Source organism: Oncorhynchus mykiss, chromosome 21 (genome assembly GCF_057628025.1).
Source record: "Oncorhynchus mykiss isolate SJ-2025 chromosome 21, ASM5762802v1, whole genome shotgun sequence".
Classification (NCBI taxonomy): Eukaryota; Metazoa; Chordata; class Actinopteri; order Salmoniformes; family Salmonidae; genus Oncorhynchus; species Oncorhynchus mykiss.
The window spans coordinates 54,169,330-54,231,159 of record NC_143042.1 but is presented as its reverse complement, the minus strand read 5'-3'; the positions used below and the strand labels follow the sequence as shown (position 1 = coordinate 54,231,159).

Below are 61,830 nucleotides of genomic sequence, written 5' to 3'. Positions count from 1 at the left end.
AACTTCAGAGTGTTTTCTATCCAATACTAATAATAATATGCATATATTAGCAACTGGGACTGAGGAGCAGGCCGTTTAGTTAGGGGACCCTTCCTCCAAGCTACTCAATACTGCCCCTGCAGCCATAAGAAGTTAATGACCTTTCCACAGGTGCATGTTCAATAATGAATTGTTTATGGTTCATTGAACAAGCATGGGAAACTGTTTTTAACCTCTTTAGGGTATGTGGGACGCTAGCATCCCACCTGGCCAACATCCAGTGAGATTGCAGAGCGCCAAATTCAAATACAGAAATACTCATTATAAAAATTCAGAAAAGATACAGCAGCTCACGCAAGACCGCTGACTCAATCAGCTCTTATTCCCTCATCCTTCACAGTAGAAGCATCAAACAAGGTTCTAAAGACTGTTGATATCTAGTGGAAGCCTTAGAAAGTGCAATATGAACTCATAGACACTGTATGTTCGATAGGCAACGACTTGAAAAACTACAAACTTCAGATTTCCCACTTCCTTGTTGGATTTTTTTCTCAGGTTTTTGCCTGCCATATGAGTTGTGTTATACTCACAGACATCATTCAAACAGTATAGAAACTTTAGCTTTTAGGACTGAGTAGGAGGCAGTTTACTCTGGGACCTTTTTATCCAAGCTACTCAAAACTTCCCCCCTGTCCCAAAGAAGTTTTAACCTATATGGTTCTGTGTCATTTACTTTGAACTGGACTGTGTTTACAGCATGAGCGGTCGTGAGTAGATGCGCTTGTTTTGAGATCAAAACGAGAGCTGCATGTAGCCATGTGCACATTTTGTTCACATCCTTTGCTAGTTAGTGAGTTATTAGCCCAGTTTTAGATCATTTGTAGTCAGCAGTAGGGGAGTGATTGCTTCCTACAAGAGCACAAAACATGTACATTTCTTGGACATCTTTGAAAAGCGAGTCAGTTAAAGATATGTTTTGTCTTGAAGGGGAAGTGTTGTATATTGAGACTTGCTTGAATAAGCTAAGTAGCCAATAGGCAGAGGGTAGCATAATATGTCTGATGTTCCGTAATAGTGGTATGGGAATAATAATGCATTTTATTTTGTTAAAGTGGTTTCTTGCATCTAACAGCACAACAAGATTTTCAGTCACGTCCTTGTCTGAAGGACAAGTGGATCAACAGGTTAAAGGTCAAGCCTGGATGTTTTTTTCAAGTCTAATGGAATGTAGGCCTACATCGATCACCACACATTGGATGCTACTGTTGGCTGAATGTAATAACAGCTATTTACATGTTAAAATATTATGGGATGCTTTTTCTCCATATTTCTTTATGGTTGGCCACTCTGATAGGCCCATATTTGTCACACCCTGATCTGTTTCACTTGTCTTTGTGCTTGTCTCCACCCCCCTCCAGGTGTCACACCTCTTCCCCATTATCCTCAGTGTAATTATGCCTGTGTTCTCTGTTTGTCTGTTGCCAGTTCATCTTGTCAGATCTTACCAGCGTATTTTCCCATCTCCCTGCTTTTTTCAAGTTCTGTTTCCTAGTTTTCCCGGTTCTGACCATTCTGCCTGCCCTGACCCTGAGCCTGCCTGCCTTTCTGTACCTGCCTGACTCTGACCCGTTTACAAACCTTTGCCTTTCCTGACCCCAAGACTGCCTGCTGTTCTGTACCTTATTAACTCTGCCCTGGATTACGGACCTCTGCCTGCCTTTGACCTGTTTTTCAATAAACATCTGTGACTCTAGCTGTCTGCATCTGCGTCTTATCCTGAGTTCTGATAACATTATGATCAAATAGCCACAGAAGCCTACTTGGCCACTGTTAAAACTGTAACTTAAAGTGGGTACATCCTTAGTGTTCACAGTAAACTCAAACTCGAAGTTACACAGAATTTTCACATCATTCAAGTTTGCGCTCAGCAGACTTGAAATTTGTTCAGTGCCTAATTTGTTTTGAGGTAACATTGGTTACAATGACATTTCAGTATAAACCGTGGAGGGCTGTGGAGTTTGAGTTATGTATAAACCATGGAGGGCTGAGGAGGACTGTGTAATTTATGTTATCAAACTACATTTCTGCATGGCTGCAGCATCTGCTGGTTTCATTCTTATCATTTAACTTAATGAGTGTCTGATTTAGGGAAACCAGAGGCCAATAGTGTGATGCTAGCTAGATCTATTCTGAATTTTTTAAAGCCACCTTTTCTATAGCTAGCTTCAGTTAGCTTCACATTCCAATTCAGGCTCCAACCACGCTACAAAGGAAGGATATTGATCCAACACCTGTAACTAACTCAAGCCAGGCCTGTATTGTTGTGTGCATACCTTGCGTGTACAGCCCAGTGAGTCGAATGCCAATATCTTCATTGAGACAATGTTAAAAAACGCATTCCATGGACAACTAAGTTTTTGCCTAAATCAAAAGGAAAAAAATAAGTTATCCTGCAAATTCTATTGCTGCAAATAGGCTATTAGAGGTGCAGCCTTTCTTTTACTAGACTGTCAATATGGCCGTCTTTTGTTTACCTGAATGGTGAGCCACCTTCGTGTCAACGGTTATCCTGAGTTGAGTTCAGAATTGACCAAAGTTAGCTCATGAACATCTTTATCCCATTATTAGTATACTCCTCGGGTTTGTAGACTCCTCAGTCAATGTCTTTTGCGTAAGGGAGGAATGCAAACATGCATATATGGCAGCCCATGGGAACTGGAGTTTGACCCTGTGGAAGGATGTTATGGTATCCTATAGTCACCCTGGATTATAACTGGGGGGGGGGGGGGGGGGGTCGTACCTACAGGACAGCATAAACTGTTCCATCAAAACAGGTTCTCTGTCCTTGAAATTGATTTGACAGTATGTGGGTAAGATAATACACAGCAAAACTCCTGCTCAATGACACAACGACTTTGTTAAATACTTGTTTTATTCTAATTGATGTATTTTTTTTTTTACAATTCGGCTCACAGGATACAATAATTGTTTTTGTTTTTGAAAATATATGATGATGCGTGATTAAGCAATAAGGCATGGAGGGGTGAGGTATTTCAAATCAAATCTAATGTTATTTGTCACATACACGTGTTTAGCAGACATTATTGCGATTTTGTACCAAAATGCTTGTTTCTAGCTCCAACAGTGCAGTAATATCTAAGAAGTTGTATCTAACAATACACACAATCTAAAGTGAAGGAATGGAATTAAGAATATGTAAGTATTTGCATGAGATGTCAGAGCGGCATAAACTAAGATAGTATAGAATAGAATAGAATAGAATTCAGTATGTATGTAACGGATGTGAAATGGCTAGTTAGTTAGCGGTGGTGCGCACTAATAGCGTTTCAATCGGTGAGACCTTGAAGTAGTGGTTCCCCCCTGCGGAAATACATGGGTAGCCATGTGTAACCCCCCCTATAATAGCCTTTGCCGTGTAGAATAGAGAATTGAGTACAGATCTATATATTTTCCATCAGGAAAACTGTAACTAAATGCGGTGCCTCAGATGAAAGAATCAACGGAAAAAGCTCACAACTGCGGAGGACAGCAGAGAGAGGGATGGTGGGATTTGTGTGATGCATAAACACAATCAGAGGTTCAAGCACTCGCTGTAATCAGCAGGTTAGAAAGAGTACACAACCATTCTAGGAGGCACTCTATCACAAATGTGCTCATTTGATCTTTCCCTGCTCCAAACAGCGCGGTGGTGAGTCAATCGGCACGTATAATCTAGGCAAGCAGTGAGGAGCGCACATAACAATACAGGCTCCAGACATCACAAGCCAGCAAAAAGAAACCCATGAAACAAGTTACACACACTCATAAACACACAACCTCGGGTGAAGGATAGCTGTCGGCTATATTAGACACGATTTACCGTTCTTTGTGCAGCTTCAAACGTCGAACAAAGTTGGAAATTGTTGCGCCTCCGTCTGTAATTTTCTTCCCGCATGTTGCAATCCGTTTTTTGTTGATACAGCGTCATCTTTATATGCGAAAATAATAATTTCAGGTATCATCGTTCCAAGGGCTCCATCTGAATTCACCCGCCGACGTTTTTGATTAGCTGCTGTCCGATTTCAAACTGTAATCCGTTAAATGAAGAGTAGATGCCTGCACACTTTTTTTTTAACAGCATAATGTTTTAATGTTTGGGCTTGGGGAGGGTATCAAGTCAGGTCAAGTCATAAGGCTCAAGTCCAAGTCAAGTCACGAGTCATTGGTGTTAAAGTCAAAGTCGACTTGTGACTTGAGTCTGACTCGAGTCCAAGTAATGTGATTCACGTCCACAACTTTGATCAGGACCATTGAAGAAATAATTACATGTTTATGGTATAACAGAATGAAAACTACATTGACAACAGTTTAAATTGTAGAACATTTTGCTCCAAAGGGCCTTATTTAAATCAGTTATCCAGGTTTCACTGGTTAAGTCGAAATATAAAATAAAATATTTCTCTCATTAGTTCATAACAGCAACAGAGTGAATACATGTTTTAGTTCATATCAGCGACAGAGTGATTAAATGTATTAGTTCATATCAGCAACAGAGTAAATCAATGTTTTTAGTTCATATCAGCAACAGGAGCGAATCAAATATAGCCTTAGGTGCATATTAAATCAAACATTATTTTTCATTGCATGGAAATAACATCGACTTATGACGGAAACCCATACACTTACACATTTTGATTGAATAGGCAGTAATTATATTACATCATTGTGTTCAACTGCCACAAATAGTGTATCTTGTGTCAGCTTTACAAGACTTGATTTCATTTTTGGACACTATTCAAATCATGGGTGGAATTGGGCTAGGGGTTGGAATGTGTGGGAAGTTCTCAAAGTGAAAATATGACTACACACACTATTTCGTTCTGCTGCTTGCCAGTGAGTGAAATAGTGTTTTTAGTGGGCGTTGCCACTGAGACTAATGCTGGCTTGACAGTAGCAGCGACAGAACCACCAGAAAGAATGCTGTGCAGAGACTGGTCTTGCTGCTTATTCCACTTGAGGTCACGGCTGGGATGGAAAGAGAAAAAGGGAAACATGTTCAAATGAAAATAGGAAGAGTGTTTGTTGCCCCGTAATGTGATGAGTGAGACAGCTGGTTTGCTAAATACAACTGGAACGCAACTCGTAAATTATTGATTTGTGTAGAGATAATGGCATATGATACAATGGCGAAGAAAAGACAATAATTATATGTCAGACAATACAGTGGGGCAAAAAAGTATTTAGTCAGCCACCAATACTTATTTTCCTCCATATTTTGCTAATAAATTCATTAAAAATCCAACAATGTGTTTTTCTGGATTTTTCTTTCTCATTTTGTCTGTCATAGTTGAAGTGTACCTATGATGAAAATTGCAGGCCTCTCTCATCTTTTTAAGTGGGAGAACTTGCACAATTGGTGGCTGACTAAATACTTTTTTTTGCCCCACTGTATATTTATTTAACTTATAATAGAATACAAATAAATAAATAAATAAATTAGTTAACCTGTGTCGTTGACTCTCACTGAGGTGGGGTCAATGTTGAAACCTGTGATTTTTTGGGCGGCATTTATTAAAACAGTGCCAATCTCCATGGAATTTGGGACAGAGGAGGATCTGAATGCTAAATTCATAGTATTGATGATGGATCCAGAGCTGGGAACAAATGAGAGATAACATGTTAGATAGAAAGTGAGATCAATTTATATCAACATACAAAATGTAATGCAAAAAAAAATAATCACCTGAATTCTGTCACAGTCAAACTGTTGAAAGAGGTGAAAGCTGATCGATAGAAAGGATCAAGCTGGAAGACAAAACAAGAAACAGATGAAGTTTAAACAAACAACTTCCTGTTGATTAAAAGCTGACTATGTAACTGTATTCTACCCCTTTCAATAGGACATTCACATCTTCATTGTTTTGGGAGGCTCACCTGAGTTCTAATCAGTAATGCTCGGGTTTGAAAGGCCTGAGAAGATGTGTTTGATAGGTCAGAGGTAAATGTCTCTCCACTGGACCGGAACACCACAGTCACCTTAGTGAGTGGCACAACGGTAGTTTCAGTGGTTGTAGTTGTGATGATAGCAGTAGTGATGACAGGAGTAGCCGTTGTAGTTGTGTTGTTATTTGTGGTGGGCACTTTGAAGTCAAAAGAGCAGAAAAGTTACTGTACAAGCTAATGCTTTGTCTATGCACGTCTATGCTGTACAAGCTAATGCTTTGTCTATGCACGTCTATGCTGTACAAGCTAATGCTTTGTCTATGCACGTCTATGCTGTACAAGCTAATGCTTTGTCTATGCACGTCTATGCTGTACAAGCTAATGCTTTGTCTATGCACGTCTATGCTGTACAAGCTAATGCTTTGTCTATGCACGTCTATGCTGTACAAGCTAATGCTTTGTCTATGCACGTCTATGCTGTTGTAACAGTTCAAATTTAAACCGTCCCCTCGCCCATACCCGGGCGCGAACTAGGGACCTTCTGCACACATCAACAGTCACCCTCGAAGCATCGTTACCCATCGCTCCACAAAAGCCACGGCCCTTGCAGAGCAAGGGGAACTACTACTTCAAGGTCTCAGAGCAAGTGACGTCACTGATTGAAACGCTATTTAGCGCCCACGCTAACTAAGCTAGCCGTTTCACATCCGTTACACTGTACAAGCTGATGCTTTACACTGTCTGTTCTGTGTTTGATTTTTTGATTCTTCACTTAATTTTTTCTTTAAAAATATTTATATTTTTTGGGGCGTGGTTGCTCCAACTAGGTATTGCTTGTACTGCTTATTTGTTGTCTTGTATAGAAAATAAATAAAATAATTGTTCACACAAATAGCTAGCTGCAGCAGTTCCATTCTCTCAGGTACCTGGGCTCTAACACTAACCTGGAGTAGGGTTCTGGCTGCACTTTGAATGACTGAGGGTTACTTTTTATTTTTGTACCTTGTTTATTTTTGGACGTTTGGACACCTCCCTGCCCCTCCCCCCAATTTGTCATGAAAAAAGTAGTGTAGTTCCAGTAGTTAGCTACACGGCAAGAAATGTAATTAACTACTGAAAACACTAATTAGATATGAATTCGGTGCAACTACCACCAAGCTACTGCTAAATGTAGTTAAATTATTAGTTGAGCTACATGTAAGAATTAAATGTAACACTCAGATTTTATTCAACACTGGAGAAATTGCTGTGTATAATCGTTTTTGTTCACCCAACTTGGTTTACTCACCTTGAACAATGATGGTGGTAACATCCACAGAGAGGTTGCCAAAGGTAATGTTTGGATTGGCAACTGCTTCTTTCAGTGTATCGCTAATGTCAGTAACCTCAGGGACAGATTGAGTGGAGGTCTCGTTGAACACCAGTTGGACCTCCGCCTGTGTTTCTGCATCCATACGGGAATGGAAAATAGGTCTGCAAAAGGTCATAAAAGGTCATGAACAGTGGCATGCCAAAGGTTAAAAGAATAGAATAGAACAGAATGGAATATTACGTGAATCCAAGAACAATCGTCCGGATGAAAAGGATCCCATATTTTGCTTTGTAGATCACATCGAACTGTAAGGAACGGTACAAACAGGAGAACGTTTTAATGATTTAACACACACAAAAACATTTCTATATATTCCAATCCACATAGCTAAGCCCTAGTTATTAAAGATAGATATTGGGGAATATAAATCAACATGTAGTGATGGAGACTAATTGTCACCTGATTAGAACATATTAAAGACGTACTTTAACATATAGATTTTCCAACAATCGCCATACATTATTGATGGTCATACACCCAATATGAACAAACTCTGAATTTCTAGGACTTACCACTGCAGTAATAGTTACTGCAAGTTCTTGGAATTGTGTACTTTTAGGGTCATTTAAAGCTTCTACAAACACTTGTTGTATGACGAAAGACACCAGTGGAGCAGGTTGAAGATGTGCAGTTGTAGTTGTTGTTGTTGCAGTTGTTGTTGTTGTTGTAGTAGTAGTATGTGTTGTTGTGGTAGTTGGTGCATTGGTTGTTGTGGTAGTTGGAGCTGTGCTGGTAGTTGTTGACAGTGGTGATGCTGTCCTTGACACTGTAGTTGTGGGGGCCACATATGTGGTGGTTGTAGTTGTGGGTCTCGTTGTAGGAACGGTAGCAGGAACAGGGACAGGTTCTCCAGTTGTTGCGGTGGTAGTACCAGCCACAGTGGTAGTAACAGAAGTTGTAGGAGGAACAATACTTGTAGCAGGAGCAGCTAAGTTAAAACATAAAATGGGCATTTCCACATCTCTTTAAGGCTATGTGGCAGTATAACACAGTCATCGTAACAGATGGGAGTATAACATGATGATCTTATATTGACATCTAAATCAGTAAATGTTGGGCTGTTATGTAATGCACATCTTGCAGCCTGTAAACAGGTTGCAACATTTCACATGGACCACTTCAGCTGAAAACCATTTCTAATGTTTACAGTGCATTCAGACCCCTTGAATTCCTGCCTGCACTGAGCCTGCCTTCCATCCTGTAACTTTGCCCCACCTATCTCGATTACTGACCTCTGCCTGACCTGTCCCTGAGCCTACCTTCCGTCCTGTACCTTTGCTCTACCTATCTGTATATTGACCCCTGCCTGCCCTTGACCTGTCTCTTGCCTGCCTCTGTTGGATTAATACACTGTTGTTACTTCAACGTTGTCTGCGTCTGGGCCTTACCTGAAATGTGTTAGTACAAACTGGCCACAACTGACCCAGCAAACCCGGGCCAGCTTCTCAACGCCATCTTCTCCCAAGGAGCCACCTTAGAGAGGTACGAGGAATTGCTTCGTGACCTTATGGAGGGGGTCCAAATGTTGGCTGAATGCCATGGCCGGGCTTTGGACATTTTGCTGGAGCATTGTCGCCAGCGAAATGGCAATACAGGATCAACACGAAGAGTTGTCTGTGTTGCAGGACTCTTGGTCATTTTGTATCCTCTTGTCCTTTAAAAGACCAGGCCCACCGGTAGGAGCGAGTACTCTGGTGGGCCATATGGAGAACTTTTCTGCTTCCCTTACACGCACCCCTTTTCATGCCATTCTACTGTGGGGAAACCAGTCCAAATCTCTTTGCGTCCTCATTGACTCTCGAGCCGACGAGAGCTTTTTGGACGCTACCCTGGCTTCCGATTTGAACATCCCCACTCAGCCCCCCTCCATTCCCATGGATGTTAGAGCACTGGACGGGCGCTCTATAGGCCGGGTCACTCATATTACCACTCCCATCAATCTATGGGTGTCAGGGAATCACAGCGAGACTATTCAATTTCTGCTCATCAAGTCTCCTCAGATTTGGGATTCTCCTTGCTCCAGCGACGCAATCCCCTCATCAACTGGTCTACTGGCGTTATCATGGGCTGGAGTCCGTTCTGCCACGCCCATTGTCTGAAGTCAGCGCAACCTGCCCCGGGACGCCTTCCTGTGGGCTGGGAAGTTGTCCCGGACCTCTCGCCATTCACGCGGAGTACCAGGACCTTCAGGTGTTGAGCAAAGCCCGGGCCACTTTGCTTCCGACACTCTGACTACAGGACTGACCTTCTCCCTAGCACCACGCCGCCCCGGGGATGTCTGTACTCTCTGTCAGGCCCGGAGCCCAAGGCTATGGAGACCTACATTGGGGACTCCCTATTCACAGGATTTATCCATCCCTCTTCCTCTCCTGCCGGCGCCGGGTTCTACTTCTTGGATGAAAAGGACAAGACCCTGCGCCTGTGCATTGACTTCCGGGGACTCAATGACGTTACTGTGAAGAACCGTTACCTGCTACCACTCATTTCCTTGGCCTTCGAGCTGCTCCAGGGGGCCACTGTTTTTTCCAAGCTGGATCTACGGAACGCCTACCACCTGGTGCTGATACGAGAGGGGGACAAATGGAAGACCGCCTTCAACATGGTCAGCAGCCACTACAAGTATCTGTTCATGCATTTTGGCCTAACCAATGCATTTTGGCCTCACAAATACCCCTGTTGTGTTCCAGGCTCTGGTAAATGATGTTCTCTGCGTCATGTTGAACCAGTTCGTCTTCATCTATATTGATGACATCCTCTTCTTCTCCTGCTCCCCCCAAAGACCCCGTGCTCCACGTACGACAGGTTCTTCACCACCTTCTGGAGAATCAGCTGTTTGTGAAGGTGGAGAACTGCGAGTTCCATCTCTCCACCATCCACATTCTGGGTTTCTTCATGTCTGCTGGGAGTGTCCAGGGAAGGTGGGAGCAGTGGTGGATTGGCTCCAGTCTACGTCCAGGGTGCAGCTGCAACGTTTCCTGGGGTTTGCTTACTTTTATTGCCGCTTTATCTGGGGTTACAGCACCCTGGTTTCCCCCCTGTCTGCACTCACCTCTACCAAGATTCGTTCACGTGGTCCTCTGCCCCTGACCGGATGTTCCGGGACCTCAAACACCACTTCACCATTGGTCCTATCTTGTTTCATCCTAACCCTTCCCATCAGTTCATGGTGGAGGCCGATGCTTCGGATGTCAGAGTGGGGGCTGTTCTGTCCCAACATTCTGCCCTGGACCTTAAGCTGCATCCTTGTGCCTTCTTCTCCCACCGTCTCAACTCCACGGAGAGGAACTACGATGTGGGGAATCGGGAGCGTGAAGATGGAATTAGAGGAATGGAGGCACTGGCTGGAATTGGCGGAACATCCGTTCATTGTGTGGACCTACCACAAAAGCCTGGAGTATCTCCGCACCGCCCAGCACCTCAATCCACATCAATCGCTGTTATAGTTCCACTGTTACTACCCCAGAGCCCGAGACCATCCTTCCTACCTTGTGCCTGGAGACGGCACTCAGCTGGGGTATTGGGAAACAGGTTCCGGAAGGCGCCGCGGTCCCAGCCGTACCCTGGAGGGGGCCCAGATAACCGGATGTTTTTGCCTGACTCTGTCCGCTCCGCGGTCCTGGAGTGGGCCCATTCCTCCAGGTTTGCCTGCCCCTCGGGCTCCCATCGAACCCTGGTCTTCGTGCGACAACGCTTTTGGTGCCCTAAAACGGTTCCGGATTTCGGTCTGTGCACAGAATAAGACTCCCCGGCAACCTCCGGCTGGTCTTTTTCAACCACTGCTTGTCCCTCACCGTCCCTGGTCCCATATATCCCTGGATTTCGTCTCGGGTCTCCACCCGTCTGAGGGAAACACTGCCATCCTGACTGTGGTCAACCGGTTTGCCAATACATTCCTCTACCCAAACTACCCTCGGCCAAGGAGACGGCCCAGCTTATGGTGCAGCACGTGTTCCGGATCCGTGGACTCCCGGTGGACATGGTCTCCGACCAGGGTCCTCAGTTCTCATCCCAGTCCTGGAAGGCTTTCTGCATGCTCATTGGGTCATCGGCCTGACTGTCCTCCGGGATCCACCCCCAGTCCAATGGCCAGTCGGAGCGAGCCAACCAAGACTTGGAGATGACCCTTTGCTGCCTAGTCTCTGCCAACCCCACCACCTGGAGTCAGCAACTGGTGTGGGTCGAGTACACCCGCAACAACCTTCCTTACTCTGCCACTGGTCTCTCGCCCTTTGAGCATTCTCTGGGCTATCCCAGCCCCCAATCTTCTCCAAGCAAGAGGAAGAGGTCTGCAAACCTTCGGTCCAGATGTTTGTCCATCGTTGTAGACGTACCTGGAAGAGAGCCGGGTCGGCCTTTCTCAAGACCACCTCTAAGTATCGATGACAAGCAGACCGTCACCGGTTTCACCTGTCTTTGTGATTGTCTCCTTGTCCCTGTTTTCTAGTTTCCCAGTTTTTATCATTCCTGCCTGCCTGCCCCGACCCTGAGCCTGCCTACCATCCTGTATCTTTGCCCTACCTACCTATTTTTCTACAACTTTATTGGAGTCCATCTGTAATATATTCAATGATTTGGAAGGTCACACACCTGTCTATATAAGGTCCCACAGTTGACAGTGCACATCAGAGGAAAAATCAAGCCATGAGGTCGAAGGAATTGTCCGTAGAGCTGCGAGACAGAATTGTGTTGAGGCACAGATCTGGGCTAGGGTACCAAAAAATGTCTGCAGCATTTAAGGTCCCCAAGAACACAATGGCTTCCATCGTTCATAAATGGAAGGAGTTTGGAACAGAAGGATATCCATCTCAGCAGCACTCCACCAATCAGGCTTTTATGGTAGAGTGGCCAAACAGAAGCAACTCCTCAGTAAAAGGCACATGACAGCCCACTTGGAGTTTGACATGAGAAACAAAGGTTCTCTGGTCTGATGAAACCAAGATTTTACTCTTTGGATTGAATGCCAAGTGTCACGTCTGGAGGAAACCCGGTATCATCCCTACAGTGAAGCATGGTGGTGGCAGCATCATTCTGTGGGTGGATGTTTTTCAGCGACATGGACTGGGAGACTAATCAGGATCGAGGGAAAGATGAAAGGAGTAAAGTACAGAGAGATCCTTGATGAAAACCTGCTCCAGAGCGCTCAGGACCTCAGACTGGGGTGAATGAATAATTTTGCACGCCCAATTTTTCAGTTTTTGATTTGTTAAAAAAGTTTGAAATATCCAATAAATGTCGTTCCACTTCATGATTGTGTCCCACTTGTTGTTGATTCTTCACAAAAAAATACAGTTTTATATCTTTATGTTTGAAGCCTGAAATGTGGCAAAAGGTCGCAAAGTTCAAGGGGGCCGAATACTTTCGCAAGGCACTGTACATGTAAATGTATTATGTAAGTGTAATATATCAGTTTTTTATTTTCTATAAATTAGCAAACATGTCTAAAAACCTGTATTTGCAGTGTCCTTATTGGGTGTTGTGTGGAGATTGATGACGAAGAAAATAACATTTAATCCATTTTAGAATGAGGCTGTAACGTAACAAAATGTGAAAAAATTCAAGGGGTCTGAATACTTTCCGAATGCACTGTGGATGCTACAAACACACAGTTCGAAGCATTAGAATTAGAAGAACTGTGGCATTCTGATACAGAACACTCACATTATTAGCAACATGTGCATTACAGAGCAAGAGCAGGCAAATCCCAACTGAAATGTACGTCCTTTTATTTGTATTTTTTTATATATACTATTTTAAGAAAAAGTTCAGTCAATTGATGGAGACTAATTTGTAAGTTATTTTAAACTAAAATAAAATTGAAATAAATCACTTCACCAATTACTGTTCCAAATAGATTTGTGACGCTCCAATTTTTTTTTTAAATAATAACTTACCACATAATAAAATGGAATTGAATTAATAAATGTGTTTACCTGTGCTGTTGACCGTCACTGAGTTGGGGTCAATGTTGAAAGCTGTGATGTTTTGAGCAGCATTTATCAAAACAGTGCCAATCTCTGTGATATTAGGCACCGAGGGGGAGCTGAATGCTACATTTACAGTATTGATGATGGATCCAGAGCTGAGAAGAAATGAGAGATAACATGTTAAATAGAAAGTGAGATCAATTTAAATCAACACACAACATGTAATACAAAAAAATCACCTGAATTCTGTCACATCCAAACTGTTGAAAGAGGTGAAAGCCGATCGATAGAAAGGTTCAAGCTGGAATGCAAAACAAGAAACAGATGAATTTTAAACAAGCAACTTACTGTCAATTAAAAGTTGACTGTATTACTGTAACCTACCCCTCTCGTTAGGACATTCACATCTTCATTGTTTTGGGAGGCTCACCTGAGTTTTAATCAGCAATGCTCTGGTTTGAAAGGCCTGAGAAGATGTGTTTGATAGGTCAGAGGTAAATGTCTCTCCGCTGGACCTGAACACCACAGGAACCCTAGTGTTTGCAACAGCGGTAGTTGCAGTTGTGGTGGCTGTGACGATGGCAGGAGTAGCCGTTGTAGTTGTGGTGGCATTTGATGCACTAGTGACGGTTGTAGTGGGTAAAGATGTAACAGTCGTTGTCGACACACCAGTGATGACTGAAGTGGGTTCAAAAGTTGTTGTCGACACACCAGTGATGACTGAAGTGGGTTCAAAAGTTGTTGTCGACACACCAGTGATGACTGAAGTGGGTTCAAAAGTTGTTGTCGACACACCAGTGATGACTGAAGTGGGTTCAAAAGTTGTTGTCGACACACCAGTGATGACTGAAGAGGGTTCAAAAGTTGTTGTCGACACACCAGGGACGGTTGAAGTGAGTTCTTCAGTTTTTGTCAATGCAACACTTACAGTTGTAGTGGGTGCAGCTGTAATCGTTGTTGTCAATGCACCAGTTACGGTCGTCGTAAAGGGTACATCCGTAATGATTGTTGTTGACACACCAGTGAGGGTTGTAGTGGATTCACCAGTTGTTGTAGATGAACCAGTGACTGCTCTAGTTTGTTCATCAGTTGTTTTTGTTGACTCAGTGATGGGTGTAGTGGGTTCATCAGTTGTGGTTGATGAAACCGTGACGGATGTAGTGGGTTCACCAGTTGTTTTAGTTGACTCAGTGATGGTTGCAGTGGAAACACCAGTTGTTGTTGACACACCAGTGACTGGTCTAGTTTGTTCACCAGTTGTATTTGTAGACTCAGTGATGGTCGTAGTGGGTTCACCAGTTGTTGTCGACACAGAAGTGACTGTTGTTGTGGGTTGAACAGTTGTTTTTGTTGACTTAGTGACGGTCATAGTGGGTTCACCAGTTGATGTCAACACATCCGTGACAGTTTTAGTTGTTGCTGCAGTAACAGTAGTTGTTGATGCATAACTTGTTGTTGACACACCAATGATGGATGAAGTAAGATCAACAGTTGTTGTTGATTCTCCGGTGATGGTTGTAGTGGGTTCATCAGTTGTTGTTGATTCACCAGTGACTGTTGTTGTGAGTTCACCAGTTGTTTTTGTTGACTCAGTGATTGTCGTGGTGGGTCCATCAGTTGTTGTTGATGCCCCAGTAACAGTTGTAGTGGTTTCACCAGTTGTTGTTGACACAGCAGTGACTGTTGAAGTGGGTTCACCAGTTGTTTTTGTTGACTCAGTGATGGTTGTAGTGGGTTCATCAGTTGTTGTCGACAAAGCTTTGACTGTTGATGTGGGTTGAACAGTTGTTTTTGTTGACTCAGTGATGCTTGTAGTGGGTTCTTCAGTTGTTATTGATGAAACCGTGATGGATGTAGTGGGTTCACCAGTTGTTGTCGATGCCCCAGTAACAGTTGTTGACACAACAGTGACTGTTGTTGTGGGTTCACCAGTTGTTTTTGTTGACTCAGTGATGGTTGTAGTGGGTTCATCAGTTGTTGTTGATAACACAGTAACAGTTGTAGTGGATTCACCAGTTGTTGATGATGACTCAGTTATAGTTGTAGTGGGTTCACCAGTTGTTGATGATGACTCAGTGATTGTTGTAGTGGGTTCACCAGTTGTTGATGTCACACCAGTGATTGTTGTAGTGGGTTCACCAGTTGTTGATGTCACACCAGTGATGGTTGTAGAAGGTTCATTTGTTGTTGATGATGACTCAGTGATAGTTGTAGTGGGTTCACCAGTTGTTGTTGACACACCAGTGATGGTTGTAGAAGGCTCATTAGTTGTTTTAGAAACACCAGTGATTGTTGTAGTGGGTTCACCAGTTGTTGATGATGACTCAGTTGTAGTTGTAGTGGGTTCACCAGTTGTTGATGGTGACTCAGTGATTGTTGTAGTGGGTTCACCAGTTGTTGATGATGACTCAGTGATTGTTGTAGTGGGTTCACCATTTGTTGATGTCATACCAGTGATGGGTGTAGAAGGTCCATTTGTTGTTGATGATGACAAAGTGATGGTCGTAGTGGGTTCACCAGTTGTTGATGATGACTCAGTGATAGTTGTAGTGGGTTCACCAGTTGTTGTTGACACACCAGTGATGGTCGTAGTGGGTTCACCAGTTGTTGATGATGACTCAGTAATAGTTGTAGTGGGTTCACCAGTTGTTGTTGATGACTCAGTTATAGTTGTAGTGGATTCACTAGTTGTTGATGATGACTCAATGATTGTTGTAGTGGGTTCACCAGTTGTTGATGTCACACCAGTGATGGTTGTAGACGGTTCATTTGTTGTTGATGATGACTCAGTTATAGTTGTAGTGGGTTCACCAGTTGTTGATGATGCACCAGTAACAGTTGTAGTGGGTTCACCAGTTGTTGATGATGACTCAGTGATAGTTGTAGTGGGTTCACCAGTTGTTGATGATGACTCAGTTATAGTTGTAGTGGGTTCACCAGTTGTTGATGATGCACCAGTAACAGTTGTAGTGGGTTCACCAGTTGTTGATGATGACTCAGTTATAGTTGTAGTGGGTTCACCAGTTGTTGATGATGACAAAGTGATGGTTGTAGTGGGTTCACCAGTTGTTGTTGTCACACCAGTGATGGTTGTAGTGGGTTCATCAGTTGTTGTTGATGATGACAAAGTGATGGTTGTAGTGGGTTCACCCATTGTTGATGATGACTCAGTGATAGTTGTAGTGGGTTCACCAGTTGTTGATGATGACTCAGTGATAGTTGTAGTGGGTTCACCAGTTGTTGATGATGACTCAGTGATAGTTGTAGTGGGTTCACCAGTTGTTGATGATGACTCAGTTATAGTTGTAGTGGGTTCACCAGTTGTTGATGATGCACCAGTAACAGTTGTAGTGGGTTCACCAGTTGTTGATGATGACTCAGTGATAGTTGTAGTGGGTTCACCAGTTGTTGATGATGACTCAGTTATAGTTGTAGTGGGTTCACCAGTTGTTGATGATGCACCAGTAACAGTTGTAGTGGGTTCACCAGTTGTTGATGATGACTCCATTATAGTTTTAGTGGATTCACCAGTTGTTGATGATGACTCAGTGATTGTTGTAGTGGGTTCACCAGTTGTTGATGATGACTCAGTGATTGTTGTAGTGGGTTCACCAGTTGTTGATGATGACTCAGTGATTGTTGTAGTGGGTTCACCAGTTGTTGATGGTGACTCAGTGATTGTTGTAGTGGGTTCACCAGTTGTTGATGTCAAACCAGTGATGGTTGTAGAAGGTCCATTTGTTGTTGATGATGACAAAGTGATGGTCGTAGTGGGTTCACCAGTTGTTGATGATGACTCAGTGATAGTTGTAGTGGGTTCACCAGTTGTTGTTGACACACCAGTGATGGTCGTAGTGGGTTCACCAGTTGTTGATGATGACTCAGTAATAGTTGTAGTGGGTTCACCAGTTGTTGATGATGACTCAGTTATAGTTGTAGTGGATTCACTAGTTGTTGATGATGACTCAGGGATAGTTGTAGTGGGTTCACCAGTTGTTGATGATGCACCAGTAACAGTTGTAGTGGGTTCACCAGTTGTTGATGATGACTCAGTGATAGTTGTAGTGGGTTCACCAGTTGTTGATGATGACTCAGTTATAGTTGTAGTGGGTTCACCAGTTGTTGATGATGACTCAGTTATAGTTGTAGTGGGTTCACCAGTTGTTGATGATGCACCAGTAACAGTTGTATTGGGTTCACCAGTTGTTGATGATGACTCCATTATAGTTGTAGTGGATTCACCAGTTGTTGATGATGACTCAGTTATAGTTGTAGTGGGTTCACCAGTTGTTGATGGGGACTCAGTGATTGTTGTAGTGGGTTCACCAGTTGTTGATGATGACTCAGTGATTGTTGTAGTGGGTTCACCAGTTGTTGATGATGACTCAGTGATTGTTGTAGTGGGTTCACCAGTTGTTGATGGTGACTCAGTGATTGTTGTAGTGGGTTCACCAGTTGTTGATGTCACACCAGTGATGGTTGTAGAAGGTCCATTTGTTGTTGATGATGACAAAGTGATGGTCGTAGTGGGTTCACCAGTTGTTGATGATGACTCAGTGATAGTTGTAGTGGGTTCACCAGTTGTTGTTGACACACCAGTGATGGTCGTAGTGGGTTCACCAGTTGTTGATGATGACTCAGTAATAGTTGTAGTGGGTTCACCAGTTGTTGTTGATGACTCAGTTATAGTTGTAGTGGATTCACTAGTTGTTGATGATGACTCAGTGATTGTTGTAGTGGGTTCACCAGTTGTTGATGATGACTCCATTATAGTTGTAGTGGATTCACCAGTTGTTGATGATGACTCAGTTATAGTTGTAGTGGGTTCACCAGTTGTTGATGGGGACTCAGTGATTGTTGTAGTGGGTTCACCAGTTGTTGATGATGACTCAGTGATTGTTGTAGTGGGTTCACCAGTTGTTGATGATGACTCAGTGATTGTTGTAGTGGGTTCACCAGTTGTTGATGGTGACTCAGTGATTGTTGTAGTGGGTTCACCAGTTGTTGATGTCACACCAGTGATGGTTGTAGAAGGTCCATTTGTTGTTGATGATGACAAAGTGATGGTCGTAGTGGGTTCACCAGTTGTTGATGATGACTCAGTGATAGTTGTAGTGGGTTCACCAGTTGTTGTTGACACACCAGTGATGGTCGTAGTGGGTTCACCAGTTGTTGAGGATGACTCAGTAATAGTTGTAGTGGGTTCACCAGTTGTTGTTGATGACTCAGTTATAGTTGTAGTGGATTCACTAGTTGTTGATGATGCACCAGTAACAGTTGTAGTGGGTTCACCAGTTGTTGATGATGACTCAGTGATAGTTGTAGTGGGTTCACCAGTTGTTGATGGTGACTCAGTTATAGTTGTAGTGGGTTCACCAGTTGTTGATGGTGACTCAGTGATTGTTGTAGTGGGTTCACCAGTTGTTGATGATGACTCAGTTATAGTTGTAGTGGGTTCACCAGTTGTTGATGATGCACCAGTAACAGTTGTAGTGGGTTCACCAGTTGTTGATGATGACTCAGTGATAGTTGTAGTGGGTACACCAGTTGTTGTTGACACACCAGTGATGGTCGTAGTGGGTTCACCAGTTGTTGATGATGACTCAGTAATAGTTGTAGTGGGTTCACCAGTTGTTGTTGATGACTCAGTTATAGTTGTAGAGGATTCACTAGTTGTTGATGATGACTCAGTGATTGTTGTAGTGGGTTCACCAGTTGTTGATGTCACACCAGTGATGGTTGTAGACGGTTCATTTGTTGTTGATGATGACAAAGTGATGGTTGTAGTGGGTTCACCCGTTGTTGATGATGACTCAGTGATAGTTGTAGTGGGTTCACCAGTTGTTGATGATGACTCAGTTATAGTTGTAGTGGGTTCACCAGTTGTTGATGGTGACTCAGTGATTGTTGTAGTGGGTTCACCAGTTGTTGATGATGACTCAGTGATTGTTGTAGTGGGTTCACCAGTTGTTGATGATGACTCAGTGATTGTTGTAGTGGGTTCACCAGTTGTTGATGGTGACTCAGTGATTGTTGTAGTGGGTTCACCAGTTGTTGATGTCAAACCAGTGATGGTTGTAGAAGGTCCATTTGTTGTTGATGATGACAAAGTGATGGTCGTAGTGGGTTCACCAGTTGTTGATGATGACTCAGTGATAGTTGTAGTGGGTTCACCAGTTGTTGTTGACACACCAGTGATGGTCGTAGTGGGTTCACCAGTTGTTGATGATGACTCAGTAATAGTTGTAGTGGGTTCACCAGTTGTTGTTGATGACTCAGTTATAGTTGTAGTGGATTCACTAGTTGTTGATGATGACAAAGTGATGGTTGTAGTGGGTTCACCAGTTGTTGATGATGCACCAGTAACAGTTGTAGTGGGTTCACCAGTTGTTGATGATGACTCAGTGATAGTTGTAGTGGGTTCACCAGTTGTTGATGATGACTCAGTTATAGTTGTAGTGGGTTCACCAGTTGTTGATGATGACTCAGTTATAGTTGTAGTGGGTTCACCAGTTGTTGATGATGACAAAGTGATGGTCGTAGTGGGTTCACCAGTTGTTGATGATGCACCAGTAACAGTTGTAGTGGGTTCACCAGTTGTTGATGATGACTCCATTATAGTTGTAGTGGATTCACCAGTTGTTGATGATGACTCAGTTATAGTTGTAGTGGGTTCACCAGTTGTTGATGGGGACTCAGTGATTGTTGTAGTGGGTTCACCAGTTGTTGATGATGACTCAGTGATTGTTGTAGTGGGTTCACCAGTTGTTGATGATGACTCAGTGATTGTTGTAGTGGGTTCACCAGTTGTTGATGGTGACTCAGTGATTGTTGTAGTGGGTTCACCAGTTGTTGATGTCACACCAGTGATGGTTGTAGAAGGTCCATTTGTTGTTGATGATGACAAAGTGATGGTCGTAGTGGGTTCACCAGTTGTTGATGATGACTCAGTTATAGTTGTAGTGGGTTCACCAGTTGTTGATGGGGACTCAGTGATTGTTGTAGTGGGTTCACCAGTTGTTGATGATGACTCAGTGATTGTTGTAGTGGGTTCACCAGTTGTTGATGATGACTCAGTGATTGTTGTAGTGGGTTCACCAGTTGTTGATGGTGACTCAGTGATTGTTGTAGTGGGTTCACCAGTTGTTGATGTCACACCAGTGATGGTTGTAGAAGGTCCATTTGTTGTTGATGATGACAAAGTGATGGTCGTAGTGGGTTCACCAGTTGTTGATGATGACTCAGTGATAGTTGTAGTGGGTTCACCAGTTGTTGTTGACACACCAGTGATGGTCGTAGTGGGTTCACCAGTTGTTGATGATGACTCAGTAATAGTTGTAGTGGGTTCACCAGTTGTTGTTGATGACTCAGTTATAGTTGTAGTGGGTTCACCAGTTGTTGATGATGACTCAGTTATAGTTGTAGTGGGTTCACCAGTTGTTGATGGTGACTCAGTGATTGTTGTAGTGGGTTCACCAGTTGTTGATGATGACTCAGTTATAGTTGTAGTGGGTTCACCAGTTGTTGATGATGCACCAGTAACAGTTGTAGTGGGTTCACCAGTTGTTGATGATGACTCAGTGATAGTTGTAGTGGGTTCACCAGTTGTTGATGATGACTCAGTTATAGTTGTAGTGGGTTCACCAGTTGTTGATGGTGACTCAGTGATTGTTGTAGTGGGTTCACCAGTTGTTGATGATGACTCAGTTATAGTTGTAGTGGGTTCACCAGTTGTTGATGATGCACCAGTAACAGTTGTAGTGGGTTCACCAGTTGTTGATGATGACTCAGTGATAGTTGTAGTGGGTTCACCAGTTGTTGATGATGACTCAGTGATAGTTGTAGTGGGTTCACCAGTTGTTGATGATGACTCAGTGATAGTTGTAGTGGGTTCACCAGTTGTTGATGATGACTCAGTTATAGTTGTAGTGGGTTCACCAGTTGTTGATGGTGACTCAGTTATAGTTGTAGAGGGTTCACCAGTTGTTGATGATGACTCAGTTATAGTTGTAGTGGGTTCACCAGTTGTTGATGATGCACCAGTAACAGTTGTAGTGGGTTCACCAGTTGTTGATGATGACTCAGTGATAGTTGTAGTGGGTACACCAGTTGTTGTTGACACACCAGTGATGGTCGTAGTGGGTTCACCAGTTGTTGATGATGACTCAGTAATAGTTGTAGTGGGTTCACCAGTTGTTGTTGATGACTCAGTTATAGTTGTAGAGGATTCACTAGTTGTTGATGATGACTCAGTGATTGTTGTAGTGGGTTCACCAGTTGTTGATGTCACACCAGTGATGGTTGTAGACGGTTCATTTGTTGTTGATGATGACAAAGTGATGGTTGTAGTGGGTTCACCCGTTGTTGATGATGACTCAGTGATAGTTGTAGTGGGTTCACCAGTTGTTGATGATGCACCAGTAACAGTTGTAGTGGGTTCACCAGTTGTTGATGATGACTCAGTGATAGTTGTAGTGGGTTCACCAGTTGTTGATGATGACTCAGTTATAGTTGTAGTGGGTTCACCAGTTGTTGATGATGACTCAGTTATAGTTGTAGTGGGTTCACCAGTTGTTGATGATGACTCAGTGATTGTTGTAGTGGGTTCACCAGTTGTTGATGATGACTCAGTGATTGTTGTAGTGGGTTCACCAGTTGTTGATGGTGACTCAGTTATAGTTGTAGAGGATTCACTAGTTGTTGATGATGACTCAGTGATTGTTGTAGTGGGTTCACCAGTTGTTGATGTCACACCAGTGATGGTTGTAGACGGTTCATTTGTTGTTGATGATGACAAAGTGATGGTTGTAGTGGGTTCACCCGTTGTTGATGATGACTCAGTGATAGTTGTAGTGGGTTCACCAGTTGTTGATGATGCACCAGTAACAGTTGTAGTGGGTTCACCAGTTGTTGATGATGACTCAGTGATAGTTGTAGTGGGTTCACCAGTTGTTGATGATGACTCAGTTATAGTTGTAGTGGGTTCACCAGTTGTTGATGATGACTCAGTTATAGTTGTAGTGGGTTCACCAGTTGTTGATGATGACTCAGTGATTGTTGTAGTGGGTTCACCAGTTGTTGATGATGACTCAGTGATTGTTGTAGTGGGTTCACCAGTTGTTGATGTCACACCAGTGATGGTTGTAGAAGGTCCATTTGTTGTTGATGATGACAAAGTGATGGTCGTAGTGGGTTCACCAGTTGTTGATGATGACTCAGTGATAGTTGTAGTGGGTTCACCAGTTGTTGTTGACACACCAGTGATGGTCGTAGTGGGTTCACCAGTTGTTGATGATGACTCAGTAATAGTTGTAGTGGGTTCACCAGTTGTTGTTGATGACTCAGTTATAGTTGTAGTGGATTCACTAGTTGTTGATGATGACTCAGTGATAGTTGTAGTGGGTTCACCAGTTGTTGATGATGCACCAGTAACAGTTGTAGTGGGTTCACCAGTTGTTGATGATGACTCAGTGATAGTTGTAGTGGGTTCACCAGTTGTTGATGATGACTCAGTTATAGTTGTAGTGGGTTCACCAGTTGTTGATGGTGACTCAGTGATTGTTGTAGTGGGTTCACCAGTTGTTGATGATGACTCAGTTATAGTTGTAGTGGGTTCACCAGTTGTTGATGATGACTCAGTTATAGTTGTAGTGGGTTCACCAGTTGTTGATGATGCACCAGTAACAGTTGTAGTGGGTTCACCAGTTGTTGATGATGACTCAGTGATAGTTGTAGTGGGTACACCAGTTGTTGTTGACACACCAGTGATGGTCGTAGTGGGTTCACCAGTTGTTGATGATGACTCAGTAATAGTTGTAGTGGGTTCACCAGTTGTTGTTGATGACTCAGTTATAGTTGTAGAGGATTCACTAGTTGTTGATGATGACTCAGTGATTGTTGTAGTGGGTTCACCAGTTGTTGATGTCACACCAGTGATGGTTGTAGACGGTTCATTTGTTGTTGATGATGACAAAGTGATGGTTGTAGTGGGTTCACCCGTTGTTGATGATGACTCAGTGATAGTTGTAGTGGGTTCACCAGTTGTTGATGATGCACCAGTAACAGTTGTAGTGGGTTCACCAGTTGTTGATGATGACTCAGTGATAGTTGTAGTGGGTTCACCAGTTGTTGATGATGACTCAGTTATAGTTGTAGTGGGTTCACCAGTTGTTGATGATGACTCAGTTATAGTTGTAGTGGGTTCACCAGTTGTTGATGATGACTCAGTGATTGTTGTAGTGGGTTCACCAGTTGTTGATGATGACTCAGTGATTGTTGTAGTGGGTTCACCAGTTGTTGATGGTGACTCAGTGATTGTTGTAGTGGGTTCACCAGTTGTTGATGTCACACCAGTGATGGTTGTAGAAGGTCCATTTGTTGTTGATGATGACAAAGTGATGGTCGTAGTGGGTTCACCAGTTGTTGATGATGACTCAGTGATAGTTGTAGTGGGTTCACCAGTTGTTGATGATGCACCAGTAACAGTTGTAGTGGGTTCACCAGTTGTTGATGATGACTCAGTGATAGTTGTAGTGGGTTCACCAGTTGTTGATGATGACTCAGTTATAGTTGTAGTGGGTTCACCAGTTGTTGATGATGACTCAGTTATAGTTGTAGTGGGTTCACCAGTTGTTGATGATGACTCAGTGATAGTTGTAGTGGGTTCACCAGTTGTTGATGATGACTCAGTTATAGTTGTAGTGGGTTCACCAGTTGTTGATGATGACTCAGTTATAGTTGTAGTGGGTTCACCAGTTGTTGATGATGACTCAGTGATTGTTGTAGTGGGTTCACCAGTTGTTGATGATGACTCAGTGATTGTTGTAGTGGGTTCACCAGTTGTTGATGGTGACTCAGTTATAGTTGTAGAGGGTTCACCAGTTGTTGATGATGACTCAGTTATAGTTGTAGTGGGTTCACCAGTTGTTGATGATGACTCAGTGATAGTTGTAGTGGGTACACCAGTTGTTGTTGACACACCAGTGATGGTCGTAGTGGGTTCACCAGTTGTTGATGATGACTCAGTAATAGTTGTAGTGGGTTCACCAGTTGTTGTTGATGACTCAGTTATAGTTGTAGAGGATTCACTAGTTGTTGATGATGACTCAGTGATTGTTGTAGTGGGTTCACCAGTTGTTGATGTCACACCAGTGATGGTTGTAGACGGTTCATTTGTTGTTGATGATGACAAAGTGATGGTTGTAGTGGGTTCACCCGTTGTTGATGATGACTCAGTGATAGTTGTAGTGGGTTCACCAGTTGTTGATGATGCACCAGTAACAGTTGTAGTGGGTTCACCAGTTGTTGATGATGACTCAGTGATAGTTGTAGTGGGTTCACCAGTTGTTGATGATGACTCAGTTATAGTTGTAGTGGGTTCACCAGTTGTTGATGATGACTCAGTTATAGTTGTAGTGGGTTCACCAGTTGTTGATGATGACTCAGTGATTGTTGTAGTGGGTTCACCAGTTGTTGATGATGACTCAGTGATTGTTGTAGTGGGTTCACCAGTTGTTGATGGTGACTCAGTTATAGTTGTAGAGGATTCACTAGTTGTTGATGATGACTCAGTGATTGTTGTAGTGGGTTCACCAGTTGTTGATGTCACACCAGTGATGGTTGTAGACGGTTCATTTGTTGTTGATGATGACAAAGTGATGGTTGTAGTGGGTTCACCCGTTGTTGATGATGACTCAGTGATAGTTGTAGTGGGTTCACCAGTTGTTGATGATGCACCAGTAACAGTTGTAGTGGGTTCACCAGTTGTTGATGATGACTCAGTGATAGTTGTAGTGGGTTCACCAGTTGTTGATGATGACTCAGTTATAGTTGTAGTGGGTTCACCAGTTGTTGATGATGACTCAGTTATAGTTGTAGTGGGTTCACCAGTTGTTGATGATGACTCAGTGATTGTTGTAGTGGGTTCACCAGTTGTTGATGATGACTCAGTGATTGTTGTAGTGGGTTCACCAGTTGTTGATGTCACACCAGTGATGGTTGTAGAAGGTCCATTTGTTGTTGATGATGACAAAGTGATGGTCGTAGTGGGTTCACCAGTTGTTGATGATGACTCAGTTATAGTTGTAGTGGGTTCACCAGTTGTTGTTGACACACCAGTGATGGTCGTAGTGGGTTCACCAGTTGTTGATGATGACTCAGTAATAGTTGTAGTGGGTTCACCAGTTGTTGTTGATGACTCAGTTATAGTTGTAGTGGATTCACTAGTTGTTGATGATGACTCAGTGATAGTTGTAGTGGGTTCACCAGTTGTTGATGATGCACCAGTAACAGTTGTAGTGGGTTCACCAGTTGTTGATGATGACTCAGTGATAGTTGTAGTGGGTTCACCAGTTGTTGATGATGACTCAGTTATAGTTGTAGTGGGTTCACCAGTTGTTGATGGTGACTCAGTGATTGTTGTAGTGGGTTCACCAGTTGTTGATGATGACTCAGTTATAGTTGTAGTGGGTTCACCAGTTGTTGATGATGCACCAGTAACAGTTGTAGTGGGTTCACCAGTTGTTGATGATGACTCAGTGATAGTTGTAGTGGGTACACCAGTTGTTGTTGACACACCAGTGATGGTCGTAGTGGGTTCACCAGTTGTTGATGATGACTCAGTAATAGTTGTAGTGGGTTCACCAGTTGTTGTTGATGACTCAGTTATAGTTGTAGAGGATTCACTAGTTGTTGATGATGACTCAGTGATTGTTGTAGTGGGTTCACCAGTTGTTGATGTCACACCAGTGATGGTTGTAGACGGTTCATTTGTTGTTGATGATGACAAAGTGATGGTTGTAGTGGGTTCACCCGTTGTTGATGATGACTCAGTGATAGTTGTAGTGGGTTCACCAGTTGTTGATGATGACTCAGTTATAGTTGTAGTGGGTTCACCAGTTGTTGTTGACACACCAGTGATGGTTGTAGTGGGTTCACCAGTTGTTGATGATGACTCAGTGATAGTTGTAGTGGGTTCACCAGTTGTTGATGATGACAAAGTGATGGTTGTAGTGGGTTCACCCATTGTTGATGATGACTCAGTGATAGTTGTAGTGGGTTCACCAGTTGTTGATGATGACTCAGTAATAGTTGTAGTGGGTTCACCAGTTGTTGATGATGACTCAGTTATAGTTGTAGTGGGTTCACCAGTTGTTGATGATGCACCAGTAACAGTTGTAGTGGGTTCACCAGTTGTTGATGATGACTCAGTGATAGTTGTAGTGGGTTCACCAGTTGTTGATGATGACTCAGTTATAGTTGTAGTGGGTTCACCAGTTGTTGATGATGACTCTGTGATTGTTGTAGTGGGTTCACCAGTTGTTGTTGATGAACCAATGACTGCTCTTGTGTGTTCACCAGTTGATTTTGTAGACTCAGTGATAGTTGTAGTGGGTTCACCAGATGTTGATGATGACTCAGTTATAGTTGTAGTGGGTTCACCAGTTGTTGTTGACACACCAGTGATGGTTGTAGTGGGTTCACCAGTTGTTGATGATGACTCAGTGATAGTTGTAGTGGGTTCACCAGTTGTTGATGATGACAAAGTGATGGTTGTAGTGGGTTCACCCATTGTTGATGATGACTCAGTGATAGTTGTAGTGGGTTCACCAGTTGTTGATGATGACAAAGTGATGGTTGTAGTGGGTTCACCCATTGTTGATGATGACTCAGTGATAGTTGTAGTGGGTTCACCAGTTGTTGATGATGACTCAGTGATAGTTGTAGTGGGTTCACCAGTTGTTGATGATGACTCAGTTATAGTTGTAGTGGGTTCACCAGTTGTTGATGATGCACCAGTAACAGTTGTAGTGGGTTCACCAGTTGTTGATGATGACTCCGTTATAGTTGTAGTGGATTCACCAGTTGTTGATGATGACTCAGTTATAGTTGTAGTGGGTTCACCAGTTGTTGATGGTGACTCAGTGATAGTTGTAGTGGGTTCACCAGTTGTTGATGATGACTCAGTGATAGTTGTAGTGGGTTCACCAGTTGTTGATGATGACTCAGTGATAGTTGTAGTGGGTTCACCAGTTGTTGTTGACACACCAGTGATGGTCGTAGTGGGTTCACCAGTTGTTGATGATGACTCACTTATAGTTGTAGTGGGTTCACCAGTTGTTGATGGTGACTCAGTGATTGTTGTAGTGGGTTCACCAGTTGTTGATGATGACTCAGTGATTGTTGTAGTGGGTTCACCAGTTGTTGATGTCACACCAGTGATGGTTGTAGAAGATCCATTTGTTGTTGATGATGACAAAGTGATGGTCGTAGTGGGTTCACCAGTTGTTGATGGTGACTCAGTGATAGTTGTAGTGGGTTCACCAGTTGTTGATGTCACACCAGTGATGGTTGTAGAAGGTCCATTTGTTGTTGATGATGACAAAGTGATGGTCGTAGTGGGTTCACCAGTTGTTGATGATGACTCAGTGATAGTTGTAGTGGGTTCACCAGTTGTTGATGATGACTCAGTGATAGTTGTAGTGGGTTCACCAGTTGTTGTTGACACACCAGTGATGGTCGTAGTGGGTTCAGCAGTTGTTGATGATGACTCAGTGATTGTTGTAGTGGGTTCACCAGTTGTTGTTGACACACCAGTGATGGTCGTAGTGGGTTCACCAGTTGTTGATGATGACTCACTTATAGTTGTAGTGGGTTCACCAGTTGTTGATGGTGACTCAGTGATTGTTGTAGTGGGTTCACCAGTTGTTGATGATGACTCAGTGATTGTTGTAGTGGGTTCACCAGTTGTTGTTGACACACCAGTGATGGTCGTAGTGGGTTCACCAGTTGTTGATGATGACTCACTTATAGTTGTAGTGGGTTCACCAGTTGTTGATGGTGACTCAGTGATTGTTGTATTGGGTTCACCAGTTGTTGATGATGACTCAGTGATAGTTGTAGTGGGTTCACCAGTTGTTGTTGACACACCAGTGATGGCCGTAGTGGGTTCACCAGTTGTTGATGATGACTCAGTAATAGTTGTAGTGGATTCACTAGTTGTTGATGATGACTCAATAATTGTTGTAGTGGGTTCACCAGTTGTTGATGATGACAAAGTGATGGTTGTAGTGGGTTCACCCGTTGTTGATGATGACCCAGTAACAGTTGTAGTGGGTTCACCAGTTGTTGATGATGACTCAGTTATAGTTGTAGTGGGTTCACCAGTTGTTGATGATGACTCAGTTATAGTTGTAGTGGGTTCACCAGTTGTTGTTGACACACCAGTGATGGTTGTAGTGGGTTCATCAGTTGTTGATGTTGACTCAGTAATAGTTGTAGTGGGTTCACCAGTTGTTGTTGACACACCAGTGATGGTTGTAGTGGGTTCATCAGTTGTTGTTGACACACCAGTGATGGTCGTAGTGGGTTCACCAGTTGTTGATGATGACTCAGTGATAGTTGTAGTGGGTTCACCAGTTGTTGATGATGACAAAGTGATGGTTGTAGTGGGTTCACCCATTGTAGATGATGACTCAATGATAGTTGTAGTGGGTTCAACAGTTGTTGATGATGACTCAGTAATAGTTGTAGTGGGTTCACCAGTTGTTGATGATGACTCAGTTATAGTTGTAGTGGGTTCACCAGTTGTTGATGATGCACCAGTAACAGTTGTAGTGGGTTCAACAGTTGTTGATGATGACTCAGTGATAGTTGTAGTGGATTCACCAGTTGTTGATGATGACTCAGTTATAGTTGTAGTGGGTTCACCAGTTGTTGATGATGACTCAGTGATTGTTGTAGTGGGTTCACCAGTTGTTGTTGATGAACCAATGACTGCTCTTGTGTGTTCACCAGTTGATTTTGTAGACTCAGTGATAGTTGTAGTGGGTTCACCAGATGTTGATGATGACTCAGTTATAGTTGTAGTGGGTTCACCAGTTGTTGTTGACACACCAGTGATGGTTGTAGTGGGTTCACCAGTTGTTGATGATGACTCAGTGATAGTTGTAGTGGGTTCACCAGTTGTTGATGATGACAAAGTGATGGTTGTAGTGGGTTCACCCATTGTTGATGATGACTCAGTGATAGTTGTAGTGGGTTCACCAGTTGTTGATGATGACTCAGTTATAGTTGTAGTCGGTTCACCAGTTGTTGATGACTCAGTGATTGTCGTAGTGGGTTCACCAGTTGTTGTTGATGAACCAATGACTGCTCTTGTGTGTTCACCAGTTGATTTTGTAGACTCAGTGATCGTTGTAGTGGGTTCACCAGATGTTGATGATGACTCAGTTATAGTTGTAGTGGGTTCACCAGTTGTTGATGATGCACCAGTAACAGTTGTAGTGGGTTCACCAGTTGTTGATGATGACTCAGTTATAGTTGTAGTGGGTTCACCAGTTGTTGATGATGACTCAGTAATAGTTGTAGTGGGTTCACCAGTTGTTGTTGACACACCAGTGATGGTTGTAGTGGGTTCACCCATTGTTGATGATGACTCAGTGATAGTTGTAGTGGGTTCACCAGTTGTTGATGATGACTCAGTGATAGTTGTAGTGGGTTCACCAGTTGTTGATGATGACTCAGTGATAGTTGTAGTGGGTTCACCAGTTGTTGATGATGACAAAGTGATGGTTGTAGTGGGTTCACCCATTGTTGATGATGACTCAGTGATAGTTGTAGTGGGTTCACCAGTTGTTGATGATGACTCAGTGATAGTTGTAGTGGGTTCACCAGTTGTTGATGATGACTCAGTTATAGTTGTAGTGGGTTCACCAGTTGTTGTTGACACACCAGTGATGGTCGTAGTGGGTTCACCAGTTGTTGATGATGACTCACTTATAGTTGTAGTGGGTTCACCAGTTGTTGATGGTGACTCAGTGATTGTTGTAGTGGGTTCACCAGTTGTTGATGATGACTCAGTGATTGTTGTAGTGGGTTCACCAGTTGTTGTTGACACACCAGTGATGGTCGTAGTGGGTTCACCAGTTGTTGATGATGACTCACTTATAGTTGTAGTGGGTTCACCAGTTGTTGATGGTGACTCAGTGATTGTTGTAGTGGGTTCACCAGTTGTTGATGATGACTCAGTGATAGTTGTAGTGGGTTCACCAGTTGTTGTTGACACACCAGTGATGGTCGTAGTGGGTTCACCAGTTTTTGATGATGACTCAGTAATAGTTGTAGTGGATTCACTAGTTGTTGATGATGACTCAATAATTGTTGTAGTGGGTTCACCAGTTGTTGATGATGACAAAGTGATGGTTGTAGTGGGTTCACCCGTTGTTGATGATGACCCAGTAACAGTTGTAGTGGGTTCACCAGTTGTTGATGATGACTCAGTTATAGTTGTAGTGGGTTCACCAGTTGTTGATGATGACTCAGTTATAGTTGTAGTGGGTTCACCAGTTGTTGTTGACACACCAGTGATGGTTGTAGTGGGTTCATCAGTTGTTGATGTTGACTCAGTAATAGTTGTAGTGGGTTCACCAGTTGTTGTTGACACACCAGTGATGGTTGTAGTGGGTTCATCAGTTGTTGTTGACACACCAGTGATGGTCGTAGTGGGTTCACCAGTTGTTGATGATGACTCAGTGATAGTTGTAGTGGGTTCACCAGTTGTTGATGATGACAAAGTGATGGTTGTAGTGGGTTCACCCATTGTAGATGATGACTCAATGATAGTTGTAGTGGGTTCACCAGTTGTTGATGATGACTCAGTAATAGTTGTAGTGGGTTCACCAGTTGTTGATGATGACTCAGTTATAGTTGTAGTGGGTTCACCAGTTGTTGATGATGCACCAGTAACAGTTGTAGTGGGTTCAACAGTTGTTGATGATGACTCAGTGATAGTTGTAGTGGGTTCACCAGTTGTTGATGATGACTCAGTTATAGTTGTAGTGGGTTCACCAGTTGTTGATGATGACTCAGTGATTGTTGTAGTGGATTCACTAGTTGTTGATGATGACTCAATAATTGTTGTAGTGGGTTCACCAGTTGTTGATGATGACAAAGTGATGGTTGTAGTGGGTTCACCCGTTGTTGATGATGACCCAGTAACAGTTGTAGTGGGTTCACCAGTTGTTGATGATGACTCAGTTATAGTTGTAGTGGGTTCACCAGTTGTTGATGATGACTCAGTTATAGTTGTAGTGGGTTCACCAGTTGTTGTTGACACACCAGTGATGGTTGTAGTGGGTTCATCAGTTGTTGATGTTGACTCAGTAATAGTTGTAGTGGGTTCACCAGTTGTTGTTGACACACCAGTGATGGTTGTAGTGGGTTCATCAGTTGTTGTTGACACACCAGTGATGGTCGTAGTGGGTTCACCAGTTGTTGATGATGACTCAGTGATAGTTGTAGTGGGTTCACCAGTTGTTGATGATGACAAAGTGATGGTTGTAGTGGGTTCACCCATTGTAGATGATGACTCAATGATAGTTGTAGTGGGTTCACCAGTTGTTGATGATGACTCAGTAATAGTTGTAGTGGGTTCACCAGTTGTTGATGATGACTCAGTTATAGTTGTAGTGGGTTCACCAGTTGTTGATGATGCACCAGTAACAGTTGTAGTGGGTTCAACAGTTGTTGATGATGACTCAGTGATAGTTGTAGTGGGTTCACCAGTTGTTGATGATGACTCAGTTATAGTTGTAGTGGGTTCACCAGTTGTTGATGATGACTCAGTGATTGTTGTAGTGGGTTCACCAGTTGTTGTTGATGAACCAATGACTGCTCTTGTGTGTTCACCAGTTGATTTTGTAGACTCAGTGATAGTTGTAGTGGGTTCACCAGATGTTGATGATGACTCAGTTATAGTTGTAGTGGGTTCACCAGTTGTTGTTGACACACCAGTGATGGTTGTAGTGGGTTCATCAGTTGTTGATGATGACTCAGTGATTGTTGTAGTGGGTTCACCAGTTGTTGATGTCACACCAGTGATGGTTGTAGTGGTTTCACCAGTTGTTGATGACACACCAGTTATAGTTGTAGTGGGTTCAGCAGTTGTTGATGATGACTCAGTAATAGTTGTAGTGGGTTCACCAGTTGTTGATAATGACTCAGTTATAGTTGTAGTATATTCACCAGTTGTTGATGATGACTCAGTTATAGTTGTAGTGGGTTCACCAGTTGTTGATGATGACAAAGTGATGGTTGTAGTGGGTTCACCAGTTGTAGATGATGACTCAGTGATAGCTGTAGTGGGTTCACCAGTTGTTGATGTCACACCAGTGATGGTTGTAGAAGGTTCATTTGTTGTTGATGATGACAAAGTGATTGTTGTAGTGGGTTCACCAGTTGTTGTTGATGACTCAGTTATAGTTGTAGTGGGTTCACCAGTTGTTGATGATGACTCAGTGATTGTTGTAGTGGGTTCACCAGTTGTTGATGATGACTCAGTAATAGTTGTAGTGGGTTCACCAGTTGTTGATGATGACTCAGTGATTGTTGTAGTGGGTTCACCAGTTGTTGATGTCACACCAGTGATGGTTGTAGAAGGTTCATTTGTTGTTGATGATGACAAAGTGATTGTTGTAGTGGGTTCACCAGTTGTTGTTGATGACTCAGTTATAGTTGTAGTGGGTTCACCAGTTGTTGATGATGACTCAGTGATTGTTGTAGTGGGTTCACCAGTTGTTGATGATGACTCAGTAATAGTTGTAGTGGGTTCACCAGTTGTTGATGATGACTCAGTGACTGTTGTTGTGGGTTCACCAGTTGTTGATGATGACTCAGTTATAGTTGTAGTGGGTTCACCAGTTGTTGTTGACACACCAGTGATGGTTGTAGTGGGTTCACCAGTTGTTGATGATGACTCAGTTATAGTTGTAGTGGGTTCATCAGTTGTTGTTGACACACCAGTGATGGTTGTAGTGGGTTCATCAGTTGTTGTTGACACACCAGTGATGGTCGTAGTGGGTTCACCAGTTGTTGTTGATGAACCAATGACTGCTCTTGTGGGTTCACCAGTTGATTTTGTAGACTCAGTGATTGTTGTAGTGGGTTCACCAGTTGTTGATGATGACTCAGTAATAGTTGTAGTGGGTTCACCAGTTGTTGATGATGACTCAGTTATAGTTGTAGTGGGTTCACCAGTTGTTGATGATGACTCAGTGATTGTTGTAGTGGGTTCACCAGTTGTTGTTGACACACCAGTGATGGTCGTAGTGGGTTCACCAGTTGTTGTTGATGAACCAATGACTGCTCTTGTGTGTTCACCAGTTGATTTTGTAGACTCAGTGATTGTTGTAGTGGGTTCACCAGTTGTTGATGATGACTCAGTAATAGTTGTAGTGGGTTCACCAGTTGTTGATGATGACTCAGTAATAGTTGTAGTGGATTCACCAGTTGTTGATGATGACTCAGTTATAGTTGTAGTGGGTTCACCAGTTGTTGTTGACACCACAGTGACTGTTCTTGTGGGTTTACCAGTTGTTTTTGTAGACTCAGTGATGGTTGTAGTGGAAGATCCAGCTGTTGTTGATGAAACAGTAACACTTGTAGTTGGTTCACCAGTTGTATTTGTAAACTCAGTTATAGTTGTAGTGGGTTCACCAGTTGTTGATGATGACAAAGTGATTGTTGTAGTGGGTTCACCAGTTGTTGATGATGACTCAATGATTGTTGTAGTGGGTTCACCAGTTGTTGATGATGACTCAGTGATTGTTGTAGTGGGTTCTCCAGTTGTTGTTGATGACTCAGTTATAGTTGTAGTGGGTTCACCAGTTGTTGATGATGACTCAGTGACTGTTGTAGTGGGTTCACTAGTTGTTGATGATGACTCAGTTATAGTTGTAGTGGGTTCACCAGTTGTTGATGATGACTCAATGATTGTTGTAGTGGGTTCACCAGTTGTTGATGATGACTCAGAGTTGGTCGTAGTGGGTTCACCAGTTGTTGTAGATGAACCAGTGACAGATGTTGTGGGTTCACCAGTTGCTGTCGATGGACCAGTAACAGTTGTAGTGGGTTCACCAGTTGTTGATGATGACTCAGTTATAGTTGTAGTGCGTTCACCAGTTGTTGATGATGACGCAGTGATTGTTGTAGTGGGTTCACCAGTTGTTGATGTCACACCAGTGATGGTTGTAGTGGGTTCACCAGTTGTTGATGATGACTCAGTTATACTTGTAGTGGGTTCACCAGTTGTTGATGGTGACTCAGTGATTGTTGTAGTGGGTTCACCAGTTGTTGATGATGACTCAGTGATGGTCGTAGTGGGTTCACCAGTTGTTGTTGACACACCAGTGATGGTTGTAGTGGGTTCACCAGTTGTTGATGTTGACTCAGTGATGGTCGTAGTGGGTTCACCAGTTGTTGATGATGCCCCAGTAACAGTTGTAGTGGGTTCACCAGTTGTTGATGACACACCAGTGATGGTCGTAGTGGGTTCACCAGTTGTTGTTGATGCCCCAGTGATGGTCGTAGTGGGTTCACCAGTTGTTGATGACACACCAGTGATGGTCGTAGTGGGTTCACCAGTTGTTGATGATGCCCCAGTAACAGTTGTAGTGGGTTCACCAGTTGTTTTTGTTGACTCAGTGATGGTTGTAGTGGGTTCACCAGTTGTTGATGATGACTCAGTTATAGTTGTAGTGGATTCAACAGTTGTTGATGTCACACCAGTGATGGTTGTAGTGGGTTCACCAGTTGTTGATGATGCACCAGTGATGGTCGTAGTGGGTTCACCAGTTGTTGATGATGCCCCAGTAACAGTTGTAGTGGGTTCACCAGTTGATGATGACACACCAGTGATGGTCGTAGTGGGTTCACCAGTTGTTGATGATGCCCCAGTGATGGTCGTAGTGGGTTCACCAGTTGTTGATGACACACCAGTGATGGTCGTAGTGGGTTCACCAGTTGTTGATGATGCCCCAGTAACAGTTGTAGTGGGTTCACCAGTTGTTTTTGTTGACTCAGTGATGGTTGTAGTGGGTTCACCAGTTGTTGATGATGACTCAGTTATAGTTGTAGTGGGTTCACCAGTTGTTGATGATGACTCAGTAATAGTTGTAGTGGGTTCACCAGTTGTTGATGACACACCAGTGATGGTCGTAGTGGGTTCACCAGTTGTTGATGACACACCAGTGATGGTCGTAGAGGGTTCACCAGTTGTTGATGACACACCAGTGATGGTCGTAGTGGGTTCACCAGTTGTTGATGATGCCCCAGTAACAGTTGTAGTGGGTTCACCATTTGTTTTTGTTGACTCAGTGATGGTTGTAGTGGGTTCACCAGTTGTTGATGATGACTCAGTTATAGTTGTAGTGGGTTCACCAGTTGTTGATGATGACTCAGTTATAGTTGTAGTGGATTCACCAGTTATTGATGATGACTCAGTAATAGTTGTAGTGGGTTCACCAGTTGTTGATGATGACTCAGTTATAGTTGTAGTGGATTCACCAGTTATTGATGATGCCCCAGTAACAGTTGTAGTGGGTTCACCATTTGTTTTTGTTGACTCAGTGATGGTTGTAGTGGGTTCACCAGTTGTTGATGATGACTCAGTTATAGTTGTAGTGGGTTCACCAGTTGTTGATGATGACTCAGTGATTGTTGTAGTGGGTTCACCAGTTGTTGATGTCACACCAGTGAATGTTGTAGTGGGTTCAACAGTTGTTGATGTCACAGCAGTGATGGTTGTAGAAGGTTCATTTGTTGTTGATGATGACAAAGTGATGGTTGTAGTGGGTTCACCAGTTGTTGATGATGACTCAGTGATAGTTGTAGTGGGTTCACCAGTTGTTGTCGACACAGCAGTGATGGTTGTAGTGGGTTCACCAGTTGTTGATGATGACTCAGTTATAGTTGTCATGGGTTCACCAGTTGTTGATGATGACTCAGTGATTGTTGTAGTGGGTTCATCAGTTGTTGATAATGACTCAGTGATTGTTGTAGTGGTTTCACCAGTTGTTGTTGACAACACAGTGACTGTTCTTGTGGGTTCACCAGTTGTTTTTGTTGACTCAGTGATAGTTGTTGTGGGTTCATCAGTTGTTGATGTTGACTCAGTTATAGTTGTAGTGGATTCACCAGTTGTTGATGATGACTCAGTAATAGTTGCAGTGGGTTCACCAGTTGTTGATGATGACTCAGTTATAGTTGTAGTGGGTTCACCAGTTGTTGTTGGCACACCAGTGATGGTTGTAGTGGGTTCACCAGTTGTAGATGATGACTCAGTAGTAGCTGTAGTAGCTGTAGTGGGTTCACCAGTTGTTGTTGGAACACCAGTGATGGTTGTAGAAGGCTCATTAGTTGTTGTAGGAACACCAGTGATTGTCGTAGTGGGTTCACCAGTTGTTGATGATGACTCAGTGATGGTTGTAGTGGGTTCACCAGTTGTTGATGATGACTCAGTGATACTTGTAGTGGGTTCACCAGTTGTTGTTGGCACACCAGTGATGGTTGTAGAAGGCTCATTAGTTGTTGTAGGAACACCAGTTATTGTCGTAGTGGGTTCACCAGTTGTTGTCGACACAGCAGTGACTGTTGATGTGGGTTGAACAGTTGTTTTTGTTGATACAATGATGGTCGTCGTGGGTTCATCAGTCGTTGTTGATGAAACCGTGACGGGTGTAGTGGGTTCACCAGTTGTTGTCGATGCCCCAGTAATAGTTGCAGTGGGTTCATCAGTTGTTGTTGATGAAACCGTGACGGATGTAGTGGGTTCACCAGTTGTTGTCGATGCCCCAGTAATAGTAGTAGTGGGTTCACCAGTTGTTGTTGACACAACAGTTTCTGTTGTGGGTTCACCAGTTGTAATGGTTGACTCAGTGATGGTTGTAGTGGGTTCATCAGTCGTTGTTGATGAAACCGTGACGGATGTAGTGGGTTCACCAGTTGTTGTCGATGTCCCAGTAACAGTTGTATTGAGTTCACCAGTTGTTGTTGACACAGCAGTGACTGTTGTTGTGGGTTCACCAGTTGTTTTTGTTGACTCAGTGACAGTCGTAGTGGGTTCACCAGTTGTTGTCGATGCACCATTCATGGTTGTCGTTGGTTCATCAGTTGTTGTTGACACACCAGTGATGGTTGTAGTGGGTTCACCAGTTGTTGTTGACACACCAGTGATGGTTGTAGTGGGTTCACCAGTTGTTGTTGACACACCAGTGATGGTCGTAGTGGGTTCACCAGTTGTTGAGAATGCACCAGTAACAGTTGTAGTGGTTTCACCAGTTGTTGTTGACACACCAGTGATCGTTGTAGTGGGTTCACCAGTTGTTGTTGACACACCAGTGATGGTTGTAGTGGGTTCACCAGTTGTTGATGATGACTCAGTTATAGTTGTAGTGGGTTCACCAGTTGTTGTTGATAAAACGGTGATGGTTGTAGTGGGTTCACCAGTTGTTGATGAAACAGTGTCGGTTGTAGTGGGTTCACTAGTTGTTTTTGTTGACTCAGTGACGGATGTAGTGGGTTCACTAGTTGTTTTTGATAACAACACCTGTGTTGGTTGTAGTCGGTGCATAAGTTGTTTTTGATGCACCAGTGCCTTTTGAAGTGATTTCACTAATAGTTGTCGATGCATTAGTGACAGTTGTAGTGGGGTCATCAGTTGTTGGTGGTGAATCATTGTCTGTTGTATTGGGCTCACCAGTTTTTGTCGATGCATCAATGGCTTTTGCAGTGTGTTCACCATTCGTTGTCGATGTGTCACTGACGGTTGTAGTTTTTTCACCAGTTTTTCTGGATGAATGATTGATGGTTGTGGCGGGTTCACCGGTTGTTGTCGATGACCAAGAAACGATTGTAATGGGTTCACCATTAGTTTTTGATAACTCATTGGTAGTCGTAGTGGGATCACGAGTTGTTCTTGGTCAATCAGTGACGTTTGTAGTTGTTCACCAGTTGTTGATGCATCTTTGACGGTTGTAGAGGGTTCACCAGTTGTTGATGCATCTTTGACGGTTGTAGTGGGTTCACCAGTTGTTGATGCATCTTTGACGGTTGTAGTGGGTTCACCAGTTGTTGATGCATCTTTGACGGTTGTAGAGGGTTCACCAGTTGTTGATGCATCTTTGACGGTTGTAGTGGGTTCACCAGTTGTTGATGCATCTTTGATGGTTGTAGTGGTTGCAGTTGTAGGATTCATTGTAATGACCACTATTGTTCAACATAAACAGAGTAAAATGTATCTGATTAAAATTGTAACAATGACATCATAGATATATATTCCAAAATGTCAAATTCTTATGAATACACGTCCCTTACCCATTAGAAGGAGCGCTGTTGCTATAACCTGGTATAGACTCATCATATGTGTTCTTTGAGAATTATGATCTGAAGACATAAATATACAATACAATGGATTTGGTTAAAGCACAACAACTGTTCAAATTGGGAGAGGTAAAACTAATACCATGAAAATATGACCTACAGTGCTTGTGTCCTATTAGCTACCTCCACATATAACCTTCTCCATCACTAGCTCAACACAAATATATCCAAATAGGTAATGTTTTCACTAATCAGATCAGATTCCCTAATCACTTCAGTCAATACCCAAATTTTAAAAAAGGTATAGGTTGCGTACATATATTTTGCAGATGTTATAGCAGCGACATGCTTATGTTTTTAGCTCCAACAGTGCATTAATAATTAACAATAGAAATCAATACACATAAATCCCTCAAATAAATATAAAGAAATTAAGAAATATCAGAACGAGCCATGTCAGGAATTTATTTTACTAGGCAAATCTGGCAAATCTGTTAAGAACAAGTTCTTATTTTCAATGACGGCATCATTGCCCCTTGGTCAGAGGCAGAACAACAGATTTTTTTATTTGTCAGCTTAGGGATTCACTCCAGCAGGTTTTCGGTTACTCGCCCAACAATCTAACCACTAGACTCCCTGACACCCCATAGAAAGGTGTGTACAGCAGTAGTTATATAGGATGAGCCAAAAATACAGTTCAGTTCAAACCCGACTGAATTAAATACCGTTTAAATATCACCCATCTACACACAATACCCCATAAAGACTGTTTTTCAAACATGTTTCTGAAAATGTTAGCTAATTTATTGAAAATGAAGTAATTCTCCAGGAGGCGTTGGAAAACCTGTCGGATGTAAAACACGTGTTCTTGGGTGGAGAGGGAGAAGACGAGGATGGCATCAAGAAAGACGAAGACCAAACGGTTCAACATGTCATGGAGAACATTAACCAGAGCCTGGAACAAAGCAGGGGTGATGGTAGGCCAAATTACATGACCATATACTCGTAGTGACTGCTGGCTGTGTTGAAGGCAGTCTTCCACTCCAGTCAATGAGTACCTGGGGAGATTTTGACTGGTTCTCCCACAGCAAAATGGTATGAAAAGGGGTGCGAGTAAGGGGAAATGAAAAGTTCTCCATATGGCTCATCAGAGTACTTGCTCCTACCGGTGAGTCTGTTTTTTTAGTGGACAGAAGGAGACGAAATGACCAGCAGTCCCGCAATACAGGCAACTCTTAGTGTGAAGACTGTATAGCTGTTCAGCTGGAGACAGCTGTCTCATTGCATAGGCTCGGGAAGAGGTGAATCGGCAGTCTTTGGAGGCTCTTGGAGGAACTTGGGTAGCCTCGGGTTCTCTCGGCAATGGAGCCGTTGGGGACTTCCGGGATGCCTCGGAGGCGAGGTGGAATCGACTCTCCTCCCCTTCCTTCGTACCCTTAGTTGCCCATTGATCCGAATATCCAAGGCAATGAACAAGTTGAGATCCGTCGGTAGTTCCCTGGCTGCAAGCTCATCTTTTACTTCCTCCGATACTCAGTGCAGAAACATGTCAAACAGCTCTTCCGGGTTCCAGACACTCTCAGCTGCCAACGTGCAGAAATCCACCGCATCGTCTGCGTCACTGCGGGAGTCTTTGGCGACACAGCAGTGACTGTTGGAGCCTCAGAAACGTTATTTACCTCCGCCATGAACTCCTCCAGACTGACGCATTCGGCAGACTGTTGTTCCCATACTGCCGTAGCCCTGTAGCCGTAGCGAGATCCCTCCAGGACATCAGTGTGATGAGAGCGGTCCAAGGGGAAGGAAGAGGGCTGCAGCTCGATGATGAGGGAACACTGAGTGAGAAACGCTCGACAGGTGCCCAACTCTCCATCGAAGCGTTCCGGGAAAGGTAAGCTGGGTTCCGGGGGTGACCCGGGGAGGTGGCGCTGCTAACAGCCGGATTACTGAAGGGCTGGGAGATTACCATCGTGGTAGGCTGCCTAACAGACAACCCTGCGGAATTGCTCCAGCAATGTGTTCAACGGTTGGTCATGGCGTTCGGCCAAGGTCTTGAACTCTTCCATAAGACCACGAAGCAACTCCTGGTGCCTTCCAACGGTGGCTCCTTGGGAGGAGATGGCACTGCAGAGATGGTCCTAGTCTGCTGGGTCAGTCATTGCACATTTCAGGTCAAATTCAGATGCAGACAGTGTCAAAGTAACAAACGTGTATTACTAATACAGGAGCAGGCAAAATGAGAGGCCAGTAATCCAGATAGGGTTCAACAGGTCCAGAATGGCAGACAGTCTCATGGTCAGAGCAGGCAGGGGTCAATAATGCAGTGTGGTGTGGCAAGGTACAGAACGCCAGGCAGACTCAGGGCAGGCAGAAAGGTCGAAATCGGGAAAAACTAGAAAACAGCTAATTATGCATAATTTATGACATTTCTGGGAGTGTGTAAACTTACATTTTTTATTACCATATCATTTTTACTCTCTGTTCCGAATGCACTAGACAACCACTTCTTATTGCCTTTAGCCGTACTCTTATCCTACTCCTCCTCTGTTCCTCTGGTGATGTAGAAGTTAACCCAGGACCTGCAGCCCCCTGCACCACTCCTCTTACTCCCATTCCCCAGGTGGTCTCATTTGTTGACTTCTGTAACCGTAAAAGCCTTGGTTTCATGCATGTAAACATTAGAAGCTTCCTCCCTAAGTTTGTTTTATTCACTGCTTTAGCACACTCTGCCAACCCGGATGTCCAAGCCGTGTATGAATCCTGGCTTCGGAAGGCCACCAAAAACCCATCCCAAACTACAACATTTTCCAACTAGATAGAACTGCCAAAGGGGGCAGAGTTGCCATCTACTGCAGAGTTAGCCTGCAAAGTTCTGTCCAGGTTTGTGCCCAAACAATTCAAGTTTCTACTTTTAAAATCCACCTTTCCAGTAACAAGTCTCTCACCGTTGACCCCCTTCAGCCCCCAGCTGTGCCCTGTATACCATATGTGAAGTGATTGCCTCCCATCTATCTTCAGAGTTCGCACTGTTAGGTGACCTAAACTGGGACATGCTTAACACCCTGTCTGTCCTACAAGCTAAGCTAGACGTTGCACATACACTACTGCCATCTAGTGGCCAAAATATATATTCTGCATAGACTCCTAAGTGATATAATGGCCTTTCTCTTGCATTTCAAAGATGATGGAACAAAAAAAAATACAGAAAACAACGTTTTTTTTTCTGTGTATTATCTTTTACCAGATGTAATGTGTTATTTTCTCCTACTTTAGTTTCACATTTCCACAAACTTCAAAGTGTTTCCTTTCAAATGGTATCAATAGTATGCATATCCTTGCTTCAGTTCCTGAGTTACTGGCAGTTTGTCATTTTAGCCAAAACATTTTTTTTAAAGGGTCCGATCCTTAATTAAGTTAAACCACATACAAATTAGCAATAAGATCATAAATCAATTGACAGTTCACTTACTGCATCTCATGTTTCAACCACTGTAGCTATAGCTTAAGACACAGCCTTCAGCTAAATGAGTTCTGCAGTTATCCTATCCTAAAGGTACATTCCCCCCCCCCCCCCTTAATCATATCACAATACATTTTTACCAGTTGAATGTAGATATAGATATTATAATTTTTTCATTACACATTTTCTGAAATATTGTATTTAAAAGGAAATATTTGGGTAAATCTAATTCAATATTAAGAAATTACAGGATTGGACATTAACCAGCAGATTATGAATAAACACTTTTTCATCTTTCAATCTCTAAAATGCAAAAATGTATATTCTCTTTATTGCATTTTTTCATTTTTTTTTTTACATTGATACAAATTTGACAACATATAAACAATTCCCTCAGTAAAAGTCTGACATGATCTAAAGATAATCACACAAACTTTGGTGAATGTAGCTGAGAAAAAATTACTTGGCCTGTGGGAAGAGTCTGACTTTTGGGAAATGTCAGTTAAAGAAAATTAAACAGAATTTAGCTGACCAATTGCCAATTGCCAATTGCCAAATGCTTATTTAGATCCAATCCCATCTTTTCAAACTAAGTTACTACATATAGTCCAGTTTGTAACATTCTCTATTAAATTGGGTTTTACATTATGTGGGATTCAATATAGTGAGCTTTGAAATTATGTATGTACATTTTAAAGGGGGTAAAAAAAATGACATTTTGGTGACGGTAGCAATGGCGGATTTAGGTATAGGCGACACGGGCAGCCGCCTGGGGCGGCATCTTGCCGGGAGTGGCACGGAGCGGCTGCACCAACATTTCGGAATTGTGACATTTGCGTGATCGGTTTTCTATCGCTCATTTGCACGTCACATCAATGATATCGTGTCACCGTGTGGGACTGTGGGTCAATAACCTGGTCGGAGTGGGCGTCCCTGATTCTAGTTAGTGAGCTAGGCAGGCTACTGACTGGGAGGTCTCCCACTAAGAAGTACGAGATGGGGAGGGGGTCGGGGGAAAGTTGACCTCAGGTCTCCCCACTGGAAGCCCGAGGTAGGGGGGCGGGGGTAGGTTGACCTCAGGTCTCCCCACTGGAAGCCCAAGATAGGGGGAGCGGGGGTAGGTTGACCTCAGGTCTTTCCACTGGAAGCCCGAGATAGGGGGAGCGGGGGTAGGTTGACTGGAAGCCCGAGATAGGGGGAGCGGGGGTAGGTTGACCTCAGGTCTCCACACTGGAAGCCCGAGATAGGGGGGGCGGGGGTAGGTTGACCTCAGGTCTCCACACTGGAAGCCCGAGGTAGGGGGGTGGGGGTAGGTTGACCTCAGGACACCCCACTGGAAGCCCGAGATAGGGGGAGCGGGGTAATCTTTCAAATACCGCACCTCTAACTTTGTACAGTACTAATGCATTTAGTAAAATCAGTCACACAACGAAATGCTACCAAATGAACCACAATTCATTCATAATACTGTGAAAATATAGTTTCACAGACATATTGTTGCATTTCTTTCTGGTTTGTGTGAAATGGTTAAGAATAATAAAAAAACAAGATGCACACCACCACTAAGGTGAATGGGTTTAGTCTTGGCTCTTAGATGACAGTGTTGGGGGATGGGTAATGTAGTCTTGCCTCTAGGTTGACAGTGTTGGGGGATGGGTAATGTAGTCTTGGCTCTTAGATGACAGTGTTGGGGAATGGGTAATGTATTGATGCTCGAGTGCCAAATCAACACAAATTTGTTTCTGTTTGTCTTTGTTAATTATTTTTGTCTTATCTTTGTATATATTTTTTATATTTATATAGTTTTAAATGTTATGATTATTAATTTGTGTTGTTCCAAATGTCTGAATAAAAACTACAGTTAGTGCAGAATGGTGCTGTCACGACAAGTCGTTGCCTCTCGTTGTTCGGGCGGTGCTCGGCGTTCGACGTCACCGGTCTCCTAGCCATCATTGATCCATTTTTCATTTTCCATTGGTTTTGTCTGGTCTTCCAACACACCTGGTTTCAATCCCATTCATTACATGTTGTGTATTTAACCCTCTGTTTCCCCTCATGTCTTTGTCAGAGATTGTTTTATGTTCAGAATTCTTGTTTTGTATTAGGTGCGCGACGGTTCCTCGTACCCACTTTGTTTCATTGTATCTCATGGTTTTGGAGTTATGATTTTTAAGTTATTAAAATACTCCCTTCCACCAAGTGTTGATTCTCCTGCACCTGACTTCCCTGCCACCTATACACACGACTGTGACAGGTGCTTTTTTGGGGGGGGGTGGCACTGAATTGGGGGGGGGGGGGTGTGGCACTGAATTGGGGGGGGGGGGGGGGTGGCACTGAATTGGGGGGGGGTGGCACTGAATTGGGGGGGGGTGGCACTGAATTGGGGGGGGGGGGGGTGGCACTTAATTTGGGGGGGGGGTGGTGGCACTGAATTGGGGGGGGGGGGTGGCACTGAATTGGGGGGGGGGGTGGCACTGAATTGGGGGGGGGGGGTGGCACTGAATTGGGGGGGGGTGGCACTGAATTGGGGGGGGGTGGCACTGAATTGGGGGGGGTGGCACTGAATTGGGGGGGGGGGGTGGCACTGAATTGGGGGGGGGTGGCACTGAATTGGGGGGGTGGCACTGAATTGGGGGGGGTGGCACTGAATTGGGGGGGGTGGCACTGAATTGGGGGGGGGGTGGCACTGAATTGGGGGGGGGGTGGCACTGAATTGGGGGGGGGGGTGGCACTGAATTGGGGGGGGGGTTCGCCCAGGGAACCATACAAGTTAGAACCACCACTGGATGGTAGTATGATAAATTAAAGACAATATACCTTTAATATCAGGTGTTTTAACATTTTTACGTTTCTTTTTGAACGCACTCATTGTATTAAAGTACCAAAATGTATAAGCACATGTGTTCCTAAGTTGAAAAATATAGGGACATATTAAGGAAGAACAAGTTGATGTTCAGGGAATCTGTAAAGAGAAAGCGAACATTTTTAAATTGGCTAGTGGTGGAACATTGAAGAACATTTTCAATGCTATTGAGTTTTTATATTGTTTTATTCTATATTAAGGAAGACAGTGAAAAGTATGTGAGGTATTTTAAGCGCCAATCTGGTAAAAGGTTGAAGGATGGGGCTGGAGAAATATACCCACACTCCAATTCATAAACAGGGCTATGGATGGGAAGTCTGATCAGCCATGATATCAACATTATAGTTTGAATCAAATCAAATGTTATTTGTCACATGCACCGAATACAACAGGTGCAGGTAGACCTTACCATGAAACGCTTCCTTACAAGCCCTTAACTAACAAGGCAGTTTTAAGAAAATGGATTTAAGAAAATATTTACGAAATAAACTAAAGTAAAAAAAAAAAAGTCATAAAGTAGTAACAATAAAATAACAATAATGAGGATAGATACAGGGGGGTTTCGGTACCAAGTCAATATGCGGGGGTACAAGTTAGTCGAGATAATTTCTACATGTAGGTAGGGGTAAAGTGACCGTGCATAGACATTAAACAGAGAGTAGGGTGGCCATTTGATGAATTGTTCAGCAGTCTTATGGCTTGGGGGTAAAAGGAGACTTTTGGACCTAGACTTGGATCTCCGGTACCGCTTGCCATACAGTGTTTGTTGACATTTACTTTACAAACATTAGAAAAACAACCTTATATTTTGCGTAGCATCTGCAGATTGCTGGTTTAGGAGCACCAGAATATTTTTTTTTTTTTTAAATTGAGATATATCCTACATTGGATCTATATGAATCCTAGTTACTTTTGAAGCTCATCTCCATTTTCCGAACTTTCTGTGCCACAACATGTTTGCCTACTACTGAGGCTGAAGGACAGCGAAGAAATCATTACAACATTTATTATCTGAGTGATTTTTTTCTTCTTCTAGGGGCACCGGTGCTCCCAAAATAATAGTTTCAGGTAGCACAGCAGCATATGTAGGAGCATATGTCCCCAAAACGGTAGCACACTGTAGATCACTGATAAGTAGATGAAAATAAAATTCAGCCTATGGTGGTTGGCCTTAAAATAAAATAAGGTTTCTGAGATATTCTATGAAATGACTTCATGCATCATTTCAACGGCATTGTACTGAAATGATGCATAGCCTAAGGACCCTTTTCTATATCGTTGACAGAAAATGTATTTAAAAGTGAGTTTACAGATTTTTCTTTTGTTGAAAATACTAAAAATTATTATAAAGCATATTCAAATACTTACCCATTATTGTGAAATTTAAATTCTGTTCATTTTAAAATGTCTTAATGGTTGATATCATAATTTCGTAATAAATATATGACTAGAGCTACACCAAGTTATATGTATCCAGTATCTATAGTGCAATATTCAGAAGTTCAAGAGTAGTTTGTCTTAGAATCCGCGGTGCACCCTTAGATGACTTAATCTTGACTGTGGGCACTTATATAAGGTAATGTGGTATGACGTGATATGAGCTCCTGTAGTGGTGACCAATCTGTTCCCTGTCTCATGTCTACGATGTATTGTTAATGAATTCCTTTTAACTGCCAAGACCTGTTCTCTACTTCCGTGTGCCGGTCATTAGGCTAAACAGAAACAAAACAGAAAGCATATTATTACATTAGGGGTGCCAATCATAATATACAATAAAAAAATGTAACACATCAGAAGTACTAGTTTTGCCACAGTTAGTTTGCACTTTTATTGTGTAATTTGAGTACTAGTTTTGCCACAGTTAGTTTGCACTTTTATTGTGTAATTTGAGTACTAGTTTTGCCACAGTTAGTTTGCACTTTTATTGTGTAATTTGAGTACTAGTTTTGCCACAGTTAGTTTGCACTTTTATTGTGTAATTTGAGTACTAGTTTTGCCACAGTTAGTTTGCACTTTTATTGTGTAATTTGAGTACTAGTTTTGCCACAGTTAGTTTGCACTTTTATTGTGTAATTTGAGTACTAGTTTTGCCACAGTTAGTTTGCACTTTTATTGTGTAATTTGAGTACTAGTTTTGCCACAGTTAGTTTGCACTTTTATTGTGTAATTTGAGTACTAGTTTTGCCACAGTTAGTTTGCACTTTTATTGTGTAATTTGAGTACTAGTTTTGCCACAGTTAGTTTGCACTTTTATTGTGTAATTTGAGTACTAGTTTTGCCACAGTTAGTTTGCACTTTTATTGTGTAATTTGAGTACTAGTTTTGCCACAGTTAGTTTGCACTTTTATTGTGTAATTTGAGTACTAGTTTTGCCACAGTTAGTTTGCACTTTTATTGTGTAATTTGAGTACTAGTTTTGCCACAGTTAGTTTGCACTTTTATTGTGTAATTTGAGTACTAGTTTTGCCACAGTTAGTTTGCACTTTTATTGTGTAATTTGAGTACTAGTTTTGCCACAGTTAGTTTGCACTTTTATTGTGTAATTTGAGTACTAGTTTTGCCACAGTTAGTTTGCACTTTTATTGTGTAATTTGAGTACTAGTTTTGCCACAGTTAGTTTGCACTTTTATTGTGTAATTTGAGTACTAGTTTTGCCACAGTTAGTTTGCACTTTTATTGTGTAATTTGAGTACTAGTTTTGCCACAGTTAGTTTGCACTTTTATTGTGTAATTTGAGTACTAGTTTTGCCACAGTTAGTTTGCACTTTTATTGTGTAATTTGAGTACTAGTTTTGCCACAGTTAGTTTGCACTTTTATTGTGTAATTTGAGTACTAGTTTTGCCACAGTTAGTTTGCACTTATTGTGTAATTTGAGTACTAGTTTTGCCACAGTTAGTTTGCACTTATTGTGTAATTTGAGTACTAGTTTTGCCACAGTTAGTTTGCACTTATTGTGTAATTTGAGTACTAGTTTTGCCACAGTTAGTTTGCACTTTTATTGTGTAATTTGAGTACTAGTTTTGCCACAGTTAGTTTGCACTTTTATTGTGTCATTTGAGTACTAGTTTTGCCACAGTTAGTTTGCACTTTTATTGTGTAATTTGAGTACTAGTTTTGCCACAGTTAGTTTGCACTTTTATTGTGTAATTTGAGTACTAGTTTTGCCACAGTTAGTTTGCACTTTTATTGTGTAATTTGAGTACTAGTTTTGCCACAGTTAGTTTGCACTTTTATTGTGTAATTTGAGTATAAAATCAGATGTCCTAGAATCCAGGCATGAATATTATATTACAATAGACATTAATCCACTAAACATTACAAACGTAGGCGATTAGTTGGCAACAATCCTTCATTTTATAACTCTACAGTATTCCTTGAATTTAACAATGACCAAACCAATTATCGGACACAGACATATAGATCTGAAAAATCGGCTAATTTGTGATAGAATGTAACAATAAATTGCTCATCATTGCTGTTCATAAATTGCTATTCTGGCGGGCAGGTAGCCTGGTGGTTAGAGCGTTGGATGAGTAACCGAAAGGTTGCAAGATCAAATCCCTGAGCTGACAAGGTAAAAAAATCTGTCGTTCTTCCCTTGAACAAGGCAGTTAACCCCACTGTTCCTAGGCCGTCATTGTAAATAAGAATGTGTTTCTAACTGACTTGCCTAGTTAAATACAGATTAAAATATATATAAATAAAATACAAACTGTGTAGTGTGTTCAGTTTTTACAAATTCATCACCACATTGTCAGTGGTATAATGATATTGGCATTTCATATGCCTGTTTGTCGCAATAATTATGTTAATGATTAATGATTAATAATTAATTAAATGTATTATATTCTAAAATATAAAAAAAAGTCTAGACAAAGTCCAGACCTAATCCCAACTGAAAATGTTGTGACAGGACTTAAAACGAAAACTTCTTGCTTAACAAAACCCACCAAAGTCACTGATTTTAAGTAGTTCTGCATGAGTCCAAAATGTCTCCACAGTGACGTGAGAGACTGAAAAACAACTACGGGAAACATTTGTTTGCAGTCATTGCTGCTAAAAGTGGCACACCCAGTTATTGAGCGTAAGTTGACAATGACCTTTTCACACAGGGGGAATTGGGCGTTGCCTATTTTTTGTAAGTTAAATAAATAAAATGACTATAGATTTTGTTTTGTTATTTTTAAACTCAGGTTCCCTTTATCAAAAATTGGCATAAATTGAGAAATTCAGAAAGATTATTTTTCATGGCACTATGTACAATGCCACCTTGTTCTCACTCATACATAAATGCAGGAGGAAGTCATGCTGATGTTATTATAATTCTCTCCTCCTGCATTCAATAACAAGGTGTCATTGTACCTACAGAAGTTGTATCTTTCTTTCATCACTCTGTTGTCGCTGAGAGTTTTCCCGCACCACAGGAAAATCAAAAAAGCCTTGTGATTTATATAAATTCACAGAAAACATGCAGTTGTCACACATAAAGGCATATTTTCAACTTCCACCATGTTACACACAAGAGTACAGTCTTCCAGACTCACGTGCAGATGAGTCAATGGGTACTGCAGAGTACTGCTCTGATGAGTCAATGGGTACTGCAGAGTACTGCTCAGATGAGTCAATGGGTACTGCAGAGTACTGCTCAGATGAGTCAACGGGTACTTCAGAGTACTGCTCTGATGAGTCAATGGGTAATGCAGAGTACTGCTCAGATGAGTCAAAGGTTACTGCAGAGTACTGCTCTGATGAGTCAACGGGTACTGCAGAGTACTGCTCTGATGAGTCAACGGGTACTTCAGAGTACTTCTATGATGAGTCAATGGGTAATGCAGAGTTCTGCTCTGATGAGTCAATGGGTAATGCAGAGTTCTGCTCTGATGAGTCAATGGGTAATATTCTGGGTATAGGATCTCGTATCAAACTGGTGTACTGTAGACTCTTCTAATCGTGTTCCTTCTCCAAAAAAATGAATGACATCATCCAAGGTTTCTTTGTCACATTGAGGGGATCCGTGTGAACTCCATCCATGTCCTCTGCTGTAGTATTTTGGGTTTGTAATCCCTGATGGAAGAAAATCAGGATGAGTAGGCCTAACGAACAGCAAAAGCACTATCTCAATCTATTATCCCCCATAGTACAAAAGTTGACCTAAATAAATACATATTCCAAACATAGTCTAGGACAGGTGTGGGATGCGATAGATCCCAAATGAATACAACCACAAGCATAAAAATATTGATTTACTTAAAGAGGCGGACGCAACAGATCAGAACGTTTAGTTTAAAATGTGATAAAAAATTAGGGTATTTCTTTACACTATAAACACAGCTATGCACACACAGGCAGTAGGCTAAAAGCGCAAATGAGTCATTTACGGGAATACACCATTATCAAAAGTGACCCCAAATGCGATTATGCACGTAATGCTTTTATTATAAAGGTGCATTTTTATGGTGAAAATTATTTTCCCCCAACATGACACTCTCTCGCTGCTTATGCATGCCAGTTAGGCTCTACACCTCTTGTAAAGCGGATCAATGCGCTTCATTTTAAGAATTTATTTGGACACTTTAGTTGTGATACAAACCTTATCAAAACCAATAGGCCAATGGGTAGGCTACATGAGGTGTGCGACTATGATTCGAAAAAGGCTTTGTGTCTTGCCTTACGCTGGACATCATTTACAAGTGATAAAATAAAAATCAAATGTGATAGGCTAATATTGTCACCCATCAGACTATTCTTGAGTTAATCTTGTCTTTACATATAGTAAATTATATACAGTTGAAGTCGGAAGTTTACATACACCTTAGCCAAATAGATTTAAACTCAGTTTTTCACAAATCCTGACAATTAATCCAAGTAAAAAATAGTAGGTCAGTTAGGATCACCACTTTATTTTAAGAACGTGAAATGTCAGAATAATAGTAGAGAGAATTATTTATTTCAGCTTTTATTTCTTTCATCACATTCCCAGTGGGTCAGAAGTTTACATACACTCAATTAGTATTTGGTATCATTGCATTTAAATTGTTTACCTTGCGTCAAACGTATTGGGTAGCCTTCCACAACCTTCCCACAATAAGTTGGGGGAATTTTGTCCCATTCCTCCTGACAGAGCTGGTGTAACTGAGTCAGGTTTGTAGGCCTCCTTGCTCGCACACACTTCTTCAGTTCTTCCCACAATGTTCTATAGGATTGAGGTCAGGGCTTTGTGATGGCCACTCCAATACCTTGACATTGTTGTCCTTAATCCATTTTGCCACAACTTTGGAAGTATGCTTGGGGTCATTGTCCATTTGTAAGACACATTTGCGACCAAGCTTTAACTTCCTGACTGATGTCTTGAGATGTTGCTTCAATATATCCACATAATTTTCATCCCTGATGATGCCATCTATATTGTGAAGTGCACCAGTCCCTCCTGCTGCCAAGCACACCCACAACATGATGCTGCCACTTCACGGTTGGGAAAGTGTTCATAATGGTCATAATGGCCCCCCCAAAATAATTGTTTCATGAGACCAGAGGACATTTCCCTAAAAAGTACGATATTTGTCCCCATGTGCAGTTGCAAACCTTAGTCTGTCTTTTTTTTATGGCGGTTTTGGACCAGTGGCTTCTTCCTTGTTGAGCGGCATTTCAGGTTATGTCGATATATGACTCATTTTACTGTGGATATAGATACTTTTGTACCTGTTTCCTCCTGCGTCTTCACAGGGTCCTTTGCTGTTGTTCTGGGATTGATTTTCACTTTTTCGCACCAAAGTACATTCATCTCTAGGAGACAGAAAGTTTCTCCTTCCTGAGCGGTATGACAGCTATGTGGTCCCATGGTGTTTATACTTGCGTACTATTGTTTGTACAGATGAATGTGGTATCTTCAGGCATTTGGAAATTGCTCCCAAGGATGAACCAGACTTGTGGAGGTCTACAATTATTTTTCTGAAGTCTTGGCTGATTTCTTTTGATTTGCCCATGATGTCAAGCAAAGAGGCACTGAGTTTGAAGGTAGGCCTTGAAATACATCCACAGGTACACCTCCAATTGACTCAAATTAGTTAAATTAGCCTATCAGAATTTTCTGGAATTTTCCAATCAGTTTAAAGGCACATACAACTCAGTGTATGTAAACTTCTGACCGACTAGAATTGTTATACACTGAATTGTAAGTGAAATTATCTGTCTGTAAACAATTGTTGGTAAAAATGACTTGTGTCATGCACAAAGTAAATGTCCTAACTGACTTGCCAAAACTATAGTTTGTTAACAAGACATTTGTGGAGTGGTTGAAAAATAAGATTTAATGACTCCAACCTAAGTGTATGTAAACTTCCGACTTCAACTATATGTGTGAAATTTGTTTTGATTTAGAATGGGCCATTATCATGCACCTGTCTCGAAACATGGCCAGGGGAAAATATAGACTGAGTGGCGCAGCGGTCTAAGGCACTCCATCTCAGTGCAAGAGACATCACTACAGTCCCTGGTTTGATTCCAGGCTGTATTACATCCGACCGTGATTGGGTGGCGCACAATTGGCCCAGCGTCGTCTGGGTTTGGATGAGGTAGGCAGTCATTGTGAATAAGAATTTGTTCTTGCCTAGTTAATTAAAGGTCAACAATATATATACAGTATAATGATACTATACACATCAATAGCCAACGGAGGATGCTTTTCTTGGGGTTCATTTTCAAGCCAGCCAGGTAGGCTATACTTCTGTTGTAAAGATAAGCAATGTGCTTACTATTAGAAAAGTTGAGAAATTAATATAGTAAGCCTATAGAAAGCTGATGGGATCCACCTCTTCTTTTTTTAATAGAGGCCATCACTCTGTTTTCTCGCACAATTGCATAGCCTACAGAAATGTTGCGCAACGTGAGCTCATGGGCTCTCGTGAAGTGTTTGATTCAATTTTCAATTGTATTTGCATTGATGTCAGAGTGATTAGAGGGACGATAGAGTGCGGGGTACGAGGCACTTTGCAATTTTGGTACGCTACTAATAACCATCAGCAGCATCAGAACTTGGAGAAGACTAATTACAAATAAATATTCAGGTGGAATTTGACTGCCTTCATGACTTGGGTGTGGCGGTAATTTGGTCACAGCAACATCACTAGTCATGCATAAATACATTAAAAAAATGTATGGATGGAAACCATGATCCATGGCATTGCAAGCACCACGCTCTAGCAAGTCAGCCACACAGAACAAGTCTTGGTTTATACCATGCTCTATTGTTTTAATGATTCAGTCTGCACATACATGCAATTATGCTGGTTGGAATAATGTTCCCTGTTTTCATTTTATCTGTCAAATCTCTAATGTCCGTGGTGCTGCTTAGACCCACTGTCTGGTTCCTTAATTAATGTACTGTAAGTAAGGGATTCATCCACAACCACGGAGCCATTCCTCCGTAGAGAAATACAGCGAGTGAAATTGTAGAGATCATCAGAAAGTGTTAGGCAATTAACTTCGAGGACTCACCTGCATGTATTTTATGTGCGATTGAGGAATGTTGTTGGATACCTTATCTTGAAAGCATGGCTAACCTGTGAACATGAGTGCAAAACACACACAAATAGCACACACTGTATAGTGTAGCTTGCACCCACACACAACAATAATCCTATAAATCTACCCTAATCCTCACTAATCATGGAACTGTATGACAACGGTACACTCGTCCTGAACTGTGCGCCAGGATCCACGTTTAAACCGCTAGGTGTGGTCTGCGTTCCATAATGATTCAAATAGGCTACATGTCCCAAATTATCGCACAACATTAGCCTAATATAATCCACTGATGTTTAGCGACCCTCAGGAACTACTAGACAGAAGTGCCAGAGGAGAGAAAGGAAAACAGAATGGGATTGATGAAAAATTTAGGCTACAAAGAGTAAAATGACAGTCATAAATATAAGTGGGTATTTTCTGATGGTGGATACCGATAGTGATTGATATGTAACATGATACAAATTGTAAAATAATCAGGAGAAAAGCCCAGACATATAAATAAAACATTCTAAAGCACATAAATAAACTCGGCAGATTCGGTCTCACAAAAAAACGTATAGTGTGGCTCTCCAGATTTCGTCCCTGCAAATTACGAGGGCATACAATTAAAATTCTGAATAACAGCACGACTATTTATAGCCTAATTCACTGTGGAAAACGGCCGCAATACATGCCATGTTGATTTCATTTTCAGTTTGCTTCCATATGACCGGTTTCACATTCGTCTCCTGGCATCATAAGGAGATATCTTCTAAACCAATTGCTATGTATATTTACAATCCCCTTTCTCCAAACGGATGACTAATTGACATAACTCTTATCAATAGCCATTATCAATCTATAAATTACAGTACACAGAGTGTGCTGTTATTTCTATCAGAACATATTAAGTAGATGCTTTTTCGCTTTGGAACAGACAGGTTCTCTTGAGATTATTTCCTCGCGCATAAAGGTGGTATAATTATTAGGGAATTAAATCAAGGTCAGAATACAGTGTATCAGTAGACACACCTACTCCACAACAAGTTCCTTGTTGGCACGAGCCATTTCCCTATGCTTCAGTTCATGGTCAGAATACGCATACAGAGAAAAGTGCGCAAAAAGGATATGAAGTTCCATTTACGCACGAATAACTGGGGTCTGAACCTAGTACATACAACAGTTGGATAAAGCAAAGTAAATGGGCTTAACAGACAGTTTGGGTGTGTGTTTCATCTGGGTAAAATGGGCCTTCTGGGTCTTCTGAACCAAGTTTGATGTTGGTTGTAAAGTGGTGCAGCTGGGGAGGATTTGGGGGATTTGGGAGCCTGAGAAATGATGTGTGGCCACAGTTTGTTTACTAATTTGTCTACTAATTCTGGCTGAGAGGCTGAAGTTGTTGATTTCACAATGGTTGTAGTTTGTGATGATGTTGTGGAATATGTAGGATGTTGTTGGCATAGAGAAAATGCTGTTGGTTGCAGTGTAGTTTTGAAAATGAAGGAAGCTGATATTGGTTGGAATGGTGAAATGGTTGCCATTGGTCCTAATGTTGTTGAAGATATAATAGTCTGCAGCGCTGAATCATTTTTTAAAAGTTAGAATAATACCCAGCATGCTTGCAACAGTTACATTTATATGTGTCATTTAATAGATGCTTATATCCAGAGCGACTTCAGTTAGTGCAATCGACAAAGGTATATAAACAACCACATGTAAAAAGTAAGAAGTAAAACGTTTCTGAAACACTTACTGAGAATGTTGTTGTAGTTAATATGGTATGTTGGTTGTCACAACTGAGAATGTTCCTGTACTTAGGGTAGTCTGTTGGTTGACATTCCTGAGATTGTTGTTGTATTTAAATGAGTCTTTTGTTTGACAGATTCACTCTAACCCTTCATGCTGCAACTAAACTACTGGAAGAGCTGCTTCCTGTTCTTGGCCCTATTCTGTTGAGCATAATAGATGGCTCCTTATCTAGCAGATGTGTACCAAACTCACTAAAAGTAGCAGTAATAAAGCCTCTCTTTAACCTTTAGCCAAACCTTAACACCAGAAAATGTTAAAAAACGAGTGGCCAATATCAAATCTCCCATTCCTCTCAAAAGGTTTAGAAAAAGCTGTTGCGCAGCAACTCACAGCCTTCCTGAAGACAAACAATGTATACGAAACGCTTCAGTCTGATTTTCGACCCCATCATAGCACTGAGACTGCACTCATGAAGGTGGAAAATTACCTTTTAAAAGCATCAGACCAAGGCTCTGCATCTGTCCTTGTATTCGTAGACTTTAGTGGTGCTATTGACTGCATCGATCACCCCATTCTTTTGGAGAGATTGGAAATCCTAATTTGTCTACACAGACATGTTCTGGCCTGGTTTAGATCTTATCTGTAGGAAAGATGTTAGTTCGCCTCTGTGGATGGTTTGTCCTCTGACAAATCAATTGTACGTTTCGGTGCTCCTCACGGTTCCGTTTTAGGACCACTATTGTTTTCACTACATATATATATATATTTACCTCTTGGTGATGTCATCCGGAAACATAATGTTAACTTTCACTGCTATGTGGACGATACACAGCTGTACCTTTCAGTGAAACATGGTGAATCACCAAAATTGCACTCCCTGGAAGCCTGTGTTTCAGACATAAGGAAGGAGGCAAATGTTTTACTTTTAAACTCGGACAAAACAGAGATGCTAGTTCTAGGTCTCAAGAAATAAAGAGATTCTCTGTTGGACAATTCACCTTGATGGTTGTACAGTAGTCACAAATAACTATAGCGTTACTCTGGATCCTGATCTCTCTTTTTGCGAACATATCAAGGACAGCTTTTTTCCATCTTCGTAACATTGCAGAAATCTGAAATTTTCTGTCCAAAAATTATGCAGAAAAGCTAATCCATGCTTTTGTCACTTCTAGATTACTGCAATGCTCTACTTTCCGGCTACCCTGATAAAGCACTAATTAACTTCAGTTAGTGCTAAACACAGCTGGTAGAATCTTGAAAATAACCCAAATATTTGATCATATTACTCCAGTGCTAGCCTCTCTACACTAGCTTCTTGTTAAGGCTAGGGCTGATTTCAAGGTTTTACTGCTAACCTACAAAGCCATACATGGCCTTGCTCCTACCTATCTCTTAATTCTGGTCCTGCCGTACATACCTACATGTACACTACGGCCACAAGACGCGATCCTCCTTACTGTCCCTAGAATTTCAAAGCAAACAGCTAGAGGCAGGGCTTTCTCCTATGGAGCTAAATTGTTATGGAATGATCTGCCTATCCATGTGAGAGACGTAGACCTTTAAGTCTTTATTAAAGACTCATCACTTCAGTAGGTTCTATGATTGAGTGTAGTATGGCCCAGGGGTACGAAGGTGAACGGAAAGGCACTGAAGCAATGAAATCACCCTTGCTTTCTCTGCCTGTTCGGTTCCCTCCTGCCATTGGGATTCTCAGCCTCTTACCTGAGTCACTGGCTTACTAGTCCTCTTCCACATCGTCCCTAGGAGGGGTGAGTCACTTGAGTGAGTTGAGTCACTCATGTGATCACACTGTCCGGGTTGGCGCCCCCTTGGGTTCGTGCAGTGGTGGAGATCTTCGTGGAGACAAACAATGCCTTGTCTCAGGGTAGTAAATTGGTGGTTTGCGCATATCCCTCTAGTGGTGTGGGGGCTGTGCTTTGGCAAAGTGGGTGGGGTTATAGCAAACTGTTGTAAAAAATTGTGTTTGACCAAATGCAATGCTATTTCTCTGTAAACAAATTACCAACAGACTTTCAGCATGCTTATAGAGAAGGGCACTCAACATGTACTGCACTGACACAAATGACTGATGATTGGTTGAAAGAAATTGATAATAAGAAGATTGTGGGAGCCGTATTGTTAGATTTCAGTGCAGCCTTTTGATACTGCTGACCACCAACAGTTTGCTAAGAGCTGGCAGCAAGCTTATAGGTCTGCTGTTAGAACCATATGCAGCAGATGTAGACGCACGTAGGTGGCTTGGAAAAACTCCCTAAAAAGGCAGTAACCTAGGAAGAAATCTAGTGAAGAAAAACGCACACTACCGTTCAAAAGTTTGGGGTCACTTAGAAATGTCTTTGTTTCAGAAAGAACATTTTTTTTAAATCCATAAAAATCACATCAAGTTTTTCAGAAATACAGTGTTGACATTGTTAATGTTGTAAATGACTATTGTAGCTGGAAATGGTAGATTTTTTATGGAATATCTACATAGGAGTACAGAGGCCCATTATCAGCAACCATCACTCCTGTGTTCCAATGGCACGCTGTGTTAGCTAATCCCAAGTTTATAATTTTTTTTAAAGGCTAATTGATCATTACAAAACCTTTTTCAATGATGTTAGCACTGCTACAAACTTTTGTCCTGATTAAAGAATCAATTAAACTGGCCTTCTTTAGACTAGTTGAGTATCTGGAGCGTCAGCATTTGTGGGTTCGATTACAGGCTCAAAATGTCCAGAAACAAATAACTGTTTTCTGAAACTCGTCAGTCTATTCTTGTTCTGAGAAATGAAAGCTATTCCATGCGAGAAATTGCCAAGAAGCTGTTGATCTCATACAACGCTGTGTACTACTCCCTTCACAGAACAGCGCAATCTTACCAGATTAGAAAGTGGTAGGCCCCGGTGCACAACTGAGCAAGAGGACAAGTACATTAGAGTGTCTAGTTTGAGAAACAGATGCCTCACAAGTCCTCAACTGGTAGCTTCATTAAATAGTACCCGCAAAACACCAGTCTCAACGTGAACAGTGAAGAGGTCGACTCCGGGATGCTGGCCTTCTCGGTAGAGTTGCATAGAAAAAGCCATATCTCAGACTGGTCCATAAAAATAAAATATTAAGATGGGCAAAAGAACACAGATACTGGACAGAGGAAGATTGAAAAAAGTGTTAATGACAGACTAATCTAAGTTTGAGGTGTTCGGATCACAAAGAAGAACATCCGTGAGACGTAGAAAAAATGAAAAGATGCTGGAGGAGTGCTTGACACCATCTGTCAAGTATGGTGGAGGCAATGTGATGGTCTGGGGGTGCTTTGTTGGTGGTAAAATGGGAGATTGTACAGGATTAAAGGGATCTTGAAGAAGGAAGTCTGTCACTCCAATATGCAACGCAATAAATACCCTGTGGACAGAGCTTAATTGGAGTCTATTTCCTCCTACAACAGGACAATGACCGAAGCACAGCTCCAAACTATGCAATAACTAAATCAAATCAAAAAACATGTGTCACATACACATGGTTAGCAGATGTTAATGCGAGTGTAGCGAAATGCTTGTACAACTATTTAGGGAAGAAGCAGTTAGCTGTTATTCTGTCTATAATGGAGCTGTTGTGGGAGCAGTTTGACCGTAAGAAGTGCCCATCAAGCCTATCCAACTTGTGGGAGGTGCTTCAGGAAGCATGGCGTGAAATCTCTTCAGATTACCTCAAAAAATGTACAACTAGAATGCCAAAGGTCTGCCAGAATGTAATTGCTGCAAATTGAGGATTCTTTGACGAAAGCAAAGATTGAAGGACACAATTATTTATAACCTTGTCAACGTCTTGAATATATATCCTATTCATTTTGCAAATAATTTCATGTATGTTTTCATGGAAAACAAGGACATTTCTAAGTGACCCCAAACTTAGACAACAAAAATAGTGTATGTGTTTTGGCTTTTCAACCTCTGCCCTGTCGTGCATTCAGAGCTATTCATCTAATGGAACTGAAAGGGTTTTCTTTAATGGAAGCTTCTCTGATGTCAAACATGTAAAGTGTGGTGTACCGCAGGGCAGCTCTCTAGGCCCTCTACTCTTTCCTAGTTTTACCAACGACCTGCCACTGGCATTAAACAAAGCATGTGTGTCCATGTATGCTGATCATTCAACCATATATGCATCAGCAACCACAGCTAAGGAAGTCACTGAAACCCTTAATTAACAAATAGTTGCAGTCTGTTTTGGAAAGGGCCTGAATGCCAAGCATCACGTCTGGAGGAAACCAGGCACCGCTCATCACCTGGCAAATACCATCCCTACGGTGAAGCATGGTGATGGCAGCATCATTCTGTGGGGATGATTTTCAGTGGCCTTCAGTGGAGACTAGTCAGAATCAAGGGAAAGATTAATATAGAAAAGTACAGAAAGATCCTTGATGAAAATCTGCTGCAGAGCGCTCAGGACCTCAGATTTGGGGGATGGTTTACCTTCCAACAGGACAACGACCCTAAGCACACAGCCTAGACAACACAGGTATGGCTTCGGGACAAGACTCTGAATGTTCATATGTTAGCTTAATGCCTCCCCCATTTTTGGCAAAACAGAGATTTTTGTCAAAGAGGTAATAGGGGTTGCAGTCAATGGTGTTTCTGCCACAGAGGATGAAACTTTGAATGGGCTCTCGATGAGTTTTAGTTGTACTTGGAAAAACAGGAGCGTCAGCTGATGGAATTGTAGTAGGCCTTGGATTTGTCACAGGGGCTGAGGTAGATTTTTTTGGGGTGGCAAGCATAATCCTTAATGTCTGAATTGTTGCAGCTTTAGACATGTCATTTGTAACTGGAGATAGGGTTGTTTTCTGTGTTGTTTTCCACACTTTGTACAAAAGAATAAAATGCAGTACGACAGGATCTCTATAAAACACAGCTCTTTATTAGCTAGTTATAACTGGCATGTTCATGTATCTCCGGCCATGATCAACTGAAAATGACCTCACAACCTCATAATGCATAATGCGGTATGATATGATGGTAGAATGGAACCAATTACAATTCAGTATCTTGGCACACATGAATATTACATCCACCTTCTTCAAAAAATAAAAAATATTCTACATGTTTTCAAAATGTTTTTCTTTTTAATACAGAGCTCTGTAGTATCGCTTTGGTGTTGTTGTCTCTGTCCAAATACAATCTGGTCCTAACTATCTCATCCCTGTTTGCATAATCACAGTCCTTCACAAGCAGACGCAGCTCAGTCACAAACTGTTCAAATGACTCGTTAGCTCCCCGTATTTTCTCATGGAATTCGTACCTAGCGAAAATCGTATTGGTCTTTAGCACAACATACGCTTTAAAATTATCATAGTATGTTTTCAGTACTTTTGATTCAGCCACGGTAAGTGTCCATGTGTGTTGTAAATGTCTCTCCCTTTTTCACCGATCCACAGAAGCAGGTAGGTGCGCTTTTCCTCTTCTCCTCTTTTCTTCAGAGGACCCGTGAACATTAGCTCCACATGTTTCAACTTACACCACGCATCGGGTAAGTTTGTAAACCCCCAGTCCATTCGAGGTGAAGGAACTTCAGCAAAATCCATATTTTATTTTAGTCTTTTTACTCCGACACCATGTCTTGTTTTACTTTGCACAAAATAAGAAACTGCAGTACGACAGGATCTTTATTAAAACGTAGCTCTTTATTAGCTAGCTATAACTGGTTTGTTCATGTGTCTCCGGCAGTGATCAACTGAAAATTACATCATCACCTGGGTGGTATTAACCAATCATAATGCGGTATGATATGATGGTAGAATGGAACCAATTACAATTCACTATGTTGACACGTGAATTTTACATTCTCAATTGTAATGAAGATGACAATGGTACAACTGAAAAGTTAAACAGAATGAGAATGAGGGAGAGCTTGGGTTTTGAAAAGTTTGTTGTTTTGAACGTGTATTGGAAATGTTTTGTAGCTAGCTAACTTTTTTGTTTGGATCCCGCGACGCAGTTTGGCATAAGTTGCTGAGATAGACCACCTCTAGATAAACCACACTACCACCTCTAAATAGACCACCTCTAGATAGTCCACCTCGAGATAGACCACCTCTAGATAGACCACACTACCACCTCTAGATAGACCACCTCTAGATAAACCACCTCTAGGTAAACCACCTCTAGATAGACCACCTCTAGATAGACCACACTAACAGACATTTGTTCAGACTGATCTCTCTCCTCTGTTCTCTTGTCTTTCTCCCTCCCTCATTTACAGTGTGTGGACATGTGGAAGCAGAGCAACTGCCAGCTAGTCTCTACCCAGTGAACCTGAGGACATATTTGGAGTAGCATTTAGCCTAGCTGCAAACTTGCTGCCTTTCAAGCTAGCTGGGTTTTCTTGAGGGCTTGAACGCAGCCCAGTTACCCACTGTGGCTGGGACCGCAGATTGTCCCGGGTTTGTGGCTGTCTAGATCCCTGTTGTTCGTTGTTTTCAATCTTTCAATCTTCCCTGTGACCTGCCCTGTCTGGAACTGCGAGGAGTAACAGCGTAACCTACGTTGCTAGCTACCGCTACAAACACCAAAGCCGGTGGGAGTACCGTTGAGGACAGTGGAGTCTCTCTATCACATGTGAAGGATCTTTTAAATGAACAGAAAGAGTTCAGTTGTTTCAACAACAACAAAAATAGCTTCAAGTGTTTTGTCCAAATATTGGTGGATTGAACGAATAAAAAAATGGACGACCAGACCAGAGAGGTCTAGAACCTGAAGAACGGTTTGCAATTCTCCCAGGGTCAGCTCAACGAGTTGAAACGGGAGAACGGCAAGATCTGTAATCTGTAAGTCTTTGAGAGAGGACATCAGTTATGTGTGTGAATCCATGATAACAATGACGAAT

General features: G+C 42.2%; 1 protein-coding gene across 1 annotated transcript; it reads right to left on the bottom strand.

Moving 5' to 3' along the window:
• Positions 1–4,103: 4,103 nt before the first annotated feature.
• Positions 4,104–46,265, bottom strand: LOC110500789 (uncharacterized). The gene is made up of 12 exons (XM_090214918.1): positions 46,065–46,265; positions 38,368–38,436; positions 13,649–38,259; positions 13,458–13,519; positions 13,225–13,373; positions 7,807–8,222; positions 7,475–7,539; positions 7,211–7,395; positions 5,914–6,119; positions 5,723–5,784; positions 5,485–5,633; positions 4,104–5,004 (listed from the first exon to the last, which is right to left on the bottom strand). Exons 1-12 carry the CDS (start codon positions 46,066–46,068, stop codon positions 4,913–4,915), a joined length of 26,070 nt encoding a protein of 8,689 aa, XP_090071044.1. The 5' UTR covers positions 46,069–46,265; the 3' UTR covers positions 4,104–4,912.
• Between the last annotated feature and the right edge of the window lie 15,565 nt (positions 46,266–61,830).

What these genes read in the sequence shown, in the direction of transcription:
- LOC110500789 (XM_090214918.1), bottom strand. An exon ending in TTGGATGTGACAGAATTCAG is followed by an intron (nt 13,374 to 13,457) that starts GTGATTTTTTTG and finishes ATTTCTTCTCAG; the next exon opens with CTCTGGATCCATCATCAATA. An exon ending in ACGATTGTTCTTGGATTCAC is followed by an intron (nt 7,396 to 7,474) that starts GTAATATTCCAT and finishes GACCTTTTGCAG; the next exon opens with ACCTATTTTCCATTCCCGTA.